Source organism: Clarias gariepinus, chromosome 15 (assembly GCF_024256425.1).
Source record: "Clarias gariepinus isolate MV-2021 ecotype Netherlands chromosome 15, CGAR_prim_01v2, whole genome shotgun sequence".
NCBI lineage: Eukaryota > Metazoa > Chordata > Actinopteri > Siluriformes > Clariidae > Clarias > Clarias gariepinus.
The window spans coordinates 23990562-24053864 of record NC_071114.1 but is presented as its reverse complement, the minus strand read 5'-3'; the positions used below and the strand labels follow the sequence as shown (position 1 = coordinate 24053864).

General features: G+C 36.7%; 5 protein-coding genes across 9 annotated transcripts in view; 2 read left to right on the top strand and 3 right to left on the bottom strand.

The window, feature by feature from the left end:
* The first annotated feature begins 3421 nt into the window (after positions 1-3421).
* Positions 3422-4531, top strand: LOC128543275 (putative claudin-24). Its single transcript, XM_053513648.1, has one exon. It carries the CDS (start codon positions 3595-3597, stop codon positions 4261-4263), a length of 669 nt encoding a protein of 222 aa, XP_053369623.1. The 5' UTR covers positions 3422-3594; the 3' UTR covers positions 4264-4531.
* A 5227-nt stretch (positions 4532-9758) lies between these two features.
* LOC128542938 (claudin-34-like) lies at positions 9759-11886 on the bottom strand. The gene is made up of 2 exons (XM_053513141.1): positions 11809-11886; positions 9759-11034 (listed from the first exon to the last, which is right to left on the bottom strand). Exon 2 carries the CDS (start codon positions 10818-10820, stop codon positions 10038-10040), a length of 783 nt encoding a protein of 260 aa, XP_053369116.1. The 5' UTR covers positions 10821-11034; positions 11809-11886; the 3' UTR covers positions 9759-10037.
* Positions 11349-37782, bottom strand: shroom2b (shroom family member 2b). 4 transcript variants are annotated; one of them, XM_053513138.1, is made up of 10 exons: positions 37083-37782; positions 33506-33654; positions 22874-23002; positions 20468-22754; positions 19887-19966; positions 18604-19086; positions 16683-16848; positions 16019-16291; positions 15578-15879; positions 11349-14784 (listed from the first exon to the last, which is right to left on the bottom strand). In XM_053513138.1, exons 1-9 carry the CDS (start codon positions 37299-37301, stop codon positions 15607-15609), a joined length of 4059 nt encoding a protein of 1352 aa, XP_053369113.1. In that variant the 5' UTR covers positions 37302-37782; the 3' UTR covers positions 11349-14784; positions 15578-15606. The 4 variants fall into 4 exon arrangements, with proteins under 4 accessions (XP_053369113.1, XP_053369112.1, XP_053369115.1 ...); XM_053513137.1 differs by having other exon boundaries at positions 11349-15879; XM_053513140.1 differs by having other exon boundaries at positions 11349-15879; positions 16019-16288.
* A 3778-nt stretch (positions 37783-41560) lies between these two features.
* LOC128542941 (guanine nucleotide-binding protein subunit beta-4-like) lies at positions 41561-48671 on the top strand. The gene is made up of 10 exons (XM_053513144.1): positions 41561-41750; positions 44327-44429; positions 44536-44574; positions 45523-45629; positions 45893-45956; positions 46455-46617; positions 46797-46863; positions 47022-47223; positions 47303-47519; positions 47842-48671. Exons 2-10 carry the CDS (start codon positions 44373-44375, stop codon positions 47946-47948), a joined length of 1023 nt encoding a protein of 340 aa, XP_053369119.1. The 5' UTR covers positions 41561-41750; positions 44327-44372; the 3' UTR covers positions 47949-48671.
* A 4473-nt stretch (positions 48672-53144) lies between these two features.
* The window catches only part of LOC128543177 (mitofusin-1-like), a 16214-nt gene continuing 6055 nt past the window's right edge, over positions 53145-63303 (bottom strand). The window contains exons 8-19 of one of the 2 annotated variants that reach the window (XM_053513534.1): positions 62724-62831; positions 62463-62616; positions 61597-61664; positions 59562-59683; positions 59233-59359; positions 59021-59125; positions 58099-58201; positions 57419-57645; positions 57091-57282; positions 56727-56923; positions 56511-56645; positions 53145-54092 (exon numbers count right to left, since the gene is read on the bottom strand). In XM_053513534.1, coding sequence (XP_053369509.1) covers positions 54023-54092; positions 56511-56645; positions 56727-56923; positions 57091-57282; positions 57419-57645; positions 58099-58201; positions 59021-59125; positions 59233-59359; positions 59562-59683; positions 61597-61664; positions 62463-62616; positions 62724-62831 — 1608 coding nt within the window. In that variant the 3' untranslated portion in view covers positions 53145-54022. The remainder of the gene's footprint in view (positions 54093-56510; positions 56646-56726; positions 56924-57090; positions 57283-57418; positions 57646-58098; positions 58202-59020; positions 59126-59232; positions 59360-59561; positions 59684-61596; positions 61665-62462; positions 62617-62723; positions 62832-63303) is intronic. The other variant, XM_053513535.1, reaches the window with a different exon arrangement.

Genomic DNA, 63303 nt, shown 5'->3' with positions numbered 1-63303 from the left:
ACAATGCATTAAGGTGATTGTCTAGTTGCAAACTGTGTACGTAGTCGGAAAACTATATTATGCTTACCTTTGTAACGTTAGATGGTTAATAACGATGTCTGTCAAAGATTAAGAAGTCATGTAAACACATCAGTAAACACATCGCGTTCGTATCTCTCTTAGTAAGCTTCTCCGCTTTTGTTGTTGTTGCTCGCGGCAGCGTAACAGCCCGTTAATTCATGCCCATGTAGTGATGAGAAAGACAAATCGAGTCGATGCATGTCCATTCTTTAAATTTCTGCATTGTCAGGCGATATTACAAACTTCCGGGTGGGTTCCGTACTTAAATGAAACCAAAAACTACTTAAGAAAACAGGCTCAGGCCCTATATTCCAGCGTTTTCCAGTTTGGACTGCATTACCCACAAAGCATTGCCCGCACTGCGTTGTGGGCAATGCTTTGTGGGTAATGCAGTCCAAAGCATTGCCCGCACTGGACTACACTCCCGTGGCTATACCCCACGTGTGTTGTGAAGACACGCCCCACAGAACTGGGGGCGGGCTCAGCAGAGATCATAAGCATTTAAAGGAGCATGTACTGAAACAGGTTGCTGAGAACAGAGCTAGTTTTTACCAGTTAAAAGTAGTGTTTTTTTACACAACCATTGAGAATTTTTAATTAAAGTATATTACAAACTTTTCATTAGGACCCTAAAGAATCATATTAACATTTAATGAAAAATGGGATGTGTGGGACCTTTAAGAGTATTGATACTAAAATTGTTGTAAGCTTCTAGAAGCATATTAACTACCAGAGAGTGTAAAACACTATTTCTGAAATTCTTATCATGGTGTAAAGGTATTGTTTCATATTCAAAAGGGTTTGATATTTTCAAGGGTTTAACTTTGTCATTCTCAGAAGTAACTGTGTGGAGTGATGTTTTAAAATAACTGGGTATCTAATCAATTTGCTTTTCATACTTTTGCTGGGCAAAAGTAAGGCCAAATAAAAATAAAAAAAAAATTAGCTTTCACCTTCCATCCGGTATTTGGATTAAGATATATTACTAGTCAGTGACACAATTTAAGTGGCATACAGAATAAATAGATGGATGATAGGCTTTATTATAAATTATGATCAAGCAGCAGTTTTAAAAATTTACTAAGTTAATGTTGACTCTCATTTGTGGCAAAACATACATGTACAATATCTCACTTTTCCAAAGTACATAAAAATTCACGTATGAACGCTAATACTACCGTTTGGGACTCATCAATCGGGTTTTTGATGAGGAAGTAGGGCCGGTCTTTGTCGAGAGTCGCAGAATCTGACTCGTTTGTGAACGTCAACACAGCAACAGAAGGTGCGCAGGAAATCTTTTTGCCGATAGGATTGGACCTAGAACAGGCAGATTGAATATTGAGTACTGGCGCCCTCTGTGGTAACACAACGCAATAATAAACACGGAGTGCCTCTGATATTATGAGAGTTACTTTAAAAGATCTACTTCACTGTCAGTGTTTTGGGTTCTTATCATACTTTAGCATTAAAATACGATTTATTATAGATATAATGACTATATTGCAACATTTCCAAAATAAAAGTCCAAAGACATTTTATGTGCATTTATGTAAAAGTCTATCTAATGAATGTGTTAGTTGAGTTTAGTGACGTCTAGTGTGTGTGTGTGTGTGTGTTCTCTTTGTTACTCTGTGGCTTCCATGTTTAGACTCCTACCAGTGAACATCCCCGTCTGCATAGCACTTTGTCCCCTGACATGGCCCACAAGAAAAGCCTTTTGTTTGATTTTGTTTGCTCTCAGCAGTTTTTATTATCATCATTTGAGATGATGTCCCAAGGACAAGGGAAATACACGTCACACTCCCAGCAACTTATCACACAGATAATGTTAATTAACACAATCACCATAATTATATTACACATATTCAATATCTGAGGTGATTCGCAGTACAATTAAGGCATACCCTTATTTCTAAAAGACAGCAAAAATGACTTAGGTTTATTGTTATTACTATATCAACCCATCCTCATTTATACAAATGGTTTTCGAGTCTGGTTCTGATATAACACTTGGCCTACACATGTTGTTGTTTTTTCCTGCTTTATCACCTACTTCAATTAAGAAAAAGCTGATTCGTCACATCAGATGTGTCGGGAACTGAGAAAACAGCTAAATGTGCAGGGCATTTGTTCTTCCAGGATTAGGGCTGAGAACCACTTGCTTAAACCTCTTATACCTGTGTAGGCCCATGGGAGAACTATCCCAGGGAGTTCCATATGCCATGGTACAACCCTCAGTGTGGTGCCAAGCACACAAACAAACACACATTAAGGACAATTTGGAAACAACAGTCAGCCCGCTCTGCATGTCTTTGGCGTCCCTGGAGAAAACCCAGCAAAAATCAAGGGAACATTAACGCACACAGAGCAAAGGTGAGATTCAAACCCCCAAGCCTAGAGGTGTGAGGTAACAGTGCTAACCACACCATGTTCTTTCAACACTGTCTTCTACTGCTTCTAGTTTTGGATTATTAAAAAAATAATAATAATTCTTATTTTACTTTTGTCTTTTCATATCTTAAAAGTGTGAAAACTTAGCTGGTTGCTTGTATTCAAGAAAGGCAGAATGACTGGTGATCAGTTGATTGAAGCCACAATTTAATATTTTGGCCATGAATAATTATATTATCCTCTGAGATACCTGTACCTGAAGCTTTCAACTTAACATGCTGGAATGTCATAATTAATTTTTTACCCTGAGTTAATTATTTGTTAAGAATGAGCAGATAAAATACTTAGAATAGAATTTGCTTATCTAATAGTACATCCATGTGCCCATGCCAGTGACTCTTGTTAGTCTTTATGTATCATTCCAAGACTGAAGTACAGTGGAATAAATCATTGATGAGAATTATGTTCCTATGGCCTCGGTTATGTAATTAAATGTTTTCTCAGAATCTTATAAATTTTTTAATACAGTAGCTGACACTAGTTCACTTCACTCCATAACAAAATGAAAAAAATATATAATAATCTTGTGGCGTGGATGTACAGTATTCATTTAAAATGTTTAACAAATATGTTCTCTGTATATGTGAAACTTGTGAGATCCCAAAGTATGCAATAACTGGACAATGATTTCACCAGAGTGACAAAGACAAAACAGGGATAAATAAAGATTCTCGTTTTACATCTATCTAAATTGTTAGGGGGTTTTTTTGTTGTTTTTTTTTTCTACTACATGTGAACATTCACAACACTCCACTAATCGAATCTACATTTCTGAGCCAGCCCGTTTATGATGTTCTTCCCACATGTTCTGCGAGGGACTGTTTGGAAATGATCTGCATGTGTGAATACTGCTGTTGTTTTCCTGCACATTTCCCTCAGCACTGATCAGTGCCGCTCAGACAGACACGACATCAGCAAGAGGAGGGCAACATGTCAGAACGATGCCGTCCTCCTGGCTGTTCCTGTTAAGTGCACTCCTTCAAAGGAGACTCACTAAAGAAGAGGGAATCCTATTAATGCTTGAATAAGAAGGCAGCACAGTGGCATCTCTGCCAAAAAGAGAATAAGCACTGGAGTACCATCATGGATTCAGGAGTATGTGTTCTCGAGCTTCTTGGTGTCTTCTTTTCTTTAAGCGCCTGGCTCTTCTCACTGACCACCACTTTGTTGTCCCAGTGGCTCACACTGTCCACTGATCTTCTACCTGCCGAGAGCTACGAGCTGGGATTGTGGGGGACATGTGTGGTGCAGGAGTTGGGTATTCTGGAGTGCCGGCCGTATGACAGCCTCCTCGGACTCCCACCGGATATCCGCTTGGCTCGAATCCTTATGTGTGCCACCTTGGCTACCGGTTTAATGGGAATATCTTTTGCAATCCCAGGTATCTACCTGGTCAACGGCTGTAAAGGGACCGAGACAATGAGAGAGAAGAGGACGCTAAAGATAATGGGGGGAGTGCTTTGCTTTGCTGCAGGAATCATGGGTTTGGTTCCCGTGTCCTATGTAGCCCACCTGACTGTTTTGAGATTCTTTGATGAGTCAGTTCCTGATGTGGTTCCACGCTGGGAGTTTGGTCAGGCACTGTTCTGGGGATGGACTGCAGCGTTTTTGCACATTGTCGCTGGATCATTGCTAATTACCTCTTGCATCTGGCTGCAAAATGTGCCTTGTCCACTGCCAGAGGCTCTGCCACTTCAAGGAGGACATGTCAGTCCTAAACTTTCTCCAGCGAGGAGGACAGAATATGTTTAATAAGTGTTAGTCTTTTAAATGTTATATTCCCAATAACCACATACAACTAAACCACAGAGAGATTATTTTAGTGAAATGGAAACTGCACTGTATGTGTTGTGCAAAATTACAGGATGCTGCTCTTTAAATTTTTTTTAACAAAGGTAATTTCTTCTCTTTTTTTAGCATTTTTGTTTCATACTCTGCACAAAGAATACTGATATGAATCAGTGTCAACAATATAAAGTGTTTCAAACATATTGTTTATAAGTTTTCATGAATTTTTCATGCTTGAAAAATTTAATTTGTGGCCAAATGGGTTAAAACTGATCAAGAAAAACTGATGTTGAAGAATTTGTTTGTGCTATCAACACAAAGTTGCTGACCAGTGTTTTAGCTTTGAGATCCATTAGGCTGTATGCATCGTACCTAAAACATATTTTACTGTTGTTTTTATTATTATTAAGTCTCACTAGTATCTTTATTTTTTGTCTGCATGTTTTATTAAAAGTAACTGTGGCCATGCTAGCAGGAGAGTTATATGCCTGCTTTCTATGTCACTTTATTTTACTCGCTCTCTTCAGTGTCTGCGTGTACCTGTGTGTTCATGGTTCTGTCACCTGTCCATATTAATGTAAAGTATAATCTATTTATATTGAATGTTTATAATTCTGCATTACTCCCCAAGAAACCTTCCTGAGAAAGTTTTTCGACTGCTACTGTAACATTTGTAAAAAGACAATTTGTGATCGATATGTGATTTTTGGATGCGATGACATTTTGAAGTTTGCACGACATTGTGTTTGTTTTTCTACATTCTAACAATTAATGATGAACCCGAAATCTATTTTTTTATTCTAATCTTATTATCATGCCAAGTCATGCCAAAAACTGAATGATGAAATGTGTGGAACAAAAGACAGAATGCTAATATGCCAAAAACACTGTAATGTATTTACAACAATAGCAATAAATAATTACTGAAAAAGAAATGAATAATAAGCTCAATCCATACTTTTAATAGAGAGTAATTTTTTTAATGTTGTTACAATGGGAGATTTTTTTTTTATTATTTATTCTGGATATTACATGCTACTGACTTCTGTGGGATTTCTTCAGGTACAATCTATTTTTTTATTTTTATTTCTACAAACGTATATATTTCCCAAATCTATATATATAGTATATCAAGTAATGTGATGTATATATGTATAATGTCCACAGCTTTATTCATATTCATATTATTATTATTATTATTATTATTATTATTATTATTAAATTCACCAACAAAATAAGTATTGGCAATAAAGATAAACCTGCCTGTTTTTACAGACTTGTAAGACATACAATTGATTAATTCTCTGTGCACCATGATTTGTTTCTTGAAAAAAACCCTGACAAAGCAGGATTTTTGGAAGCAGCAGTTGAGTGTAATCCTCCCTGATCCTCCTGTCTGCACTTCTACACTAAGCTACAGTTAATGACCAATGATGATACAGTTACGCAACCTGGCTCAAGACATCTTTAAAATTTTCTTAGCAGTTCTTAAAACCATTCTATTTTTCCCATCCAGAGTGTAATCATTTGCCTTTGATGTGTCCCACTGCTGACGTGTGTGTGTGTGTGTGTGTGTGTGTGTGTGTGTGTGTGTGTGTGTGTGTGTGTGTGTGTGTATGTGTGTGTGTGTGTAAAGCTCTCTTTGTTGAGCTTCCACAATGGACTTATTTATCTTTGTATGCTAATCTCACCATCTTTAGACATACAAAGGTTTCTTCACCACCACAACAAGCACATGGTCCTCTCACTAGCTGCCCGTTTCCTACCCACTTCCTTTGTGCAAATGAAGCATGGATTTCAAAGTTCTGTTTAAGGTTCTGATCTCCAAATGTGAAAAGGATGAGATGTCACTTGCACTATAGAAATTATAACATGTTACATTTATCAGTAAATTTGTATGTCTTGTAATGCTTGTACACTGCCATATTGATGCAATTATTCAGTCAACATAGCAACAGAATGCTTAAAAGCATGCAGATCGAGATACTCAGAAACAAGGTTCATTGAATTTTTATATCAAAATCTGAATAAGAAAAAAATCTCAGTGACTTTAACTGTGGTATGGTTGTTGGGGTAAATGGGCTGGTTGGGGTAAGACTGTTGCTCTCTGGGGATTTTCACGTTTCAAGTTTTTAGAATTTATATAGAAACGGATAAAAAGCAAAAAGCATCAAATAAGCAACAAGTGAAAACGCCTTGTTGACGAGAGAGGTCCAAGGGGAATTTGAAATGATCAGATTATTCTGAGCTGAATAACTATGTCTTCTAATACAAGAAAACATGGTAACTCAAACGACCAGTCTTTACAGTACAACCATGCAGGAAAGCATCTGCAAAACCACCCCAAACCTTATGGCAGATGGGCTACAACAGCAGAAGAAAACCTTGAGTTTTCAGCCATGAACAAGCTGCAGTTGGTTTAGACTTTTAGTTAACCCGAACTGTAAATTAAATATTTTTGTAAAAAATATTTTACAAATATTTTTTTAATTGTCAGTAGGTCACTTCCAGACTTGTGATTTTGGTGAGCAGAACTGAACCCTGACGTTTTCGTCTGTTGTAGTAGCCTATTAACGTTAATGTATGATGTGTCATGCGTTCTAAGATGCTTTGGTGCTCATTGTACCATGCCCACTGAAGCCTGTGACTGGTATACAGCACGTATAACTGTAACTCTATCTGCTGAACAATACTGATATACCCAAAAGTATTGGGCCCCCATTTCTTTACATTAAATTATGTACTGAAAAGTGCCTAAAGATACAATTTTTAAAAATGTTGTTTATGTAACAATCTGAGCAGCAACCTTATTGTGGAAACCTCATAGTCATCTGTCTTAACATTCAGCATTCAGCATCACTAGTATGGTAATAACCAGCCTAACCATCTATCATCATCTGCACCTGCCTAACGGGAATGATTCATAGGTCACTGTGTGGTTTAATGAACAAAAAGCATTTCTCTGAAACTGCTCATGTATGAACTTAACTGAACTGAAAATGAGGGACACATCTTGCCACAAGGCCAAAAAAGACCTTCAGGAAGCCCCGAGAACTATTCCTCATGATTACATACTGTACTGTAGGAAAGAAAAATTAGGGTTTGCTTGAGACTTTTGCACAGTACTGTATGACAACACATGGTCAAGCACTTAAATTAGTACTTTAGTATTTAGTTTAAATTTTTATAAATTTTTTTAATCAGTTTTTTTTTTTTCGATACATTGTTCTGTACTTCTCTGATGTAGGGAACTATCATGAGGATGTGGTTTTGAAGATGTGTTTTTCAGGATGTGTGAGACTACAAAGCACTTCTGTAATTCACTCTGGATAAGGCTGTCTGCCAACTGCCATAAATGTAAATGCAAATGTAAATGAGTGACTGCCTAGACAATTGCATAATTGAGTTGTGGTACTGGTTTTCCTAATCAAGTTCAAGGTGAGTGTACATTGTTATCATTAAAAGTACATTAAAAGAATAAGTGAAACATCTACTCCACTGCAGCCTCCCCTGTAACAGTTATGAATCAGAGTCTGATATTTTTATACTTTATAATTTCGAACACATACCACAATTGCCATTACTCACATCTCAGGATCATGGCTCGTCTTGTGCTGTGTAGAAATCATACGTCCTGACTCCTGCCCCAGCCTTGGAGCCAGTCAATCTGCTGAGAAAGGCCTTTTGTTCTGCCAGCATCAGCCGGTTCACAGTGCTGAGCTCACGTATAGTCGGGTTGGCACATGCTGCATTTCCAGCCTAACAATTAATACTGCTTTGAGAAGACTGAGGATGTGCTTACGTGCCCTGCCGCTGCCTTCCTCCACTGTGGTTCAAGTCAGCAAGGGGGTCAGAGGGGTCATGGACTTCATGTCCTATACTTATAAAATGTGAATTAGGGTCTGGAAAACGTATTACGTGGATAAGGAGTACTCAAATGTGGACCAAACATCACATCACATGCAGCTCACAATGTAATTAGACACATGTGTCACAAATACATGCTTTAGGTATTCATTTTGTGTCAGAGGTTTCACTGTTGACAAGGAACCACACCCCCAGTTTGAGTTCTGTACTTTTTTTCTGTACTCCTTAACCAATCCAGTAAATCTATACAGTATTATATATAGTTTTCGCTATTTGATTAGTTACATCTGTTCAACTGTCCATTAGTGAAATTATCTAACCAGCCATGATCAAGACCATCTGCTGGAGTTCAAACCAAGCATCAGAATGAGGAAGAAAGGCTTATTTCTTGGCATAGTTGGCATAGTTTGGCATAGTTGTTGGTGCCAAGCAGGCTGTTCTGAGTATTTTGGAAAATGCTGATCTACTGGGATTTTCACACACCACATGCCTTGGGGATTACAGAGAATGATCTAAGAAAGAGAAAATATCCAGTGAGTGGCTGCTCTCTGTGGCAGTGCATACTTCCGCATCACAGCCGTGCTTACAGTATATTCTGTACAAAAGCTCTCCTTTTCATGTGATATTGCTTAAATAACAGGAACTAAATAAAGCATATGGAACTAAAAGATACATACTACAGTGTTTCATTCTTTAATAAACAAATGAATAGTACTGGAACACTGTTGTGGTGTAAAGCAATAAAAAACATCAGACATTGTCTCGAAAAAATAACAAAATTCAAAAGTAGTCTCAAAAGTGAGTCTATATTCCATATATAAAATATATTTTTCCCTGCCAGCTTTATTTTGTTAACCAACATCTATAAAGATGCCACTTAAAAGCATATAAAAAAAAACTCATAAACCCGTCACCTGTCTAACATCCTGCTAGCAGATAGAATGTAATGAAAACATTTAAAAATTCAATAACATTTTTAACGATTCAATAACAATGTGAACCGCTTAAATATTGAGTCATTCATTTATAGCATATTATACAGTAAATGTATTATTTTGCAGAAACCACACTTGAAGGAACAGGAAATTGTTTTAAGAGCTAATGTCCTTAAAGTGGTAGATCATTATAAGGAGATAAGGAAAATAATCTACCACCGGGCTTGGAGCATGACTCATAAGAATCCGATGACACAAATACTATCTCTGTCCGTGGCCTCATTAGTCATAACTCGCATAGTTATAGTCAAAATAGACAGTTAGGTGTTTTCCTTTTTTAAAGTTAACAATGCTAAAAATACATGAACATAAGAAAACAAAGGTATAGGTTTTAACCCTGATTTACCACGATATCATGGGAGACCCTTTTCAAAGAGCTGTGATGCTATAGAAAATAAATTAACCCCTTCTGACCAATCATAATCAAGTATTCTGCGGTGCTGTGATATAACTCTATACAGAATCACACATAAGGTCACATTTAAAGTAATACAGATGTCAGGGTTTTATTTCATCATTTAGATTTGATCCCTCACTTTCATTAAACAAAAAAAAAAAAAATCACACAATGCCAATGTGACACTGGTGTCATTTAAAAAAAAAGAAAACTCACAATATTAGCATTCATTGTGTATCTGCGTGAGCTGTTTGCAATGATGTCAAGTGTTAAATCCCATGAGAACTGTATGTTTATGAATAACTTTCCAATTAGTGTTCTACCCCAAAGGACACACACACTTTAATTGCACTAATGTGGTTTGTCTTGTAAACAATCTGACCAAATCTCCTTTCAAAAACATAAGCATTTCAATGAATACACAATTGAGTGTTAACAATCATAACATGAGTTTATGACTGGAAAATGAAAACCCACATTTAGCCATCCTTCTGCGACTGGAATGCACGGTTGTCAATACCGCTGAAGTTCTTTCTGCTTTGCACTATCATCTGTTTGGATTTCATATGATCTGCCATCCCAGTTTCAATCAGTCCACAGGAGTTTCCCTTTGTCCTTGAAGGACTGATTTTGGTACTCAGTCCTTCTGGCAGCTTGTAACACAGAAACACTGTTCCACTCAACACCACCATGATGGAAGCAAAAATTCCAACAGCGATACCAGGACCAACATATTGATCATGAGGAGCTGGGGGCATGTAGAAGTTGGGTGGAAAGTTGATGGTCTGGTTAGTCACCACAGCGTTTAAGTTCCAGAAAAGAGGAATTAATGAAGTCACACCAGCAAGTAACAAAAGTCCCCCACCAAAAGAAAAAGCCAGAGTGATCGATCTGGTCTCGTCAACTCCAAAGTAGACATTCCTGAGTCCATAAATAACACTGGAATTGCCAAAAAGTCCCAAGATGAATGCAAGCAGCATGAGCACCTGAGCTGCAGCAATCTCACTAGGTGTGTAAGCGTCTGTCAGTTGCATCCGCTGGCAGTAAACGACCTCGTACTGAGACGTGACAAGCACATTGGAGAAAAAGCACACTCTCCAGATGCCCACCCAGGCCAGGCCAGAGCTGATGACAGACAGGTCGGAGACCTCCCAAACCCTCCACTCCACCAAGCCTACAGTCACGATGGTGAGGATCCAGCCAGTGGCACTCACCCAGAGCCCCACAAACTGGGCGTGTGCAGTGTGGGCCAGGTATGGCATGATACACTAGCTTTTACAGTCCGATAAAGTTGTAAGCAGTTGTACATTCTTCCATCGTGGCGTAAAGCACACACGTTTCCTGAGTATCCGGGGATCGGTCTCTGTTTGATTTAATTTGTGTAAAATGGACTCAGCTCTCTGTGCAAGTCTTGGTTTTTTGCTGATCCCTCTTGTCCCGTTTCCAAGAAACCTGGCAAACACACCAGTGGCATCCCTTGGAGAGAGTGAGAAGGAGAATGAGAGAGAGAAGAAGGAGATGTAGGCAGTTATTGCAAATTAGCAGGAACATACTAAGGCTGTTTAGGGAAGTAAATACACAAAAACAGGAATAAATAAGTTAAAAAAATTCACAGAACTGATATTTCCCAAAGCAACAGTTCATTTACAGTTTTCATTACTGTTGCTATGATGCCGTAAAGGATACAAAAGAAATCTACTTATAATTATTTACTTTATAAGTCAGACCAATATTTTTTTTTAAAAATCCAGTTTTCAGCATATCACATCAGCAATCACCAGACCAACAACTAAAAACTGAACTGTTCCTTTTATTGAAATCAACATCTCATTGCACTTCACAATTTCTGCTAATTAAAGGTCACAACAACACATTTTTTTTCCTTTTAGCTAATGAACAAAGGAGAAACAAACTATGACTAGTGATGACAAACCCGTAAGCTTTATAAGCATAAAAGCCTTACAATGTTTATTTATTCATTTTTTGCACAATTATACATAAATAACATAAACACCAAACATAATTAAAAGATAACTGGAATACTTGAATATTTTTATGTCTAAATTGTCTATTTAAATTTTACTTTAAAACCACAACCTCCGAAATGATGTACAGTCATTCAGAAACATATGTTATTAGGGCGCAAATATATATATATATATATATATATATATATATATATATATATATATATATAAATGAACAAAAATCCATTCAGAAAATCTAAACTATAACTAAAGCTGTCCTCACCTTAAGCAGTTCAATGATGATGTTTAAAGCACAATACAAAGGTTTAACATTGCACCTGAAACTCAGTAAGAGCCTCACTTCCTCCTCACAGCCATTCAGAGTAAATATAAAAAGGACTGTATGTATCAATTATTAACCACTCATACACACTCCTTCCAGATGACGGGGCTGACGTCCTCAATAAAACCATCACAGCACCTATGCCACAGATATTGTTACGGTCAGATGTTGTAAAGCTGTGTAAAATGGTACAATAAAATCAAAGGATGTGGGACAAGCCTTTTTTTTTTTTTGCTTCTACCATCAAAGCAATTGAAATTTATGGCGCAGTGAACATGAAATTAGGCAATATGCCAGGAATTGTGACAGAATTTATGAGAAAAGTCACAATTGGTTAAAAGGTGTGGCATTTTGTTAAATTGCCTACATGGCCTAACTTCCTAAATGCTGCTTGGTGAAAAAAACAAACAAAAAAAAAAACAATAAAATTCCACTTAAATACTCATTTAATGCTGACAATTCAAATACATCAGTTTTTTTATAGTTGTAGTTTTATATAGATGATGGAGTATATCATCAGGATCTTAAGTAAAGGGATACAGTACAGTATGTCTGTTGTGCTTGAACATTGACTCGACTGCACCCTGACCATTTATGTCCCTGTATCTATATAGCTCTGGGAGGCTTTGAGGAAGTTTTAGAGTCAGCTGTAAGGAGAACCCAGTGTTGCATCATACTCAAAATAGGTTATCACCTAATACTTCTGACATACAACATGGGACTTTTAAAGCTATAATAAAAATTGAAGATAAACATACAGTGCATCCGGAAAGTATTGACAGCTCATCACTTTTTCCACATTTTGTTATATCACAGCCTTATTCTAAAATAGATTAAATAAATTTAAAAAAATCAGAATTCGACACACAACACCCCATAATGACAACATGAAAAAAGTTTACTTGTGATTTTGGCAAATTTATTAAAAATAAAAAAAATTAAGAAAGCACATGTACATAAGTATTCACAGCCTTTGCAAAATTGAGCTCAGGCACATCCTGTTTCCCTGATCATCCTCAAAATGTTTCTCCAGCTTAATTGGAGTCCACCTGGTAAATTCAGGTGATTAGACATTATTTTGAAAGGCACACACCTGTCTATATAAGGTCCCACCGTAGACAGAGCACAAACCAAGCATGAAGTCAAAGGAACTGTCTGTAGTGCTCAGAGACAGGATTGTCTCGAGGCACAAATCTGAGGAAGGTTACAGAAAAATTTCTGCTGCTTTGAAGGTCCCAATGAGCACAGTGGCCTCCATCATCCGTAAGTGGAAGAAGTTCGAAACCACCAGGACTCTTACTAGAGCTGGCCGGCCATCTAAACTAATCAGGTCTATATGGTAGAGGGGCCAGAGAGTCTCATCAGACCTGAGAATTTTGTTTCTCATGATCTGAAAGTCCTTCAGGTGCCTTTTGGCAAACTTCAGGCGAGCCGCCAGGAGCATGTGGAGCCACTACAATAAGCTGCCAGGAAGAAAACTTCTTTCTTTTACTAAGAAGTGGCTTCCGTCTGGCCACTCTATCATATATGCCTGATTGGTGGATTGCTGCAGAGATGATTGTCCTTCTGGAAGTTTCGCCTCTCTCCACAGAGGACCTCTGGAGCTCTGACAGTGTGACCATTGGGTTCTTGGTCACCTCCCTGACTAAGGCCCTTCTCCTCCGATCACTCAGTTTAGATGGCCGGACAGCTCTAGGAAGAGTCCTGGTGGTTTTAAACTTCTTCCACTTAGGGACGATGGACAATGACATAGATGTGGGAAATGTGGGGAAAAGGGATGCGCTGTGAATACATTCCAGATGCACTGTATACTGATGACGTTTTAAAGGTTAGTATTTAAACCCCTGCATACACATGAAATTATCCAATCAGCCAATCATGTGACAGAATTCCATAAATGCATAAATGTTTGTAGATAAAGGTCAATATTTTAGTTAATGTTCATAACAAACAGAAGGGGGGATGATGATTTGATAACTGAATGAATGAAGAGTTCTATAATGTTCCCATCAACATGTTCCTATCAAAGTGACCAATAGGTTTATACTGTATCCCCCTTAAAATGTTTACAGTATATATCATATTAGTTCTTAGTTCTAAACATTCTTATATTCTTATATTCTTATATTATATGCACAATATACAACAACATTACTAAAATGAAGCTCCTTCGGTTCATTTAGGTATTTTTCTACCCATTAAAAAAAGAAAAAAAGAAAAAGAAGAAAAAAAAGCTCATCAATGCCCCAACTAACGAGAAAACTGTTATATACTGTAAAACACCATCTGCATAAAAGCCACATGTATATTTTATGCATTCAAATAACATACACTCCATTTGGTTTGGATTCAGGTATGCACATTCAAAAATCAGAGTTTCAAATATTTCACAGTTGTGGCTACATCTAGTACATCTTTATGTGTTCTAAACCCTCTTACAGTATAATGGACATCTACACTGATCAGTAACGGCACTAGCCACCACAGACACCACAGCACACCACCAGAGATCTTGTCGAGTCATACCCTTCAGGGCCAGAGCCACCCCAATAGCATTAAGGGGAAGATAAACCACATTGGGCTTAATGTTATTGCTAAACAGGGTATATATACTGTACTTTTTACAGTTAGAAGGCCAGTGAATATTTATAAAAAACTTGTATTTTGGTAGGCAATAAATTGGTGCCCTATCCATGATATTCTGCCACACCACTTATCCGCTCCCCATACTGGCTTCCTTTAGCTTCCCGCATTAAATTCAAAATCCTGATGCTTGCCTACAAAGCTAAAAATGGCTCCACACCAACTTACCTCTCGCATCACGTTCCCTCTGATCTTCCAGCACTGCTCATCTGGTCCCACCGTCTCTCAGGGATCAAAGAAGACATGCATCCAGACTCTTTTCTGTTCTGGCACCTAGGTGGTGAAATGAACTTTCTCTAGATGTCCGTACAGCTGAGACTTTGGCAATCTTTAAATGACGACTCAAGAGACATCTATTTCCTCAAAGCACTTTTTGTGCTGGATAAGAGCACCTGCCAAACGCCTACTGTAAATGTAAACGTAAATATTACGGCTACATGCTTATTTTTCACATGATAGGATCCCGATCCATTCTAAATGGCCATGACAAAGTGCTTAATAATGATTTATGAACAAATAGTTGTGGAAGGCTTTCGGGAATTTATAATAACTGTTAATCCACCTATTGGTAAATTTCTCTAATGTCGGATAAAACTCTATAAGACCAGATTTGGTAAGACTTGTTCTTGCATGCCTTTCATCTTAACATTTTTTCTTATTAGAGTACAGTATAACTGAGTTTTGAATTTGTCTTACAGTCACATATAAATATTTGCTAAAAGAATTTGCTTAGACCTTGAAAATAAGTATGTGTCTTATTACAGGGAAACCTTTCAAAAGCCTTCATCTGTGGTGACCACTCACACGTTACTTGCAGTAAAAATTATTAGCTTTAAAACTGCTGACTTCAAAAAAGAAAAAACACAACAGCATTGGGAAATCCATAGCAATAATTAATCATAAATTACCTGAAATAAATGTATTTACAACAAAAAATCCAATTAACAACTGTGTTTATCTCCCGGATTGAATTGATTTTTTTTAGAATACTCATTTACTGATAAACTTCCTCAGAGAAAAACAAAAAGGTCAACATGTCACAGTGCTGAAGGTGGTAAACTATCACCTCTTGGTGTAAATCAAATTCAATTACGTTCAGTAGCTCGGCCTCTGCTCCAGAGGCAGGCTTTCCTTCAGACACTTGAGCTGCTCCTCTCCCAGTTTAATCCAGTCCTCAAGCTTTCTCTGCTCTATGATGAGGGCTGACTTCATCTTCACAAAGTGCTGGTAGTCAGCAAGGCAGTCCTCACTAAGGTAGCTGGCCAGGATTTCGTAGACCAGGCGCTCCCTTCGGTCCAGGTTCTCCTTCAGCTCCTTGGCGTCTTCATGCTGGTGAATCAGGAGCTTCTGTTTTCCTCTTAGTGTGTGCTAAATACAAAGGCATTCAGCCAAAAACAAAAAAAATAGACCTGTGATTAGATATATTATTTCACCACACTAAAGTCTGCCCACTCATTTTGTTTACTTGTAAGAGAATGCATTTGTTATCATTTTAAAACCTCTGTACCTTCTCCTCAGCTGAAACACTATCGTCCAGGTTATTGAGTGCATTTTCCACACGTGCCAGTCTCCCCGACAGTGAGAGTAGCAGGCTGACCACTTTGTCCAGGTCTCCAACAAACATTCTGAACTTCTCCAGCTCATTGGGCTTGCAAATGGCCTGCACTGTTGCCTCCACCTCTCCACCCAGGGTGTTGTTGTCCTGCATGTCCTCTAGAAGACTCTCTCTGGCCTCACGCAGTACCCGAAGCTTCCTGCTCAGACTGTCAATCAGCTCCTGCTACAGGGACGGACAGCAAGTACATGCGTTAATAGGAAGGTCACACATAACAGGATTACAAGTCTATTGTAAATATGAGGGCTAGTTTCACTGTGGAGATTCAAGAGTAGTGCAGCAAAGAATATGTTAACCAAAAAAAATCTAATCCCACTCTTCAGTGATTTTACACAGGCTTTCCAATATTTTTAAATATTACTGTAATTTATTTTATTCGCACAAAAGTTTTGGTATGTACACAGTGCAGAATTCCTAATTTTGTATTTTCAGTTATAGGTTTAAAACTGAAATTCTAGCAACTTCAACTGCAACTGCTTAGTCTGGAATTTAGACTTTTTTTAAAAAACACTAAATAATGACTATGTGTTAAAATGTTGGCATGAGATAGCTGTACCTTCTTCTTGGACAAATCATATTCAAGGTCATCTTCAGAGACCTGCTCCTTCATCTGTTCTTGCATATCCTTCATCTTAATCAGAAGCTCGGCTTTGGGAGCTGAAGTGCTATAATATGAAGAACTTGTCGCTAGGGAGGCTGAGGCAGCTATCTTGTCATCATCTCTGCAAATCAAGTACGCAGAGAACAATTGCAGTTATAAGTGACAAAGGAAAAAAGTTTTTAAAAAAAGAACAAATCCAGATCTTGTTATATTATTATACATTATACATATTCAAGTACTTTAGACATGTGGAATACAATGGAGGACCAACAAAATAAGGAGTCAGCTGCTAGGGACATTCTAATAAAAAAAAAAAAAAAATGAATAATAATAATAATAATAATAACAATAATAATAATTTGCCTAGCACATTTCATTTTTCATTTTTTCCAAATGTCATTAGATTGCCTTTAGTTTGTAGTGTGTTTACTGTGTACAAAGTACAATGCGCATACACATTGTGTGTTGCTTTTACATTTTAAATCCTGGAATATGTCTGTGCCCTAAGGGAGGAAATAATCAATTGATGTGATACCCTGGTCTTTCAGTACATTTAGATCATCAGCTGAGTTTATTTTATTGCCACATAATGATGCTGACCCTAGACCACAGAGATGGTCACAGAAGCCATACATAGACCTAGACCTAGATCACAGCATGCTTCATGAGCTTCCCTTCTTACTCTGGCACTCCCTTTGACTCTGGAGTGAAGTCAGTCTGGACTCATTAGACCACATGACCCTTTTCCATTGCTCTAAATACTAATCTTCATGCTTGAATCTTTGCTCCCTAGAAGATTAAAGCCTTTTAGCCTGGCTACTGAGTGGTTTTCTTATGGCCACACAGCTGTTTAGTCCAAATACTGTATGTTTTTAACTACTGCATATGGAAAAGCTCCTACTTTTACTATTAAACATACTGTATTAAACAGACCTGTCAAAGGTTAGGACACACCTTCTAATTCAGTGGTGTTTGCTGATTTTTTTTTCTTTCTACATTTTAAAACATGGCTGAAGATATCCAAAATATGCAATGATCATGTGTGAACACTTTATACTGTATTGAGACGTTTCTGCTACTTATGCTCTGTAAAGCCTTCATAACGGCTCAAATACGAGGTGCTGTGATTTCTGAGGCTGGTAACTCTAAACAGCAGTGGTAAGGTTTTGGTCTTGCTTTCCTGGGACAGTCTTCATGAGAGCCAGTTCAATCATGATGCTTGATGAATTCGATAATACTGTTCTTGCAAGAACTGTTCCAGAACAGCTGACCTTTGTGTCTTCAAATTACAATTGACTCTTGTTGTTGTTGTTGTTGTTACTTAATTACCTAATTCCGTACAGTACTGTATGTGTTTTGAAATCTCCAGTATTGTTCTAGAATCACTAAACAAAAACATTAAATTTGGAAGGTGTGTCCAAACTTTTCCCTTGTAGTGGAGCTGTAATTTGTATTGTGTTTTTTTAATTATGCTTCACAAAGGCTTTAAACAATCTCCATTCAGGAGTTTTTTCTGACCACATTTCTTCTGCGAAGTTGACAGTACAGCCACAGTTCTTAATGCAATTTCAGACATTTTATATCTCCTTTGTTGTTTTATTTTATTTATTTTTTTTGCTTGACCTTATTTATAACAGCTACCTTTCTGTTAAGACAGTGTATATAAATTACTTTCCTGATATGCAGTATACAGTAACACCAGCAGAGGACAGTGCTGTAAAAGCTTTTCTTCCTAATACTGTAAAAATTCACTAACTAACATCTAGTATACTATAACTCTGCTGAATTTGCCCTAGCCATTCAGACACTAGGAGTTTGAGTGTAACATCATTAATGTAAATTGTCTCTCTCATATGCAAACATCGCAGGTACTCACTTCTTCTGTGTGGGTTTGGGAGACTGCTTAGAAGCAGACTTTCTCCTTTGCTGTAGACGCTCCAGAAGCTGCTCTCCCTGCGGGTAGATCCCTTCCATCAGGTCCATAGTGGTCTTCATCTTACTCTGGTCCAAAATGTCTACAAGACTCTTATCCATTCCCATGATGTCTCTCACAAGTTCTTCTCTCTTCTCATCCTCCTCAGAAAGACCAGAAGGAGCTACACTAAGCCTCGCGGACTCTGTGCTATCCATCTTCTGGGCCTCTGAAGAACAGGACAGCTTAGCATGGAAAAGGGAAGGAGGCCGCTCTAAGGTGCTCATGTGCTCATGTGTAAACCCTTCATCAGTGGCTTCAGGTAAGTCACTGGGAACCAGATAATGCTTTGTTTCTGTATCAGAATTGCTTTCTTTATGAACAGCCATCATGGGAGTGTTTTCCATGGAAGAACTGGGCTCTGTTGTGACCTCCTTAAGGTTACTACTTTAAAAGAGAGTTAACTTGTTAGATGAAATAGCAATACGTTATAGATAACATTAAAAAAAAGTTATATTATAAATACAAAAGAATACATAAACCATAAAGGGCTACTCTCAAATTTAAGTGATCTGACGGAGAAGTGCCATCTCATAATGCTGTAATTTAGCCCATAATCGTACTAGCTTGCTTTATGGAACATTGAATGAAACTATAGACACTATTGTTTATTAATACATTTTTAAAAATGCAATTATTGTGAAATTAAAGTGTTCTAAAATGAATTAATCACTTTGGTAAACTTTGTGGTGTTTCATGTTATTCTATTTTGCATCAAGCTGCATAACACTACAACATCAATTAATAATTTATTTTTAACAGAATGCCCTAAAAACTGTTTTTTTCTTACACAATAATGTATACTTTTAAGCCTAGTTCGCACTTTCATGGGTTTAACAGTTCCGAAACGCTTTGATGTCTTTAGGCATGAAATCACTAAAAGCAGAGATAAGGCAAAATAAGGTGGCACTATGCAAAGGCATGAGAAAGTGCATAATTTGGTAGAGTAAGACCACAGATAACAGTGATTACATAAAAATAGCTCTATGATGCACTGCAAGGGTCTATTGTGCAGATCCCTACAGAGAGAGAGAGAGACCCATGATAACCGAAAGTGCTAAGACTAGAGCTGGCTTTTCCTTTAGTCACTTATGAGGTATAATAGCAAGAAAACCAGAAATCTTAACATTGTTACAATTCACTTGGTACCTTTAATCAGGTGCCTCACAGTTATATAAAAGTCTAACCTGTCACTATGAATTTTCTCTGGGCGTTTGTGTTTTGGATGAGCCCCCTCCACTGGTTTCTCTTTTGACAGGCTGATTCTCTAAGGAAAAAAAAATTCAGGAAACTTCAGTCAAACATAAGTTAACACATATTAAGCACTTCATCTAAACAGCAGAGAAAGCAAAAGCAGAATGGAATGGTTGCAGTGTCAACCAATAAAGAATCTAATATTCTACCAAACTGCATGTTTACTAAATTTGAGAAATATAAAGTGCAATATTGACCCTCAACTTAAGTAATGTGTATTATAATATTATAATAATTGTACTTTTTTTTGGCCTATAACAGCTCTTTACATGGTAGTCAAACTTCATAATGTTCTTATCACCAGGCAAAACTTCAGCAGTACAATGATAAGTTCATTATACAACCCCATACCCTACAAAGCACTTTTGCCAAATGCTTAAATGTAAATATAAATGTAAACAACCAGGTACAACAAAATGTAGACCAATGACATGCCTTGTGACAGAAGTTAATTAATGTCTCAGCTCAGTCAGTGCTTAATTGATTAGGAAAAAATAGAACAATTCTTACTTACTCCTCCATGAATGTCTGCTGATGGAGAAGACCTGGACCTTTCATGGATGCACACAGTGCTGTTGCCTTCTTCTATCCCTGAATCCAAAATATTCTCTGCCGAGTGAAATTTGCCAGATGTTTTTCCACCTACTGACTTCCTCTGCAAGTTCCATGTTGCCTCATACTCTGCAAAAGTGCCCAATCGCTGCTGCTCTTCAGCTGTGGTGTTATATTTGTATGTACTGAGCTGCTCTTTTGATGGAGGCTTTTTGTCATTTTTACATACATGTAAAGCAAACATATTTTGTCCTCCACTGATGCTTTTACTGGGGTTGAGTTGGGATTTCTTTGGAATAGGTTTGGAGAATGTTGGTCTAGAAGCTCCTTCAAAAAACTTAAATCTATCTACAAATGAGCTAAGAGCAGCTTGTTGTGAGGCTGTTTCTTCTATGCCCAATTCATTGATCTTGTCTGGCTCTGAGAAAGAATGGACTCTTTTGTCCAAGGGGAAACGTTTTCGACTTCCAATGCGTGAGACATGACCACTGGAAGAATCAGATATTTTACTTAACTGACCTTGAAATGTTTCATTCTTAGGAAGCTCCAGATCTCTCCTTTTAAATGATGTGGCCTGCAGAACTTTGGCTTGTGCCTCTTTCAGGTGGTCCTTGTAGGTACTTGTAAAAGATCCATCTGAAGAGGATGTAGAGGTCTCTGTGGACTTCCAGATATCTTGGTCCTCCTCACATTCTCCAAGACAATTTAAGGTAGCAGCACTCCGGCTCTTTTGAAGCTGGGCTCGCTTTTCTTGTATCTCATTGAGCAAAGTAGTTGCATAACGGTCACTTCGCCTTCCTTGTTTGCTACTTATGGGATCGGGTTTTTCTTGCAGTGTGCATCCTTTCGTTGTGACCATGTTACTCTCAGCCAGAATCTTGTTTTCATGAGCTAAATAATGTAACAATGGGGTCTTCTGAGGGCAGATTTTGTGTCCATTCTTGGAGATCCAAGGGCTACTTTGGTTATATTTGTGCTCTCTGCTGTAGAGATATCTCTGCTCTGCCTGTTGGTTCGTTAAATTGTTGCTGTGGATTGCTCTCCATGGATTTTCATTCTCTTTTTTCAGAGAGTTGGACTTTATTATTGCTGGACTAAAGGCTTCTAATTTTGGAGGACTGACTGTGTGTTTGTAGCTTTTGTTCTCAAGTGCCTGCGGGGAAGTCAGAAGGCACTTCAATTTATTTGTTCTTTGACAGTTTGCCGGGATCCTCTCACTGATATTATGTATAGGCTCTGATTCTGGTCTCCATTTATGTTCTCCAATTCCATCTGGAAACTCTTCTGTGGGCTCCTCAGAAGTGATGCATAAGTAGCGATAATTAGCCATTCCATCAGAGCTGTTGTCAAGAGCTGTGCTAGACAGAGACCCTGTGGCACTTCCAGTTTTCTTCTCAAAACCCACATTTATGGGAAGATCCTCCAAGCTGTAGTAGTAGTTGCCAACACTCTGCATTTTGGTTGCAAATGTGTTTCTGGGATGAAGGTAGAATGTACTTTCATCACTATGCTGTCGTTGATGTTGAGGTTGACAAGAAAAAGGGTTCTGGCCTTGTCTTACATCAGTACTAGATAAGGAATAAAGCTTTGTAGTATTCAGATCATTTTCTGATTGGTGAACATGTAGAAAATCTTTCTTAGATGGTGGGTTATAGCTATGCTGGAGTTGGTGTCCTTGTTCATTGAAGTGGTAGTCATCAATCTGCCTGTCTGTAACTCTACTATTAGATTTCTGATGGTATTGTGCAGGTGGTCCATTTAAATATTGACTGCTTAATACTTTTGGACTGGCTGCAGTGAAGCTGTCATTGTGTAAAGGGGGATCTGTGGGAGGTGGCAGGTAAGTTGCTGAAGACTTCTCTGGAGCATGCCACACAGGGTTAATATCCAATCTTCCAGAGGTGAGGAATCTGGAATCAGCCTGGTCATCGGTCTTGGAGTTACCACCTTCATTACTCACAGGAATCTGAAGGTATCTGTGGTGTTCACTTTGGCTGCCCTGATAAAACATACACTCTGACTTGGCTGCACTTTCTGACAAATTCTGTTCAGATGTGCAAGAAGGAGATCCTCTATATCCAGAATTATGTTTATCACCACTTTTTGCGGTTGCAAAATTTTCTACTCCAATGTCATGTGTGTTAGGGGAGCGCTGTGGAAGTTCCATGTTGCCCACTGAACTCAAATCGCATGACACATGCTGACGATTTGTCTGACCCCAACAACTGATGAAGAGATTTGAGGAAGAACTAAAATAGTAGACATAAATGTTATAACCTTACAGGAACAATTCAACATTTTTTTTTATTAAGAGAGCATAGCGAAACACAACGCAATGGGGTTTTGATGAAAATGTGTAAAATCATACCCTCCATTTTGCTTTGCCTGCCACACAGGTTCAAGCACAGTAGCATCTTCAGCCTCATGAACTTCTGACGAATTTTCAAAGACTTTGGAAGAATTCCAAGAGTGAGGTCTGCATAAAGGCTCATTTTTCCTAAAAGACAGACAACAGTGGTTTATAAAAGGTATTGTTAAAGATATTTTCCTAATTCTTATTGACTTTTATCTTGAATACTCATAGCAAAGTGCTGAACAGACTGTTGAGCCTGGGATGCAAACTTAACAATATGCTCTGGCAATGGGATTTTTTTCTACAAAAAGAATCCCATTCCCAAAAAACTACGAAGGTAGCTGATCCTCTCATCACCAAAATCTGCATATGAATGTCTGTAAAATTCCATGAAATATCTTTATAAGACAATTACCGAAAATCTTCACTCATTTGCACATACATACCCTTTAACTCGATTCTTCCTGAGAAGCATGCAAGGTAAGGAAGGAAATACATCATTAGACAGAATCATCACCTTGAGCACAATGCAGCAATGATCCTTCGGATAAAAAAAAAAAAACTAAACTTGTATTATTATTAAATAATACAAATGCTACTGCATATAATATGAATTCAATTCATTCAGTCGAAGGTGGAGTACAGAAGGTGGCACTACACTACATGGTACTGACTCATATGACTTGGGATTAATGGTAGAACTAGTCTGGGACTAATTACTCCAAAATACCTCATAGAACTTTGCACAATCTTCGTTAAAAAGCTTCTGGCCACTTGTATGTCACTTTCTGCAGGCATTGTTTATATTACAATATCCACCAATTACTCTTCCTGTACAGGATAGAGGACAAGAAACTGCCCATGTAAGTGTAAATTTCAAGCGCACTACCTGCTATAACGTTACAAAATTATAACGTTACAAGATTGAGGTTCACTTAAGACCTAAGGTGTTTTCCACAAAAAAATTAAGGTGTTTTACGAATAGTACCCTACTGAGGACACATTAATTAATTAATTAATTTGTAAAAATGTAAGGGGTAATATATATGTATGTGTGAAGTTTAAAAATCTTATCCAGCAAGATAGAAAACAATGAAAGTAAACATTGACTGTTCAAATCATAAAGGAGCCCTTTGTTTTTAATCTAATTTCTTAATGCAGTATGTGATCACTAGTTTTTGCCAGACTTAGATTTGCCCAAGGATTTCTAGTACATTTGGTGAAGTATAAAACCTTTTTTTAACAGAACAGAGAACCAACTTTCACTGAACCATGAAACAGTCCAAATCAGTTCTGAAAGCTATCTGCTCTTGGTACTGTGTGTTGAGCACAGTTCTGTTTCATGTTTTGTCGTTACAGGGAAAGGCTCAAGGCCTCACTGATATATAAATCACAACATTCATAGTGGACTCATGATTGGGGCACTTTAATTAGCTCAGCGTTGTGGAGCGAGTGCTTGCACTGAGATCATAAAAAAAAATCTTGTCATGGCCTAAATGGATGAAAAATGTGGCCTAAATTGCTCAAAGGGATAATAATGTTAATAACAATAATAATAATAATAATAATAATAATAATAATAATAATCACTATTAATATTATTATTGTTATTATTATATTTTTTACAGTAAAAATTGTTAACTATATTGTCCAGTACAATGCCACCAAATATCAGATCAAGCCACCATATAGCAATAATGCAACAGAGAATGTACGGAATAAACAGATTATTTGTATTTTTATTTTGCAACAATTTTTGCATCAAATAACTTATTGAAAAAAACTGAGCATGCAAAAATCTAGTATTAAAGTATCAAAAAGAAATGTGTTAATAATCTAGACAATTACATAAAATTATTATAGGTCTATGTGCTATATTTGCTATATTTGTTATATTTGTATATGAGTTGACTGCCAAGTACAAACTGGTTACTCCGTCACCCCCAAAAAAATATAAAGATAAGAAAGTTTGGATGAAAGGAAAAAAATAACACCTAAAATCTTTCTGAAAATGTTTATATTCTGCTACATGACCCTCCTAAGACCTGATTTATCGGAGTGGATTCAGTTTTCCTGTAACTCTCAACCGGATGAAGAACCACATTTGGTAACTTACAAGTGTCAGTATTAGTACTTAAAAAAAAAACACATATTTGCAGACGCTTTGGCACATTTTTATATTTAAATGTACCTTTAACTATATCTGTGATTAAAAAAATATTTTTATATATACAATAAAGAAAAACATTACATTAGACGGCCAAGGAACTGTATATGTATAGTAAATTTCACTTCCCTTAATTTGCAACATAAAAAAAGACAATGAGTAATGCTGAGAAAAATCACAAAAGTAAAAAAAAGTCTTGAATAAGTCTTAAACTTTTTCATTTTCAATAACGTGAGTGCCCAATAAAGGGTTAATTTATTAGACTGCATCCTAAACATGAACAAATGTACGATTTATATTAACACAACGAAGTCTAAGGACTAGTAATAAATTACAAAAAATCCCACTTACCAAATATTTACTGCATGAAAAACATTCCTATTTCTTCATTTTCCTTCATTTTTACTAAATCTGCATTACTTCTAGCCTTTGCTTTAAAAAATCAGATCCTTCTAGAGCTGAGAATCTTAAAGCATTCCCACCAGCAACTCCCAGCACTCACGTCACACTTTCAAATCAAATGTAGACTAAAGTACAACAGCGGCCTGACCATTGTAGGAGGATCACAGTCCTATACAATCTACAAACTCTGAGTGGACGAATGATACAGTAGTGAGTCAGTGTGTGTGTGTCCGTGTGTGTGTGTGTGTGTGTGTGTGTGTGTGTGTGTGTGTGTGTGTGTCCGTGTGTGTGTGTCCTGGTCAATAGAAGGATTATGCTAGAGATTTAGCTCTAGCAACAGAGGGTGTCCAGTCATAAAAAGTGCTATAATCTTTTCCTCTGATTGGCTAATGGTGTATAAACAATGGTGAGGCTAAATATGCTGTTCTTCCGAGTGTTAAAAGTGACAAAATGTCATTTATTAATTAAATAGTAGGCTACCTACACTGGCACACTGGCACAAATCTTTTAAAATTCTGTTTCTGCCTGATAAAATTCCTCATTAACTGAGTCATTGTTTAGTTATTTGGGAGCATCAGCAGCCTGTGTGTGGGATACGGAGCAGACATGGGCCTGGGCAAATTGCTGAATAGAACCACAGAGACAGCAAATAAAAAATGCTAGCATAATCAGAACATGGCTTGGCACACCAAATCCTGTCAGATCTCAAACACAGATACAGTCAGGTCATTAAGTATTTAGAAAGTAAAACAATTTTATATTTGGGCATCTGTACACCACCATAGTGGATCTGAAATAAATACATGTACAGGTGTGATCAAAGAGTAGACTTTCAGCATTAAATGGAGAGTTTTAACAAAAATATTGCATAAACCATTTAGCAATTACAACCATTTTTAACAAATCCCTCCATTTTCACTGGCTTAAATTTAATTAAACAAACAAAAATAATCATACATTTTTATTTGTAAGTATTAATTATTAAAAGGTCAAGGTATTAAAAAATCTGTAACCCTGAGACATCACCAAACAGCAACATATTTTGGTTTGGTTTAAATAAAAAGTTTGAATTAATATTTTTTTTTGTGTGCAATCGTTGCTCAATTCTTGATAGGTAGGCGATTACATTTTAGTCCTTACATATCAGCCATAACTGTCTGTTCACCAAGTTGTAATGAAGCCAATACAAATCAGTCCTTGCATAGTCGCAGTTTGCCTGATATAATTGTTCAATAGTCTATATAATCATTTTGGAGAAACTAGCCCAGGGCATCTGATCCAGACTTCATTCTGGCTTTAGGCAGCATCAGGATCACAACGTTTACCTGGGACTATGGGAGAGTATATGCAAGGACTGATTTGTCACCCAAAGTTTCAGATTAACACAGGTCTGCCCCCCCCAAGAATACATAAGGATAGGTGATGCAAACGCATCAATGAGACAAACAATAAAGAGAAAGAATGTCTCTGAGGTCATGTCTTTCTGAGGTTCCTAGAGAAGTAAGTAGTACAGTCTCCTTTATATTTGTTTTTAAAAAGCTTGCAGCACTGTAACACAACATGTAAATGTGGTGGTATCTCAAATCCTGTAAGGACAGATGCTGTGGTGATGTGACCAGAGGCAAAACATGATAAGTACAACAAACTATGATAAGTATATAATTATCAGTGCTTTGTTTAATGCTATGACCTAATTCTAAAATTATAGCTTTGATTTGTGTAAAATTTGCTCAAAATATAATTTTACAGGTAATTCTCAGTGGCATCACTGTATAGTAAAAGAATTACTCTATTTGAAATATAATGTCATGGCATATCCTATACATTACACAACCTTAAACCACCAAAAACTAAAAGCAAAGTTCCTCAACTCAAAAATGTATTATAAAAATGTTATATGTTTAAAAGTAATGCACAGATACAGTATATCATGTTTGCCCATTCCTATAAAAGATACTTCTTTCCCAAGACATTACTAACCCATCTAGCATGCAATCAGCGTAATAAAATGGTGTACCTGCTCAGTTGAATGAGTCAATCAATTCCTCCAAACAAGTTGGCATTAACATACATAGAGAAGTGCTTAAAAGAACATATCCTTTAATGGATTATACTGTTGCTCAAAATCCAGACCAAAACAATGGGCTCACAAAGAACAGCCAATCATGTGGGCCCACTGCACTCACCCAGGCACTTGCACCAACCATTTCTCTAGTACACAGGTGGGGGTAGTAAAATAATTCTATTTTACTTATTCCATTTACACTCCTCAAAACTTTTAGGGAGAAAATGCTAGTCATGTTTTCTTTACAGGACATCGAGTAAATTACATTATCCTTAACAAATACACAAAGTCAGTTACTCCTTGAGATGGGCCATTCCACCTATTTCCCCCACACTAAGGGTTGTCCAGCTTTGCAGTTTGTAATTGGATTCTGAGCAAAGGCATGTGTAGCCAGATCACTTATAGGCTGAACCTCTCTGTGTAATAGGTTAATATGTAGAGGAAGTTATAACAAAGCATAATAATAGTTGATTACTGTATATTTTACCGATCTAGTGATCTAGTTTATATTTCAAGTTTAAAGTATAATTCTGTTTTTAATAGGAGTGTAGCCATGTATTTACATTATAACAGGTATACAGGACTCTAAATTTGGCAAAACTATTAGGTTTTATATAAAATCTTCAAATTCAATGCAATCTGATTAACTGTGCAATTAGAGAATATAGTGTTTATATGGTGTTATACAATATTTTAACCATCATCATTTATTAATATATTTTTTTTTACATGTTAATAGAATGGTGGCACAGTGAGTGAGTTTACCAAATTTATACTAGTTCGATCCTGAGTTGAGGTCTCCTTGGTCTACCAGTGTCGACATGGGTTTAAATGGGCTAATCTGGTTTCCGTCTAACTCCGCCTCCATTTTGCCAGGCTACAGTGAACTGCCCCTAGGTGTAAAAATGTATGTTTATGTATGTGTGGTTGTGTGTGTACACAGTCATTCGGTATAAATAAGCACTTACTGGTGAGTGTCACGGTGGTTTGAGTCTATTCTGGAAACATTTGGATTAAGGTGAAAACACACCCTGGATTAGATGCCATTTATACACTCATGCACACAACTAAGAATATAAATCATATCTAAATGTAAAACAATGGTCTGCATGAAGAAGTGCCCAATACCCACTACAATTGGTCAGTATATGGCCAGAGTTTGTGCACACCCGTATATGTGACCCTTCCCCAAATGTTGTCACAAACTTAAAAGACACACATCTGTCGAAGACATTGGTTCTTAGCTCTGGTCTTGAGAACCACTGGCGTAGGATGTTTTTGTATGACGTAGCATTAAATTTCCCTTCACTTGAACTCAAAGGCCCAAACATGTTCTAGCATAACCATGCCCTGCTGGCTGGACTTTTTTTGGGTTGAATGATTTTGGATTTGTAGCTCTGTGTGTAGCTCTGACCTGTTCTCAGTCCGCCCCTTGTAACCTTGTCTGCCTGTTTATACAGATCTACAGTATATATCTTCTGTCTATCTGACCTTGGGCTGTTCATTGGATTTTGAATACTGTTTGCCTGAGCCTTGAAGTAAACTTGCTAGGCTGCCTCTGGCTGCTAATCATCGGTTAGTTTTCTGACCTAGTTCCTGCTAGAACTCTGACAAACCTCCCATTTTGTTGCATTGTGCCATTTTAGGCAATTCATGTACTGCTGCTGCCTTCTCCAGTCCGCCTCTCTCTCTTTCTTGCACAGTTCATGTACTATTATTGCCTCTTTACAATAAATATAAGGCTTTATTTGGTGTCCTGCATTTGGGTCCTTTTGAGATCCATTACGACAGTCAAAAGTTTGGACATCTACATTATTATTGTTGTTGTTGTACTTCTACGCTATAGAACACCACCAAATAAACCATAACTATGAAAAAACAAATGGAATTATGAACTAAGCAAAAAAGCATTTTTTTTTATTAAGGACACAATTATGTTTGTCAATTGTGCCTAATTAGCCAATTACATTTAGGTAAATTCCAAAAAAATACCTTAGCAATAAACCTAACACTCTCTCCACCCATGTTTCCTCTGAACATGCAGAGTCCAGGATTTTTACCACTAGATGGCCCACACCATCCAGTAAAAAAAGGCTTGTTCATAATGGGAATTTTTGCCTTCTAGCTTGTATATCAAGTGTCGAATGCACTGGTCAAATTACCAGTAATCATGCTGAAGTAAACATGCTATGGGGGTCACTAAGCAACAGAACAAATATTGTTCTAATAATGCTTTATAATACAATAATTTAACTGAAGGGCAGGTCATTCTGATAATTGCAACATAAAATTAACCATTGAATTAATTTAGGTGAACACCACTACAGTACATTTATAAACCTTACAAATTATGTTTAATACATATCTAATTGTCTCAAGCAACACGCAACACATTTTTATGACAATACAGTCATTAGATTCTTATTAGACTGCTGGTGTTTTCTTTATGAACAGCCCTGTTTCTTATAGGACCTCTGATGTCCTCTGCCCCATGCTGGCTCTAGGACCCTGCTGCTTCACACAAAGCCCAACGAGACTAAGCCATTGTGGTGGTGGACAAAGGCAGCTTATCAGGCCAGTTTTGTGTAATGGCATACACTCTAACAGAATGATGAGGACCATTTTGTGCCACTTTGCTATTTAGTGGTCTAATCCTCTAGCTAGATGCACTCACCAAAGGTTTTCTGCCTGTGTAAAACCTGAAAAGCACAGACTGAGACAAGTTCTGTACTGTAGATAGTCAAAAACACCAGTTCTGAAAGTTTCCTCAATCTATAATACAGGGAAGATAAGACAAATAACAATAAACCAGAACAAAAAAAGAGCAAAATAGAAATGAAAGATGTGTTCAGTATACATACTGAAAAGCTGAGTCACCAAATAATATCTGACTAATGAAAAGTAGAAGCTTTTAGCTCTTAAATAAAAATGCAAATTAGGTACACAGTTACAATCATGTTCACATGTCACATTCAAAGTACAAACCAAATTGTAAATGATGATTAGATGTGTACCTAATACTCTTGATAGCCAAAGGAAGTTTAAATCTTAAGCATAAAAATGTAATGTATTATCTTCTAAAAATCAGAAACCACATAAAACCCCTGACCTCTATTACTGTAGCTTGGTCTAAAGAACTTAAAGGTTACACTGCTTTTTACAGCACAGGTTTTAAGACCAAGTACTAGCTTGCCATTCTGATGTCTCAGCATCAGATTTGCTTTTTTAAAATAAATGTTTTTAAACACAATTATAGTATGGTCCTCTTTCATTTTGGGATGTAATAGCAGTGTAAAAGCACATAAAGGTGTTAACACATACTGTACCGTTTAAGTACAGATTCCATTTTGCATTAGATCTGCTGGTCAAACTGTAGCTCACTAATGATTTTCCCCAAAACAGCCTGTTTTTAACCTCAAGTTGGATTGTGGATTAGAAAAACTCAGAATCTTAGAGTAATACATTTTTAAAAGTGGATTCCGAGTAACACGGTTCGCGAGTGTTCCGCAAGAGAAGCAAAAATTTGTAATAAATTTTGACTTGAAAAACGAACAATGCCTGGTTTATGAGTAACAAGTATCACGTATCACGCATTAACTTTTGGTTTTGACGCGAGCGCCACGTGATCACAACTGAGCCAATGTTTTTTCTCTCTCATGCACTGCAGAATTGTGGGTAATAATCACTGGTATAATCAACATCCGTGCACGCCTGTACTGTTTACTATAACACACGTGTGCGCATGTGTAACGCAAAAGAAAGTCTCATTAGAGAGGTTTAAGATCCATTTTCTCTCTCTCTCTGTGTCACCCTGCCGTTTTGTGTGTGTGTGTCATTGGACACCGTGCCCCTTCACACACCTTCCTCCTCCAGCCTTCACACACACACTCTTTCTCTCTGCTCTACACAGAAACACTGCTCTGTCACAAATCTTTTCAAGGGTAAAGTGCAGGTTAATTTGCTGTTGTTGTTTTTTTACATTACAGCAGTGATTCTGTTAGTATGCGCTTACACAAGAGTTATTATGTTCCTTGCTAATTTTCTAATAAAACAGTCTTCCCGTTAATGTGTGTGTGTGTGTGTATGTGTGTGTGTGTGTGTGTGTGTGTGTGTGTGTGTGTGTGTGTGTGTGTGTGTGTGTGTGAAACTCAGATAAGAAAGGAGGAAGGTGTACTGTGTAAGATGAGAGGAGGGGTTCATTCCTCCTTTTTTTAAGGGTAAAGTTTAGGTTAATTTGTTTTATTTTTACTTTATATTTTTTATAATTTTTATGTATTTATTTTTTTGGGCTGTGAAACGAATAATTTGAGTTTTATTATTTCTTATGGGAAAATTCGCTTTGATTTATAAGTATTTTGAAATACAAGCTCGCAGTCAGAACAAATTATGTTTGTAATCCAAGATACCATTGTACATGCTTTCTAATGTTAGAATTTACAGATTATTCAAATGTGGAAATATATGGCTTGTTCATCCAAAAATAATTCACGTTTGTGATATACAGATTTGCTAATTGAATAATAATATAATATTTAATATTATAATAATATAGGACAAGGCATTCTAATATAGAAAAATAATCAACAACCAGGTGGTATAACAGCACATCCTGGATTTTTTATTCCTCTTATAGAACAGTGCTTTGTCACAGCTAACAGGTTTTTTAATGAATGACAGGTCACACCTTTTATTAGTTTATTGGTTATATTTAATGGGGAGCATCCATGACACAAGTTATTTCCATGTTATTATTCACATTATAGCAGTCATTCCTTCACGTTCATCTTTTTTTCATAAAAATGTGAAACACATGCCTCCATGACTCTTACAAAGCACTATAAATAAAGACTCCTTTCCAAAACACAAAAAATATCCTCACAGAAAACTTATTGTAATAACCCCTATACCTGTACATTCGTATGTTTAAACGGAATTTATGTTTAGTGTATGCCTAAAAGTTCAAATGTAAATTGTTGGTAAAGAATTCATAATATATTAGAAAATGTAACTTAATATAAACTTGGGATTTATATTTATACCTGCTGTTATAGAAGATGAATTAATTAACGCTTCCCAACCACTCGGCCAAAACACAGGCTTGGTGCTAATTGTATTTATTTTTTGTTATACATATAATACAGAAAATGTGTGTGCCAAAGAGGCTACTTCTGAAGAAGTGACTAATCTTGCTTCCCTAAAATTTTCGAGTTGCTAAAACCAGCCATTTTGAAAAAATGATTTTATATGTGCCACAAAAATGGCCATTTTTAGGCATTTTACTGTCTAGCTTCAAACAATAATAATTTATATGCAAATTATTTATATTTCCTAAAAGTACTGGTTCTAAAATTGGTATAAGCGCATACAAGTATATGACCTGTTAAGTTGTTGCTTAAATTAAAGCATCCTGTGTAAAATTTAGTATTTTTTCTGTAGTGTGCGTAACCATGTCAAATTCATGTTGTAATGTCTTAATGATTTTAGAATAATACACAATAAACACAGGTTTATGCCTTTTTAAGTGAAAATCTCATCTGAATGACAATTAAGATTATTTAAAGATTTTGAATTAAAAAATCTTACGGACACTAGGCATGAAATTGTATTTATTTTTAACTGATAAAAATATAAATGCAACTAAAAAACATAATAACAGAACAAAGCACTGATCAGGAGATAAAAGGCATTAAGTATCATAAAAAATTGTGTTTTTGATCCTATCTGAAAATTCACTTTTTCACCTAGGTGGAACCCTTTATAGCACCAATACCATGTTTTGGCTGAACGGAAACTAAGAAAGTGCTATTCAATAACAGTACCTTTTACCAGGATTTGTAATAGTATTTTTATAATGCCATTATAGCTGACTGCGTAAAACATTATCTGGCACATTTAGCCCCTCCACCTCCAAACACATAGCTACAATTTAAATATCAGTAGATGACAGTGTACAGTATAAATGTGTATAAGACCCAACCACAAGGTGTCACAGTGTTTAAGGCTCAGGGCCTACCGTTTCAACCCCAACGCCAGAGTTTTGAAGGAGCTCTTGACCAGGCAGATAGCCTCCCGTCTGTAGCCGCTCAGAGGCACAGCATTAATATTGACAATCTCATCACCAACCTGGAGCTGGCCCAACGCGGCTCGGCTGCCCTCCTCCACCTGCACATCCACATGCACATACACCAGGGTTGGTGAGCAAAAATGTCAACCACATGCACTGTAAATTAAATCAAGTCATGTGATATACCACAATAAATTATAATAGATTTTTTTTCTTTCTAATTTTAAATGACCATACGTTAATTATTAAGTGTATTATACATTTATTACTGTGATGCCACCCAATATTTACTTATTTTTTTCTATTTTATTGTCGCAGGAAACAGAGCTTTAGCTGACTGACATCTGAGGGAAACTCTGGTCATTGCTGATACATTTCCTGCTTTATTTAAATCCAACCACAATGATGATACCAACCCTTTTTCCAACCCCTCAATCAACATAGCTGTCATGGTTATCTGACAAATACAATAACCCACAGACACAGTTTAGAACATTACCGTATTGAGGATGTCAGGCTAGAATTAATCATCAGACTAATTACAAGATTAAGAGAGCAAAAGGCTACAACCCTTGATGTCTAAGTTTATAATATCACAAAATGACTGACAGTAAACAGTATACCAGCGCTCATCCTCAGGTTGGTTTATTTCTTCCCCAAGACCGAAAGAAATGCAACCTGAGTGTAATGGTTAAAAATTCAACGCACTGAAACTCTAGACTTTGCGAAGGACTGTGTTTCTCCTGATCTCCTGTGTTGTGGTGAGGTCTTTTGAACCTGCTAATATCAAGCTATATCTTACAATCCTGTTATAAAAAGGGGATGTGTTCTTGTTACTTTTGTGGGTGCAAAAACATTCTATTAGAGCTTCAAAATTAATCATATATCAGTCCTAATAGCAAACTTTTCTGTCTGCATTAAATAAGAAAAGAGTGAAACAATGGGATGTGCTGTCGACAAGCAATAAAAAAAAAAGTTCATTATCTTGCCATACCAGCCTGAATATTAGCCTTATAGCAGCCAATGCAGATAATACTTTATTTATGAAAGACTGACACATCACAACTCGTAAATTAACACTAATGTTTACGTCCACAAAAAAAGACAGGTAATAGACCGGTAATAGACCCATCCCGGATGTATTCCCACTTTATCCCCAATATTTCACCGCACAGCAACCCTGATCATGATAAAGCAGTTTATAAAAAAAAAAAAAAAAAAAAAAGGAAATATGTCACATCTGGAGCAGTTTTAACAGACATGTCAGGGAAGAACAGATGAGAAATTGCTTAGCATACATTATTCAATCCTTACTGTTAGTTTTGGCAATGAAAAAAACATAAAGTAATAATACACAATAACTTATTTTTCATTTTGTCGTAAAAGGTATGAGGTGTACAAACACTCAACTGGAGTTGAACACTTAAATTTAACAAATTACACTGATATGCAATTAATGAAGTAGGAAACTGAAATGTTGGCATGTGAGATCTCAGTCTTCCAGGATATGAAAGCGCCAATTTCCAGAAATAAGTCTAAAATATGCCAGGAATTTTAATTACAACCAGTCTGTTTATTTTGCAATCACTTGCTCCTTAGTGGACACAATGGCAGCCCAAATGGGATAAATAAACCACTCGGTTTTTACCTATAGCTCAAAAGTCCTTTCATATTTGCACTTCAATTTATGACTAATGCACATGTCCTGCATATGTTTATGTTCCGTAGTAATCATAACAGAACATATACATATGCAGGACATGTGCATTACTATTGATTTACTTCCTATAAATAGTACTGCATCAATTTAATTCAATTTTATTTATATAGCGCTTTTAACAACGGTCATTGTCTCAAAGCAGTTTTACAAAATGAAAAGAAACATCATTACTGTTGTGTAGTAATAGATAAAGACCGAATAAAATGTCCATGAGCACTGTAATGACGACTGCAAGAAGAGCAGAGAAAGTTAGCTAGATTTATCCACAGGAATGCAAAGACATCACAGCAGTCTGATACACATAATTCAGTGTGTCTACAGAATCCCACAAATCACATACATTTCACGCCAGCTTGCGGAACTTTTCATATGAACTTCTGTGGCCTTCTTGCTCAAACTATATCCAAGGAGACTGTAATCAAGTCTAAATACCTACAGTAGCAAGAAAAGCAAAGCTTTTCAGTTCTTTATCCAAACACAAGGTGGACCTAATTTTAACAATTTTCCACTTAGTACTCATTAGGAATTTGCCTTTTGTCTAATTTTTATATCTGAACACCTATGATGGTAAATAAATTTGTCATTTGTCTCTAGAAACTGTACACACAATCATTCACAGACACCATTTGCACATTACAGGAACTATTAAAGGAGCCATTAAAAGAGTTCCTGGCTCCAACATACTGAGAAAACTTTTTACCTTGATGACGTCCAAGCACTAGTGAAACACTGAGATAAGAGACTTAGTGTAGCAAGGCACTCACGTGACTTGTACACCCCTCAAACATTTAACTGTTATGAAAGGAGGGGAAAAAAAATTTACGAAAAGCTTTACCATCGCATTAATCATGATACATGATGGTGAAATATATCCCAAAAAAATCAATTAATTAGATGTTTGATTAGTTAAAGTATCTCAGTGTTTGCCTCAGACATAGTACATATCTTTATCTATTCATATGGAGAAACTCTCTGTGAAACACTTACAAGGATTTGCACTTCTGTATCTCTACTAATATCTCTTAAATTCTTTCCAAAAAGAAAAAAGGACATGTGTTTATACTGTACAAGTACCACAGATTAGGTTTTGGAAGAATCTGAATATTTTTAGTACTTTAAACTTAGGAGTGTTTACAGGTTTAGAAGTGATACCCTACCCTACCCTTTCTGAAAAAGGAATTTTATAAAAAATAATAAGAAACTCTTTTCTGAGAAGGATTCCTTTGGTGGGCAAACAGGAGCACTTACAAAATCAATACCGACTTGAGTGATAGTTCTTCAAAAATTGAGGGTTATAGGAAGTTTGAGCCTGTAGTGTGTGAATGAAAGTATGAGTGTGTGTATGTGTGTTTGCCCTGAGATGGATTGGCACCCTGTCCAGAGTGTACCCTGCCTCGTGCCCTAAAAGACCCTGAACACAGGATAAAGCAGTATAGAAAATGAGGGAGTGAGTGAGGAAGTTTGAACATTATAAATTGTTGTGGTTAAAGTAATACTACTTAACCCTTTCTAAAAGCTAATCTAAATGTGTTTGTGTTATAAATAGCATCTTCATAGAGGAACAAACCAAACACCGCTTAATTGAACTTTTAAGTGAATCAAGCTGTCTAAATAAAATCAACTCATTAAGGTGCATCCATAATTGAATTAGGTTATTTTTATAAGACTTTTAAATTTTTTCCATTTATATTAAGCAATTACTAAAAAAGTAAATATTGTGAAATATATCATGTCAAATCTCTTCATATTATGATTTCACCAAGTCACCAATAACTAATACTTCAGTATTGCAGTATAATTCTATACCTTTGTAATAATCAGTGGTTCTTGGTATTCCAGACCTCCTCTCAGAGTAAATCCCCATGGAGCTCCTCCAGTGAGAACCACATCCACCAGCACCCAGTTTTCCCCAACTGGTCCAGCGTGCCGCTCCATGGACCTCCATGTGTCCATGTCTTCAAGAGTCTTAGACCTGGGCTCTTCTGATGGAACTTCAAGTAATGGACGTGTACCTACAACATCCATATTTTTAGAACAGACTTCAGGAGAGATACTGACAAGTGATGCTATGTTGATGTCCACACATGAGAGCAGATGTTACTGTGGAACTCTGGCAGATAATGCAGATCTTGAGAAGTGTCCTTCATACAGTATCACGCATAGCCCTAAATTTAAATGATCCTTAGACATCATGGATTGTCTTCATCCACTCCCTCATAGACACCTGTTTCTGGTTGTTATATCCATGCTGTAAGTTCAGTATCCACTCCGTCATGGTGAATCTGTATGCTCCCAATGAATTCCTCTTTCCTGGTTCCATATACCCAGTGGGAAAACATCCAAACCCACTTCTATTCCTCTTGTACGCTGTTGAACCATACAGTGACTTACCTCACTGAAATATCCTCCGCTGCGCATACCCTACATCACTGTTAGAATACTCTTAGACGTGTGTATAATAACTAAAATAAATTTCACGGAGTAGAACAGTCACTTGTAAAGTTGTCTATCTGTAAACCCTAAAAAGCAGCGCCGCGTGATGAAGCGCACTCATGCGCCCCCTGCTGACCATTAAATCCACTGCCGCGATAATATGTTGATTATAACAACAAAAACAACAACAACAACAACAACAACAACATAATAATAATAATAATAATAATAATAATAATAATAATAATACGACTGCTACGAATAATAATAATAATAATAATAATTGTTGTTGTTGTTATTATTATTATTATTATTATTATTATTATTATTATTATTACATAAATGAAGAGACTTGGGGCCAATCCAGGGCAGGGCACGCAAACACACACACACACTACAGGCAATTTACAAGCACCAATTAGCCTCATCTGCTTGTCTTTGGACTGTAAGAGAGAAGATGCAAACTCCATGCACACAGACCAGAGGCGGAACCCATGACCCCAGAGGTGTGAGACCACAGTGCTACCCACTATCCCACCATGCCACATATTATTTTTGTTGTTGTTTTTGTTTTAACTTTTATAATGTTTTATTACACATTGCTATTACTAGCAAAACATATTTAATCTGTTAATTTAAATGATTATTCTCATCATAATCATTATCTGTATTCTGATCATCATCTACTTTTTTATTGAATTCAATTCAATTTATAAAGTATTATGTTTCACCACAGATGTTCCATAGCATTAGTTTTAACATTGTAGTTAGAAGTGTCTCTGGCGCAATCCAGGGGAGTGCTTCCATACACCCATTAACATAACGTTAACACCACTGGACAGTAAAGTGAAAACCATTATTATTTTGTTGATTATCTTGCTACTCAAGGGGAAAGATATATTCAGCAGCTGGTGAACAGTCTATCCTTATACTTTAGGTGATGTGTTGGAAACAGGAAAAATGGGCAAGTATTATGATTTGAGGAATTTGACAAGACCCAATTACTGATGGCTAGGCTACCAATATAGAGTATCTCCAAAATGGCACATCTCGAAGGAGTGTTCTGAATATGCAATGGTAAGGACCTACAGTACCAAAAGTGATCAACCAGTGATCTGGCAGGTCATGGGTGCCCAAGGCTTAAGATACACATGGAGAGTGAAGTCTAGCTCAGAAAGTTTGATCACACAGATGTGTACAATGTACAATACGTAGCCGCAGATGGATAATGATTACCCCTGTCCACTGCCGAAAATGCTTAAGTGCAATAGGAAGGAGGCCTAGTCCGATGAATCACAAAAGTGCTTTTACACTTGTTTTCTATGTTTTCTATACCGTAATTTATTTTATTACTTTATCTGTATTTCATATTTTATATTCCTAATTTGAATATTTTCTTTCCATATTCTATTTTTCTTTTATTATTATATTCTTATTTTATATTCTTTATTTAGAATACTCTATTTTTCTTTTACTTTTTATAAGGTCATGGGCAGTTGTTAAAACATTTCACTGCATATCATATGACCGTGTATGTGACAAATTAATTTTTTATTTGATAATCTAGGCAACATTCTGCTGTGAAACCTTAAGCCCCTACATTTATATGGATGTTACTTTGGTACATACCACCCACCTAAATATAGCAATGATAGGGCTATAAAGTCCTCTGTCAGCATGATAGTGCATCCTGCCACAGTGCATTTTTTTTTTCAATAATGGATTGACGCAGATGACAAATTGTTCAAGGTGGTGATTTGGCCTCAAAATTCCCCAGATCTCAGTTTGATCAAGCAGCAATGGGATGTCCCTGTATAAACAATCTAATTCATGAATGCCCTACCTCACAACTTAAAGGACTTAAAGATCTCCTGAAAAACACTTTGGTGCATTATACTGCAACACACATTTAGAGGTCTTGTGGATTTCATGTCTCAACGGGTCACAAGGGGGACCAACACATTTTTAGATGGGTGAATTTAATGTTATGCCTGATTGAGGTACAGTATAAGCCAACAGAAATTAATAGATGACACTATACTGGATCAGTCCCTTTAATGACTTTAAGGATAGGTGATTTCTCATATTTTAACAAAGCCTCTCTGATTAATCCATTTTGAACATCTCCATGCTGCTTATCCTACTGTCTTGACGTCATTTGGCATTTGTAACAGTTGCCCTAGCAACCACTAGCATCCCCCGAGAGATGTGTGGTGGATAAGACAAGCCCAGATAATGTCTTTCAATACTGTATCTGTACACACCAATAATTTGTCAAAAAAAGTAAGATCTTTTTAACTTGGTGTAAATTTTACAACAAGGTTTTTTTTTCTTTTGCCTGTAAATATAGGGCTCTGATTTATTTTTTTTAAGTTTAAAGTTTACACAAAATATATAATATTGCTTTTATAACACATCTATATGGTATAAAAGGAATATTATGTAGTTTGCAATAAAGTCAAATCACACTGTCTGTCCAGACAACATAAACCACAGATGGTCTGAAAATGACAGAGACTGTACAGTATAGGTCATCCCCTTTCGATGGCTATTTATAGCTCATGTGTCTTTTTTTAGAACATGTGCCATTGATGTTTCATTTTTCAATGCTCCAGTCACGTCTCCTCTCCCTCTCAACAAACAGTTAGAGATTCAGACTGTTTGTACAGTATGCTGAATTGAATACATTTTTAAGATCAGTTTCCGGATATTTTATTTTATGTATACTGTTTACATTCTGCCAATAATTAAACATACAGTAGATGTATTCACTACTGATTCTACATGTAGAAATACCCGTCTATGTGCCTGTTTAACAAGTACTATTAAATATTAATGCCAATTATATCTGTCATAATATTGACAATTATACAATCAGCTTTTGTATTATCTTGAAAGAATAATTATTTTAATGTTGAGATAATAAGCAATATGGACCTGAGATAACAGGGGCTTTAACATGAACTTGGTATTATTAGCAATAATTTGTTATGGGATCTGAAAGCTTCTTTGTTTCCCAAATACAGTATGTGGAAAATATGCATAATGCAAAAGTCAATAAAATAGAACCATGTATAATATTATGATTACCAGGATTAAGCATAATAATATAACCACTTGCTATAATAATAATCATAAAATCATAACTTGACACATTAGTTAATTCTTAAAATATACTATTTTACAGTACATGCTAGAAAATAAAATTCAGTGGTGGAATCGAATTACATTGAGAAAAACATTATTTTAGATCATTTTACTCAGAGCTAAAATTTTTGGCGATCATTTAATATTTTACAGGAATAATAGCACCTTAAGGGACAATGCATAAACAAATGAGTATCTTAACTCTGGAGGAAATTAAAAAGTTACCCCATCTGCTAACCCTATTCTCTTCAACAGAATTTTTAAACGACATACTACTATTTCAGTCAGACCTAGCAAAACTGACATATACCAAACTTCTCTCACATTTAGGTGCACTCATATGATCATAATTACATGTCTGCCGTACATTGTGCACGTTTTGATCATTAGGAAACCGTTTGGGATTCGGCCTGAGCCCACACGTAACGGATACATTTCCTGTTTCTCATATCGCCGCTGTGTTGAGGCAGCCGCCGGACTGAACCATCATTTTATAGGGAACATGCAGATATGTTGAAATAATTTCAAGTCATCTGCAAAGCAATTCCGACGTTGTTAATGTGATTATACTACATATTCGTGTTTTGTAAGCAAGCTGATTGGTTAACAGGTTGTTTGTTTTAATAAAAACAGTCCATGTTGAGAAGAATGAATAACGCGGGCACCCCTCCGCCTCCGCTGTTGCCAGGTTCCCGTTTTCTCTATGGGTGTGGTGAAGAGACAAGACAGCTTGTTGAAAATTGAGTTGAACCGTGGCGAGGGTGCATGGCCCTTTAAATATATTACAATTACAAAACCGAGTGCGCTTTATTTGTTGTTTATTTGCTGTGACCATGTGTGGATTTTGAAATCAGCTGGGTTTACATCCAGAGCAAGACGACGAGCTTGATCCAGGTAACGTTAAAGCGCAAATAACTCGCCTGTGATTTCTCTCATTTTATTTCCTGCTTTTAGAAACAGACACTCAACGCGCAACAAGTTGAAATGTTTGTGGATTCTGAACAGCCAAAACATTGTTTCTTTTTTATATGATGTAACATTTTGATGTTGTAGTAATCGTTAGTCATTTCTAACTGAACAGTTTGCGTGTGAAACAGGTTAGATAGAGAAGTATTTACAACCTGTTTGTCAATTTGAGGCCTATCGGAGAGTAAAAACTCAGCAGGCACAGGAGCAGAGTGTGGAATCGACTCGGTTTTCCTCTAAGATCTCGATTTAGTTTGTGTTTTTGGAGGGATTTTTTGAGATGTCAAAATCTGAAAGCAGGCCGGAAGTGTAAAGATCCTGCCAAAGTAATTGCAACACAACAAGCCTGATTACACCAAGGCCTGACCATGTGATACAATGAATTTAAGTCTTATTTTCGTCAAATAAGCAATTTGATCCAAGTCACAATTATTAGTTATTAATCTCAGCCGTCTAACACTCCTAGGATGTTTTCTTTCCACATTCAAAACACTTTTACTTTCAGTTTTAGGCGAGTATACCGGGAAGTGTGTGCATTCTCGCCATGATTTAACACCAGAATTATTGGCGTCCTTCAAAATAAATAAAAGGCAAAAGGACACAATTATTTCAAATGAAGCAAATGATGAAATAAAATTTTCTTTAAAATAAATAAGAAACATGTAATGGTTGGGGAAAATTCTAATCCTGCTTGTTTAATGGGAAAAGGGTGCCAATAATTTTGCCACTGACTGTAGTTGTTTTTTTGTGCTCCGTGACAGATTTTATTTGACTTACTTCAGTATGTGTTCACTAAAATGTTGTTGATTTTTATATGTAAATACCATTTTATGTACTAAATGTGAATGAGAAATGAAAATGTGATAAACTCATAGAAGTACTTAATTAGTGAACCTATTTTCTCAGTCACATCAATATGTATTATTTGAATATCATTATCTTTTAGTATTTATGCAATAATGTAATTGCCAAAGACCCCCCTTCAAGATGATCCATGCAGACAATAACTAGACAGACCTACATTAACTATTTTGTTATCTTATCATCCTGATTCTCCTCACAGATGTCCCAGGTAAAAGCTTCTGTGGTAGTTTTCAGGTGATTTGTGATAATGATGCAGTCCAATAGATGGTAATGTTTTTGGTCAGTATATTGAAGGAATTCAGCCCTACATTTTTACTGTCCTTGGTTTAATCCTGAGCATGGGTTACTGACAGTGTGTACGTTTTACTCATGTACTTATGGGTTTACTCTGTGTTTTCCGATTTCCTTTTACAAAAACATGTCAGTTAGAATCGACTTTAAATTGCCTCTCGGTTTAAGTAAAAATGTTAATGTGTGTATTCTGGTCAAGTTTTATTCCAGTTTTCTTACATTTTTTTCCAGGGTAGGCACCACATCCACTATCACCCTGATCAGGTTAAAGCAAATACTGAGGATTAATGATTTGGTGAAATATTTCAGATTTGATTGCATACTTATCATGAATACTACATTATGTACATCAGCACTCCTGATAATTTTGTATGCTGTCTGTATATGCAATAGGAAGTCTATAAATCCATCCTTCAAATTGTTGCTTCAGATTTGTTCTGTCCTGTTCAAGTGAGTTGAATCAGCATCTTGAAGCCATGCATAGTGTGCCCAGTGCCAAGCTGCGCTGCCACACAGTGGACAATTAGGTGCCGGTGCTGAGCAGCATTGTCCAAAGGTGCCATCTTTATTGGCTGAGTTGATTTGCTACATTATAACCTGATTATATCGAATTATCCCCTGTTTACATCTACCATGGATCCAAAGGCAGTTTTTTTCCTAAGCATTAATGCGTAAGTCATTTAGGACATGTTGTGGTTTCAGGTCCGTGACATCTGTTATCCCAGTTTGGATGTGAAGAAAGCATGCTGATTGCCAGTCTGGTAGAAAGAAACCAAAGTAATGGGAATGCTATTTCCAAGAAACTATTTTTATTGGGACTGTGAGATACCTAATATAAAAAAATAAATAAAAGCAAATGTGGTCTTTAATGTCCAGTGTGTGTATATATGTATGTATGTGTGTGTATATTAGTATACAAAAGGCCTAGCAAAATCTACTCCAGAGATCCAGATACCATCCTAATGTACTTTGTATAGTCAGTTTTGAATGAGTCCTTAACTATGTGTGAGTATTGGAGCAATTATCATTATGGCATAATCTAATATTTTACTATACTTTTAAATCCATGTGCTTGCATATTACAGGCTTTAGAGTGCATCAGAGTCCTGACCATATGGGGAATAAAACGGAGCATTTGCAATTAGAGACAAGATAGTGGATATATGGATAGTTATCCTGTAATGTATCAGTGTCATTTATAATGATCTTTTACCCTTTTTTATGTTATCCTGTTGTGTGGAACAACTTTTTTTTTAAATCTAAAATAAGTAAGTGCTTATTTAACAGACAGAATTAAGCTGTGTCTTAAGGCTCCTTCCATGTCTAAACAGCGTCTGTTTCTGTTGCAGGTTCCAGCTGGTCCCTTCTGCCTCACAGGTGCGTCATACTGTGACAATGAGTGAACTTGAACAGTTACGGCAAGAGGCCGAGCAACTTCGCAATCAGATCCGGGTAAGAGGGGCTAATGGACGTCAACAAGTTATGAAGTGCGCCACCATGTATTAAAATTACTCCTGCCTCAAAACCGGTTTTATATTGTATTTTGTTCCCTGAACAGGATGCCAGAAAGGCTTGTAGTGACTCTACTCTTTCAGAGGTACGTGTTAACGAGTTTTATGTGGAAACACATATTTTTAGACTTTTATAATCAGTTGGAATTTGCTGACTAAACTCTGTGATGACAGGAAAAATCACTAGATAGGCACCTTGAAATTGAGGTATGAAAGAGATGAAATATTATATATGAAAATGATGAAAAATAATATAAAAATATAATATAAATATAAGTAGTAGTGTGTCATTGGTAGGAGTCCTCTGGATGTCACCATCTTGGCAGGAGCTGACTCTGCCTAAATTATGGTTAATCCATAAATGAGACTGGCTGTTGTTTGGAACTTGGCTACCCACACACACACACACACGAACACACACAAGCTAGTACGCTTAGCTTTTGCTTAAATAAAATACTGTGGTATCTAACGTTAATTTCTATGCTAATGCATTTGATGGAATTCCATCATTCATACCCTACACATCGAGTAAGTGTCGACTCCTACATTTCTTATAGTAAGCTAAAAGTAAGCTGTAGTAAGCTGTCACTCAAATCGCCTTGAAATATTCATAACTTTATGGCTTCAGTATCATTTTCTATGTTGCATTAAAATTCATGAAACTGCATGTTTTGGCACATTTGCTTCCTCTTTATAAGATAATGACCGTAATTTAAATCACAGGTTTATATTAATTCACTTGTCTCTATTTGGTTACTTTATAGTAAATAAGAGTTGTACTATGTCTAAGCAAGATTTTGCAGGTTGATGGGTGAGTCAGCATAGGTTTGTCCCACAACGCTGTATTAGGTCATTTTGTCTTGAACGTTAGCACTGAAACCCAATAATATACACAAAATAAACTGTATACACCATTTATGGAAAAATTGGTCAAAGTTGCATTTCTGATTTAAAATGTGTTGTTTAAAAAGACGTGTTGCTTCTAACCAGCGTGTGATTCACCATCAGCTCCTGTCATTGTGTTCACCTTCTAGATCACAGCTGGTCTGGAATCTGCAGGAAGGATACAGATGAGGACCAGACGTACTCTTAGAGGACATCTTGCTAAAATATATGCCATGCACTGGGGCACTGACTCAAGGTGTGTGTGTGTGTTCTAATTAATAGAAGGTTAAAGAGGCACCACTCTTATTATGGAATACCTACTTTTACTACTGACATGGAGTGTTTGTTTGAACAAGGTATGCTCTCGCTCTCCAGGGGGATTATTATGTAACCGAGTGATGAACATTACATAAAAATGCGTTCTCAAACTGTTAAGCTCACTTTTACACCCCCCGTGATCTGATAAATGATGTATGAGACAATAATAAATAATATCTGCCTTAATGTTTATGTGTTTAGGTTATTGGTCAGCGCATCCCAGGATGGCAAGTTAATCATCTGGGACAGCTATACGACAAACAAGGTAACGTATCAAGAATACTCGCTGTAGTCTATGAAGCTTCTGTTAAAAAGTAATGCCATTGTTTGTGCTCCAAATGGTCAGATCAGAATTTTTATATGGAGTTAACTTTATTTAAAAAATGCTTAGAATAAAGATATGCTCTGCTGTTTTCTTCTGCTTATGCAGGTATTTAATTGTCAGTTCACACTGGCAGAATTTTAACATATTAACTTTTATTTCCCAAAATGTAAACAAACCACTGCAACCCTGACTGTGCCATTATAAGGGATGAATAAACGAATAATTTAAGAGTTTTATGCATGTTCACTTTTATCCAATAACTTGTTTGTGCATGGAGTAAACAGTAAACTAACTCCTGTACATATGACTTTGTGTAATGTCCTGCAGGGACCTAGTCTCTGGCTTTGGTTACATCCACAGTTATGGCAGTAAAAGTAGTCTAGGATATTATAGTCTGCACTTCTGTTTATGCAATAATGTATTCGCCTACATTTCCAGATGCATGCGATTCCTCTGCGTTCCTCCTGGGTGATGACGTGTGCCTACGCCCCTTCGGGTAACTATGTGGCCTGTGGCGGTCTGGACAACATCTGTTCCATCTACAGCCTGAAAACTCGAGAGGGCAACGTCAGGGTTACTAGAGAACTGCCTGGACACACGGGTAACACTCTCAGTTCTCTAGAAATAAAGATAATGGGTTGTTTTGTTAAGCTCCCAGAATTCATCATATGCTCAGTCGATTTTCTTTCTGCATGGTCATCTGACGATATCATGAATATATGACGTGTAAATGAAACGCAGGAATACAACTCATAAGTCTCCTAATATTTTTCTTTGCAGGATATTTGTCTTGTTGTCGCTTCCTCAGCGACACCCAGATTGTCACCAGCTCTGGAGATACCTCGTGGTGAGTGGACAATTTGTCCCGTGTTCTATATATACACTTTATTAGCAGTGTTCATGAAAAAACTAAAAGTACCATGTAGCATTTTTTTATTGCTTAAATTATTGTTTCAAGTATATATTCTGCATGAGCGTAACTGATTGCGGATCATTGCTCTCCAGTGCATTGTGGGATATTGAAACAGGCCAGCAGGCCACCACCTTCACAGGCCACAGCGGTGACGTGATGAGTCTGTCACTCAGCCCGGACTCCAAGACCTTTGTTTCGGGTGCCTGTGACGCCTCCTCCAAGCTGTGGGATATCCGAGACGGCATGTGCCGACAGACCTTCATCGGCCATGTTTCTGACATTAACGCAGTCTGCGTAAGTCTACGGCTTGTTTTGAACCTTGTCGAAATGTTGTATTCCTTCTTTATTGAAATTTCTGCACCACTGTGTTCAGTTTTTCCCGAATGGAAATGCCTTCGCTACGGGATCAGATGATGCCACCTGCAGGCTGTTTGACCTGCGTGCAGATCAGGAGCTCATGATGTACTCGCACGACAACATCATCTGTGGCATCACCTCTGTAGCCTTCTCTAAGAGCGGCCGCCTGCTGCTCGCTGGCTACGACGACTTCAACTGCAACGTCTGGGATACGTTGAAGGGCGAAAGATCAGGTGAGACCATCATTTCTGTTCTCAGTTATATGTTCTCAAAGATTGCTCACTTATTCAACACTTATTGTTTCTAGACTGTAGATATGCCAGTCAGAACCAGTTGAATTATATAATCCCAGAATCCCTCTCTAAATTTCACACATCATGACATTACTGCCGTTTCAGGGGATGTGGCAATTCCAGTGTATGTAGGTTAAAGTATGAGAAATGAAGCAACTTTATCCCAAGTAAAGCAAACCCCATACAGTGTCACTTCCTATGTGTCTAACAGTCTTGATGAGGTAATGATGCATACCCTTTTTTTTTTTTTATCCCTATCCAGGTGTCCTTGCCGGGCATGACAACAGGGTCAGCTGTCTAGGCGTGACGGATGACGGCATGGCAGTGGCTACAGGCTCTTGGGATAGCTTCCTTCGTATCTGGAACTGAGCCTGACAGCTGGACTTTATGGAGGACTGCACCATCACTACAGGTCTCAACTGTGAGAACAAGACGCCTTTTGTATTCACTTATTACGACACATTCCTGTGAAGAGGCCCAGGCTGACTCGACAGAGGTCAGACCGGAGGTTATTAGGAAACAATTGAGGCCTCATTGTGCTTTATGTACATACATATGTACAGTATATGAATATGAATATAAATATGGTATATATGTACAGCAGTATGCGCATGTATATGCCATATATATGCTCACACAATGGTATTGTATATAATTTTTGTAGTCTGATTGCATCCCATTATAGCTGTTTGTTTTTGGAGATGCGTCATTTACAGTATATTTGAAGTCCAAGATCTTTTTAGCCGATCCGAGTATGCCAGTGCCCTTTAGCACCTGTGATCATTAGGATTTTTTATTTTTATTTTTTTTTAATAATAAGAAAGCACTTTTTAAAGCCCAATTTCCACAGAAATTATAATTAAGCAAAAGGTGCTTTCAGCAAGGGTGAGGCAGGGATCTGGCAGAAAAACTGTTTCAGTGATCATTTTCTTTGGTAAAATATTATAGACCTTAGGATACTGGATAGCTAAAGGGCATTATGGACCTTGTTCGTGTGTAACCAGCAGCTACATTACTAAAACATCCAAAAGCTGTGTTCGCTGCTGTTGCATCAAATCCTATCTTAGGAAAAATCCCTAATTTTTGTAGTATAATGCTATAATGTAGTATATGATGATGCGGATTCCTGATTTTCTCCTAGGACCTGATCCAAAATAAGAACCTAAGATCTTGAATATATCATGTATTGCCTTGATACCAGATGATTCTACATTGATCTGTTGTTTCAGTATACCAGGATACGGCTGCCATCCAAAAACTCGAGTCCCAGCTCTAATGAACACACATCACAGCACATTAAATGCTGATATTTGTCATTTTTTTTTTTGTTTTGGCCAGAATAAGGCAGATAATCTCAGACATAAATAGTTATTATTACTGCAGTTCACAAGTATGTATTTCTGCACTAGTGATATTTTGCCTTATTTGAATAAAAAAAAAAAACGCATTGAAACCTTTTAAGTGCTTCTGACACTATACATGCGAAGACCCAGACCTGTGCAGCCTCGGATCAATTATTAATCTGAAGGTAATTACAAAGCATTCTACGTTTCTACTACACAGAACGTTTCTGTTGGGTCGAGTTTATAGCATGGTTAGTTTTAGTTGTGAAACTAAACATGAGTCACTGTTAATGAAGAACACTATTGTGCACAAGGCGTTGTTCCCATTTTGCCTTCACTTTTAATCGATGCAGTATTCTTTTATCAGTTTGTACCAGCAGTAACCAAATGATCCAAACTATTGGCAGTGTTTATTTACATTTTTAGCTCTGTCCATTGTAATTCCTAGTATTGTATTTAAGGCAGACCATTTAGCCCTTTTTTTTTTTTTTGATAAAAAAGGTCTTTTGATAAGCCTTAAGGTGTCATCTTGGTTACATTCATTAAAACATTCCCAGTCTATTTTATACCCATGTTTGTGCCATAGTTCAACTTGACTATTGAACGTATCAGGGGATTTTTCTCAATCCTTTAACACACAAGCATACTGGACACACTGTGTTAGAATTTAGTCACAATGTACAACCCTGGTGCTGAAATGTGTGTATGGCAGAGCGGATTATTGTAACGAGTTTTTCGGTGATGGCTCAACAGCGTTAACGGCATTGCTGTTGCCGTGATCAGATTTTTTTTTTTTCCCTTTCCCCAGAATGAAGTGTTTGTTTGCTGATTATTGTTTTGTTTTTTGTATGGAAATTGTATGGAGTTTGGCCTATCAGACAGAACTGTATTAACACTGTATTAAGACTTAAATAAAGTAAAACAGGGCAGGGCCACTAGTAGAAGTACGTAGATACCAGCCCCTGCTTTTAATGTTTTAAGCCAGTAAAAACAAGGCTTTTGTGCCTTGATGTATTTTATAGTGCCATCATGTGGACTAATCATTTGTTAAGAAATGATTTTTTTTATTGTCTCACTAGTTTTTTTTCCTTTCTTCGTACAGTGGCTTGGTGATTAATGGTGTTACTATAAGTTGATATTGTATTAAATAAAACTTTTAATCAAATCTGCCTTAGTCACATTGGTCATGCAAGTGATTATACACATAGTTAAAATATTACCCATGATTTTTATGTTGTATATTAATTTTCAGGATGGTTTTAACTAAATTTCTAACAAAATCACAAATCACAGGGTCCAAGAACAAGGTACTGTATTCTCAATGGGATACAAATATCAAAAGATTTTGGAAGGGGGTGCTAAAGAGCTTACAATAAAGTAGCTCTTGCTGAACAATATTTTGTAAATGATTCCTTTTTTTTTCATTTCTAAGTAACTTCAGTGACTAGCCAACAAGACTTACTCATGATCAAGTTCAAAACTCCTTTGTTGTCGGCTATTGCTGCGGGCTTGAACAAATACAAATTCAGTGAAGCCTCCAGCACTAGGCCCAGTAAGAAAAACTGCTTTGTCGTTTTCTGTGAAGTGCCATGTAGTCAAGTTACCAGTTTGTAAAAGTATGAAACTGTTTATTTTGAAGTCTGAACATGTCTGTGCAAATACAATATTGCAAACAGAGCAACACCACTAAAAGCTCGTGCTTAACATCTTCCAGATCCAGGAGTTCAATGTGTAACATTCAACAAAATTCATTTAAAAAAAAAGCACAAAATTGCGTAGCTTGAGACATGGGTTATTGGAGTGATCAAGTGTTTTTTGCCTTGTTGTGAAAAGCATGCCTTCTCTTCCTGTACATGTTCAACATCGTGTTTACACTTGCTCAAAAGCATGCTCAAGCGCTGCACCATAAAACGTAAGGAAATGCATGTCATCCTTTGGTGTAGCACGTTGAGTGTTATCCTGGCAATACAATAACCAGATTTTGGGTAATGGGAGATCAGTGAAGTACACACTTGATTTTGTCAGTAATGCATAATGGATTCTTAAGGCACTGGACCATAACATCCTAATTTGTGGGTAAGGCATGCAAGACATCAAAGCTGATGTTCCAAAACATTTTTAAATCTCATAACTATTGAGTTCACATTTGCGCGGTCAGCGGAGTGTTTCATCAACTCTGACAATATACTGCTCCACACAGTCCAGGGGCTGCCAGTTCATGGAGCAGACTTTGAGTGCTCCATGTGCTTTACATTTGTATGTACTGTATCTTCTGTGTTTGTATTTATGCTGCTGAATTTATTTGGAGCTGGGACAAGGAGCAAAATCCAGGAAGAGGGGCATTTCATGGTAAGCAGCATGTTATTAATAAAGGCTTTTATGGTAATTTCATTACACACCAAGTCTATGCCACTTGATATTTGTACTGTATTTATGCCGATGAATTTATTTGGAGCTGGGACACAGAGTATAACATCCAGAAGGGGGTTCTGCCACAAAATGCCCCTCTTTCTAGCCCTGCCTTATCCAGGAACAAGGGCACTTCTTGTGTTTGTGTGTGTATGTGTGTATATATATATATATATATATATATATATATAGGCATGTTTTGTTTGTACATAGTGTTAATTTGGTATTACCACCGCTAAATCCTAAAACAAGACACACACATTATTTATATTTAATTATATACTGATGCTGAATGATATTTGATATGTCTGGACTGGAATTATTATTAGAAGTAGTAGTTGTAGTAGTAGCAGTAGGTTATTTATTTAGTTAATATTAATTAGTATATATTGACAGTAATCTGTTCAGTAATACTGTTTTAGTTGAATTAAAGTTGTACTGCATATGGCCACTAGAGGGTATCTAAGTCATTTGCCTTTATTTTCTACTCATTTGAGACTGTTGGTGTGTTAGCTTGTTAGCCTGTTTATATAGCATTATTAGCTGAAAATGTTAAATAATTACATTTTTTTTAGCATATTTACAGTACCAGTGTAATTTTTTTCATTAAGGACTTATGATTTATCAGCTTTGATTAAAAATACTTGTGATATGGGTAGTTAATTGGAATATAACTTAGAAAAACCTCTATGAATAAAGGATTGATGTATTTAAGCATTTAAATGTCAAAAATAAGAAAATAATCAATTGTTTTTATATTTAGCAGATCTTTTTTGTCTGTGGACCTGAATTTTGTCCTAACTTTCAGGTAAAAACAAGTAGGACCGCTCTCCAGTCAAACGCTTTGTTCTGGCCAAAGGGGGAATTTGTGATGATGTTTTTGAGCAGCTGCTTATCATCATCATGCATCATGTTTTGACTAACGTTACCACACAGTTGGATGGACAAGTTCAGTCTGGACGCTAATGTGTTTGTGAGGCCAATTCTGATCCACGCTGATGAACCCAGTGAAAAGCTACTGCTCCACATCTAGATGACATTTTAGTTTTTCACAGCCTGATTAAATTTCAAATAACAATATGGCACTTTAAATTTGTTAAACTGGTTATCAATGGTGTCAAGTCATTTAATGTGGTATGTGGAGTCACAGGTTTGCCCAAGAATCACCACCGCACTAATACTGTATACTGCAGACTACCTATAGACAAAAAAAAACACAGACTAATCAGCAGCTCATTAAAACTGTTCAAAACCAGTCAGGGCAGTGATATATAAATCTGTAAAAGGTTAAAACATGGCGGATCAAATTAGAAACCACTAATGATTATATAGAAATGTGTTTGGATTTTCAACTGGGATCAGTCAGGTGTGAGAATTGTGACCTGACCAGGCCAAAAACAAATCTTTTCCTAAAACGTCTAAACATCTAATATAATACTGTAATAAAGTGAGGCCATTTAAATTGCTGTAGGCAGTGTTTGCGATATGACTTAAAATTTGTTAAGAATTTATAAATTTACTTTAATATTTAATTATATTAATAAATCCTTAATCCGCAGTATTTATTTTAACCTGAGTAGGGTCATGGTGGATACAGAGCCTACCCTGGTAAAATGGTGGAAAGCAGGAATAAACCCTGAATAAAACATACAGAGTAAATGTTTTTGTTCAAACTTAGCAATTTAGAGTCATGTCCTACTGCCATATTTTTGGGAGGTAAAAAGAAACCCACAAGACATGAGGAGGACATACACAGTCAGTAATCTGATCAAGGACACCGGGACTGGAACTATAAGGCTGAATTCCTGCAATATCCTAACCAAAAATATGACTGTTTATTGGATTTAGTCAATATACATTTTTATACAAAATAGTTTGTCATTGTTAAGAATCCTCAGCTGCTAGCCAGCCCATTCGCTTATCCCACCTCCTCAGCTGAAATGTTAGGAAATAAGGTGGCTTGTCGGTGTGTTATTACTTAATTACCTAATGCCACATTATTTTATACTTTTGAAGAAATACAATATTGTCCTAGAACCTAGATAATAAATCCAAGCCATCAAGTGTAATAATGTTTTCTATAATAATTTCTATATCTAATAAGTTTTATAATAATTTTCAGGATTTTTTTTAATTGAATTCATAATTAATTTCATATTTTTACAAATCACAGAGCCCAAAAACCAAGTCTTTACAATGAGTTACAATCATAAAAAGATTTTAGAAAATAGGCACTGAAAATACTAATTTTTCCCCTTTTTGCTTCTAGAAACTATGGTTCAGAAAAAGGCGATTAGTCAAGTCAGCTGGATGCGAACAAAGTAATCTGGTTTTGTTTAGGAAAAACGTGTTTACAATATTCTGAAGTGCCAAGGAGTCAATTTTATAGCTCAGTCCTTTTCAGCATTTTCTTCATGTTTTTAACAGTACATACAGTAGGGTATTTAGAGTTTAGTAATCAATATTATTACATTACAGATTTCATTTAAACACAGCAATAAAACCACAACTTAACTCTTCACAGTAAGAAAGCCAGAAACCAACCCGTGACGGTGCAAGTGTTTGACAGTTTTTCATGGATAATATTTGTAAAGTGCAGATAAACAGCTGCTACACATCTTGTGTCAATCCTTCCTGGTGGAATAAACTCAAAGTTCTGTGGCAGGTGGCCTTATATTGACAATGAAGAGTTCAATTCTGTGGCTGGAGATACTGGCTTGTGAAGCTCTCCAGCTCTCTCTCCAAATCTGTGGCTTTGTATCTGAAAGAAACAAAAACAAAAAAATTTTATTTCAAATACCAGAGTTTCCTCAGATGTTTTATAGCCAGAAACACCTTTGTTAAAATAAATGTTTTTTTGTTTGTTTGTTTTTTATCAACATAAATATTACCTGCAATATCTACACAACACAGTTAGGTTATATTTTGACCAATTTATTAAAGCATTTAAGCATTTCACTGCATATCGTACTGTGTATGACTGTGTATGTGACAAATAAAATTTGAATTTAAAGGTAAATCACACAATTGTCATTAGGTGGGGGTTGACTATTTATAGGCCTTCTTGTTGTCATGAGTTTGAGGTTTGGGTTTAATCCATTCAATCTTGGTAATCAGTTTAAAAGCTAATAACTATCTTTACTCAGTAATGAACTCTGCCAATAGTTAAACATCTTTACGGTACCAAAATGATATTTTTAATATGAAAAATGAAATAGTAAGAAACAAGTTGAATGATTAAAATTAAGATAACTATTTTTATAATAAGTTATTAATTATAGTTTGTTTAAGATAGTTTGTTAGTTTGTGAGGCTAATGTTGCTGTATTACAGTAAAATATCTAGGATAATTTTATATGAGCTATGAGAAAATTATTTATTTCAGCGGGTACATTAACAGATATACTCAGACAGGGATCTCGCAGAGATCTCAGAGACCCATGTTGACTTGTTTAAAAAAGAATAAATAAATATATATATATATATATATATATATATATATATATACAGTGGTGTGAAAAACTATTTGCCCCCTTCCTGATTTCTTATTCTTTTGCATGTTTGTCACACAAAATGTTTCTGATCATCAAACACATTTAACTATTAGTCAAAGATAACATAATTGAACACAAAATGCAGTTTTTAAATGATGGTTTTTATTATTTAGGGAGAAAAAAAATCCAAACCTACATGGCCCTGTGTGAAAAAGTAATTGCCCCCTGAACCTAATAACTGGTTGGGCCACCCTTAGCAGCAATAACTGCAATCAAGCGTTTGCAATAACTTGCAACTAGTCTTTTACAGCGCTCTGGAGGAATTTTGGCCCACTCATCTTTGCAGAATTGTTGTAATTCAGCTTTATTTGAGGGTTTTCTAGCATAAACCGCCTTTTTAAGGTCATGCCACAACATCTCAATAGGATTCAGGTCAGGACTTTGACTAGGCCACTCCAAAGTCTTCATTTTGTTTTTCTTCAGCCATTCAGAGGTGGATTTGCTGGTGTGTTTTGGGTCATTGTCCTGCTGCAGCACCCAAGATCGCTTCAGCTTGAGTTGACGAACAGATGGCTGGACATTCTCCTTCAGGATTTTTTGGTGGACAGTAGAATTCATGGTTCCATCTATCACAGCAAGTCTTCCAGGTCCTGAAGCAGCAAAACAACCCCAGACCATCACACTACCACCACCATATTTTACTATTGGTATGATGTTCTTTTTCTGAAATGCTGTGTTACTTTAACGCCAGATGTAAAAGGGACACGCACCTTCCAAAAAGTTCAACTTTTGTCTCGTCGGTCCACAAGGTATTTTCCCAAAAGTCTGGGCAATCATTGAGATGTTTTTTAGCAAAATTGAGACGAGCCTTAATGTTCTTTTTGCTTAAGTGGTTTGCGCTCTGGAAATCCGCCATGCAGGCCGTTTTTGCCCAGTCTCTTTCTTATGGTGGAGTCGTGAACACTGACCTTAATTGAGGCAAGTGAGGCCTGCAGTTCTTTAGATGTTGTCCTGGGGTCTCTTGTGGCCTCTCGGATGAGTTGTCTCTGCGCTCTTGGGGTAATTTTGGTCGGTCGGCCACTCCTGGGAAGGTTCACCACTGTTCCATGTTTTTGCCATTCGTGGATAATGGCTCTCACTGTCGTTCGTTGGAGTCCCAAAGCTTTAGAAATGGCTTTATAACCTTTACCAGACTGATCGATCTCAATTATTTTTGTTCTCATTTGTTCCTGAATTTCTTTGGATTTTGGCATGATGTCTAGCTTTTAAGGTGCTTTTGGTCTACTTCTCTGTGTCAGGTAGCTCCTATTTAAGTGATTTCTTGATTGAAACAGGTGTGGCAGTAATCAGGCCTGGGGGTGACTACAGAAATTGAACTGAGGTGTGATAAACCACAGTTAAGTTATTTTTTAACAAGGGGGGCAATCACTTTTTCACACAGGGCCATGTAGGTTTGGATTTTTTTTCTCCCTAAATAATGAAAACCATCATTTAAAAACTGCATTTTGTGTTTACTTGTGTTATCTTTGACTAATAGTTAAATGTGTTTGATGATCAGAAACATTTTGTGTGACAAACATGCAAAAGAATAAGAAATCAGGAAGGGGGCAAATAGTTTTTCACACCACTGTATATATATTACACACACACACACACACACACAAGAGCTTTATGTTGTGTGCTCACCTCAGTGATTTGGCGTGGCTTTGGACGGTCTCCAGCTGTTGAATCTTTGTTGTCAGCCGGCTGATTTCCTTCTCAAGGTGCCGCTGGGTTACATCCACCTGCTGGCACAGCCTGGCAAACGTGCTGGCTATCTCCCTATGTGGTACAAACAATCTCTTACAACTGTGTACAATTAAATCAAAATCTTCACGTAGACACAGTGAGGAGGTTACTTACTGCTGTACTTGGTGGCTGCAGTTTGAACTGGTGAAGCTGACGATCATCTGGAGTTTCTCAGTGGCATAATCTACAAACTGCTTCTTCAGTGCCCTTTCCTTAGCCTTGGTGGTCCATGTGAGCCTCTCATAAAAGTACACTAGGCCATAAAGACTCATGGATAGAGCGATGACTCTCCAGCCTATCATCCTCCATACCTGTTGCAAAGACAAATGGGGTGATTATAACACTTATATATACCAATAAACAAGGAATAAACAATAAACAAGAGATAAACATATTTTGACAGGGCAAACCTATTTCAAAACACTTTCTCTGTAAAATTGTTCGACTTTAAACACGATTGGATTAATGTGTTACCCACCACTCCCCCGATGATGACCGCGCTCATGGAAGTACGTGAGGTGATGGAAGCCAGATTTGTAACCATAGACATCATGAGCTCCTCCTGGCTCACCACAGCCTGGGATTGGTTTGGAGTCACTGCAGCAGCTGTAGGGGGTGGAGCCTGTATAATGGCACCACTTACTGGAGTGGAGGCCAAAGAACGTGTGAGCTGGAAAAAATGAGAAAGAAAAGGCTTAATGACAAATGATGTGTTTTAGAATAACAAATAGCGAATTTTGTTGATATAACCTAATTTAGGAATGACAGCTGACATAACTATATAAGCTATACATATCTGAAGTTACCGGGAGGTTTTGATCCACCAGCATGAGGGCGCGCTTGGCATTGGCTGGGCCGAGGAACCGGCTGACCAGAGCCGTCCATCCAAGAGAGAACCGAAACTCGATGTTCTCCTGGAAATCGGCACAGAGTGTCGCGCAGTTCAGGTCGTAGCTAAGGTCAAACTTTCTGGAAGGAATCAGCATGTGGATCTGGTTCCGAGTATCAGGTGGTAGCAAAGGCTGCAAACATTCTGTTAGCACAGTGGGCAGAAAAGATGATTAAAGGACTGGTGCTGGTTTGCAATATGTGCTCTCTTTTAGAATAAGGAAGCCAAACAATAAACAATTGCATATTGTACTGTAATACCATAGCACTGTTGATTTCACAATTCAATTGGTCAGGTGGTACTGGTTAATTTCTTCCTATAAAAGTAAATCTGACATATAATTTTTGTAAGGGGTCCTCAGTGTCAGCACTTAAAAAAAAAAGAAATGTTTTGGCAATGTAATGTCAAGACGGAAAAATGGGCTGATGATGCTAGGAGTTAAACAAATACTTTGTGATCGAAAATTATAACCTTCAGGGTGATACCAGTAACACTGCTTCATGGTCACATCACGTGGTAATTTTTCTACAACATCACAAAAATGGTGTTTTGTTTAATTTTCTTTTAAAAGACTTTTATTATGGTAGGCATACACACCAATCATTTCTTTCTGAGAGGACTGCACCGAAGCATCGACGGCAGAAGAGCAGCGGAAAGCCAGGTTCTTTCCCATTCCCTTCTCCACATGATTAAGCAGGTCCTAAGAAAGAGGTTCCACATTTCACATAATTATTCCTGTTACTTTGGACATTGTTCATTAAAAATTAAACAGACTGCATCCTTAGTACAATATAAAGTAAAATTCACCTAGTAAAGGTAGTTAATCAGTCAAGAAATATTAAGCATCAAATGTGCTTCATTAGTTAGAAAATTGGATAAAGATAGAAGGTTATAGCCTTCATGTTTATCATCACACACATGACGTAAAAGACATACAACATTTTTCTTCAATTGTCTCCCTAATTTAGTCGTATCCAATGTCACTAGGGGGCTCCCACATTAAGGCTACTACTACTACTCAGTCAGGAGGGCAGAAGACTATCACATGTTTCCTCCAAATATGTGACGTCAGCTGACCGCATATTTTCGAAAGGCTCGCTGACGCACCATTGGGAGCGGCATAACACACTCGGAGGACAGCGCTATCTGCTTCTTTAACTTGCGTGAGCTCACAGACGCCCCTGAATGGCTGTAGAGCCGTGATTAACATGGGAGCGCTAAGTACCTCTTATCCCTCCCCTCTGAGAGAGCTCTGCCAATCAGCTCTCTCTAGACCTCCAGCTGCGAGCGGTTACAGCATCACTGCTCGTGATCGAACTCGTGATCTCCAGATGATAGGGTGAGCACTTTACCACTGCGCCACTTAGGGGCCCTTTCAATAATTTTTATGGATAAATGTGTTTAATAGAGTCAGCAACTACGCTGACTTAAAGGAAAACCTTCAGTCAGTTTAGATGCAACAATACGCATAATGTATGAATCTCTTCGTATAAAAGGATCCAAGAGAAGATCAACTCACTGATTTGTATATCTTTAGCACATGAGCGGATGGGTGGAAGTCTGAATGAAACTCGTCGATGAGCACTGAGAGCCGACAGATCTCCTCTGCCATGGCATTTGATACCTGGGTAAGAAAAAAAAAAGGCAATGATACACAGCCATCACACATTACCATCTACAGTTTATTCCATATATTATTTTTAATAGGGGGCTGCATTATGGCATTTTTACCTGATTAGCCACCTGCTCCGAGACCCTCTTAATTTTCTTTTTGATATCCTCAGTGAGAAGGTTGAGCTGATTTCGGACAAACTCCAATCTATCCTTAAGATACTCTCTCTCTTCTAGAGAGGCCACCCTGAAAACAATTACAAAGATTTTCACAGACACATCTTGCTGCTTATGATCACAGACAACACAATACAGATGAGCTTTTTATAACAGAGACATAAGGCATAAATGACATATTAAACTGTGCACTTAATTTCACAGTGGCCTGCTCTAATATGTTAGCAGCCAGAGTAAAACTCAGAAAACAGAACTAAAAAGAGTGAACCCACCTCTTCTCAGCGGCAGCAATGTGGATTTGATCCATGATGTCTTTAACACTTTCAGTGATCTGCTTTGCCCTGATTGTGTGCTGCTCAAACTTTGTTTTCACTGCTGACTGCGAGATACACTCCTGCGAGGCCATATAAGGGTCACTGGGATGAGTGGGACTTAAAGCCATGAGATACTGACCTGCTGCTGTTGCTCGTCCCAAACCAAGGGAGAGGACGATAAGAAAAGTCAGCAGCAGGGTTGTATCATTACACTTCATCTCACAGTAACTTACAATAAAGAAAATGCTAAATCAATATATTCAAATCAGATCAATGGGAAAAGTAAAAATACTCAAACATCACATATAACAATGAAACTATATCAACAATAGAAACTTAAAAAAAAAAAAAGTTGTTCAACAAATACTGTATTTTCTGAACAATATGTCGCTCCCTGCTAAATTGCATTTTTTCATGCAATTCACTTTATAATACTAATTATGGTGTAGATTTACCTTGACTCACAATAAATTCTTCTGATACTACATCAGTACTTTTAGAACTCTTATTAAAATGAACAGATTTAATGTTCTAATTTTACTTTTTTCCATTTTCCCTATTTGCATTTTTTCTTATTTATATAAACTTAAATAAGAAAAACCATAAGTTAACATTAGTATTTTGCTGCCATATCTTTTAATATATTCCATCATACTCTATAGTGCAGAAATGTATTAAGTGATACTTTTGCCATATCACTCAAATCCAACACAAAAAGTACAGTAGATGATTATATTTAGACATTAAAATCATAATATTATGCTGTATCCAGCTGTTTGAACAAAAGCCAAAAGCCTTATAGTCCAAAAAATACAGTATTTAAAATCATACAAAGAACATCAACATAATCCAAAAAAAAAACAAGCAAGCATTAAATAAGAAAACACAAGTGTAAAGGTGAACTGAGAGGAAAGGCGTCCTCGCCTTAGCAAATCTAGACTTCAGCAATGAACACACAGATTGACGGAAAAGAGCACAGGGGCCTAGAAAAAGAAAATGGCTAGGCGGGAAATAAACTGGTAGAGATATTAAGATGTTCTTCAGCAAAACTGTACAGCACAACCTTGCATGTCTGTACATATCGCGAAACAAATATTTTTAGTTATGTTTTAAGACTCATGAACATTTGTAAGCTATTGTCACTATTGGTGTACGCAGTATTAAACAATTTCCACCTATTTGAGAAATCTTGCTTTCTAAAAAAAAAAAAAAAAAAAAAACATTCTAATGGAAATACAAATAAGTGTTACTTTTAAGCAACAAGCCTAAAGAAAAAGGGGAATAATAATTTTTAAAAAAAAGTTAGCGACAATGAGTCAGCCTCCTAAATCAGATCAAAAGTTCATTAATTTTCTTACAGATGTCTTATAGATATCATCTGGAGAAATAAAAGTTTAATTTAGCTTTACAAATTCAACTGAAGATTTCCTTAAATGTTCTAATTCATTTAAGGAAATCTTCAGTTGATGATGACAAATTCATGGAAAACAAAAGAAATTGTGATAAATTTTTAATTACATTGCTGTTGTTTTTTAATTTAGCTTTACAAATTCAACTGAAGATTTCCTTAAATGTTCTAATTCCTTTGTATTTACACTGAAATTGTTTACTGTAGAAACCTTCTAAAGATATAAAGAGCCTGAGTGTGCAGTCATGTGGAACCATCAGCTTGTGATACTGTAATCCCTATTTAAATTTCCAACCAATCTATATGTTTCACTTCCTGAAACAGCCTCTCCTATCTTTAATGAAACTAAAAAAATCCTTTTTGTGCCTGGTTCTGATGGTCTTTTCATTTATGTTTTACTTGCTCACAGACATCAAGACTAATATGACCAGGACTATAGCATTTTTTTTTTGTTTAAATCAATCATGGGTTTTTACATTACACCCCCCCCCTCACTGCAAGCTATATCCATACATGGTTCAACTCAAACAGCTTTTAATTAAAAAAGATTTTTTCCTGATGATCATTGTCTCAGCCACCACTTGCCTCGAATGTCCTCTCAAAACTCTGAAACTCCTTTAGTCTCTCCTTGAAACCTTCTGCTAATGCGCCACCTAGAAAAAAAAAAAGAATGGCAGCTTTAGCACAGGAACTCTTCTCAAAAGGGGGTTGAGATGTTAAAATACATACCACAGCAACAGAAGTGAAATGTGAAAAGCTTAGGTCAATTCAGAGTTTTTGATTCTTCACTGGCACACGTTTATGGCAAAGTGGTGTTGTGGGAATTTAAAGCTTCTTTATGGATTAGCAAAGACATGAATGTTTAATTTTTTTTTTTTTATTACTTGTTCAGAAGTTGTGTTTTGGATGAATGTAATTTGTCATTATAAAAGAAAAATTGATATGAGAATAGATAAACCATAATAGTCTTAGTTTATTGATTTTGTAATGGGTCACAAAAATGCCCATTAAGTCCATGCAAACGTTTTGTTCATATTATTATTATTATTATAATCTTTAATAAATTATCTGTAATTACTTATATAATTATAATTATATCATTCAGTGATGTATTTGTTACAATGAAGTCACAGAGAATCCATTGTAACATATCACACATCCTCACTCCCCTCCAATAAAGGCAGGGCCGGTCGGTCTTGCTTTCTGACTGGTTGTCAAAATGCAACCCCATTATCATTTGTCTTCTTTTTGACAACAGTCACACTGTGCTTAAATATTTTGTGACGCTGTTGTTTATAAGTCACACAAGAGCTAAAAGTATCTCCTCTACTTCTTATGGGTATATGGGTTCACTGTGGCTTTTACTCAGACAATATACAAGTTGCAACCTGTGGCTTGCTGGCAAAAGGGGGCAGTTAAAGTGCCATGTACCCTGAGAGTGACCTGCTTACCAGACTCTGGCATACCCTGTGCCCGTTGCATTCTGGAATTTAGCACCTCCTTGGCAGACACAAAGAAGATGTGATTGGGAGCCTGTTGGCGATCTACCACCCTGAGCTCCTCCACCAGGAAGTTTACACACCGGTCCATGTGCTGCTTACGCACCTAAAGTGGAAAGTAGTTGTAAAAATCAGCTGTGTAATCATGCAAAAATTATGAGGTAATAAAAAGACAATATACTGTATATGAAACTTGTGTTAAAAAATACTCACTTCGTCCATGTATTCAGGCTCAGAGGCGGAAGCGTCCCAGCGATTATTCAGGATGAAAATGTTGGGTTTCGAAAGGCGTTCATTTACTTTGTGGAAGAAGTGTTTCTCCTTTAAGGAAGGAAACAGAAGAAGATGATGGCGGTAAAAGTCTAAACTTTAGTAACAACTAGGCTGAGGAAAAATGCTTCAACAATACACACAAACAGATAACATAAGTCGGGATTGAACTTAAGTGTTAGCCACAAACGCATGTAGGTCATATAGTGCATATAGTACATGAAATTAAACTACATGGATTTTGCTGAAAGATTGAATTCAAAAAGAAATTGGCAAAATATTTACTACATACTGTACTAAATGCATCACTACTTACCTTGTCACAAACTAATTGGGCCTAATAGTATGTATTAGATTTGTTTTTTGTCTGGTCACAATTCTCAAACCTGTTTAATCCCAGTTCAAAAAAAAAACTGATTTTAATTAAATTGTTAGTGGTTTCCAATATTAATTTCCATTTTGTTTATCTTTTATTGAAACATTTTTATAGCGTTATACATTATTGCCCTGACTGGCTTTGACT

Bases quoted from the DNA above. Each gene is read 5' to 3' on its own strand.
- shroom2b (XM_053513137.1), bottom strand. From the start codon at position 37,301: ATGGATGTTGTAGGTACACGTCCATTACTTGAAGTTCCATCAGAAGAG. The intron at 33,655-37,082 runs GTATAGAATTAT...GTGGATGTGCAG, and splicing joins AACCACTGATTATTACAAAG to GTGGAGGAGGGCAGCCGAGC. The intron at 22,755-22,873 runs GTATGATTTTAC...CTACTATTTTAG, and splicing joins CAGGCAAAGCAAAATGGAGG to TTCTTCCTCAAATCTCTTCA.
- LOC128542938 (XM_053513141.1), bottom strand. From the start codon at position 10,820: ATGCCATACCTGGCCCACACTGCACACGCCCAGTTTGTGGGGCTCTGG.
- LOC128543275 (XM_053513648.1), top strand. From the start codon at position 3,595: ATGGATTCAGGAGTATGTGTTCTCGAGCTTCTTGGTGTCTTCTTTTCT.
- LOC128542941 (XM_053513144.1), top strand. From the start codon at position 44,373: ATGAGTGAACTTGAACAGTTACGGCAAGAGGCCGAGCAACTTCGCAAT. The intron at 46,864-47,021 runs GTGAGTGGACAA...ATTGCTCTCCAG, and splicing joins AGCTCTGGAGATACCTCGTG to TGCATTGTGGGATATTGAAA. The intron at 47,224-47,302 runs GTAAGTCTACGG...CACTGTGTTCAG, and splicing joins CTGACATTAACGCAGTCTGC to TTTTTCCCGAATGGAAATGC.